The 72,089-nt window shown below is 36.7% G+C and overlaps 3 protein-coding genes and 1 long non-coding RNA gene across 5 annotated transcripts; 3 read left to right on the top strand and 1 right to left on the bottom strand.

Moving 5' to 3' along the window:
* Window positions 1-6,984: 6,984 nt before the first annotated feature.
* On the top strand, window positions 6,985-7,399 carry LOC140878770 (uncharacterized). The gene is made up of 2 exons (XR_012149350.1): window positions 6,985-7,116; window positions 7,218-7,399. It is a non-coding gene; the product is annotated as an uncharacterized lncRNA (long non-coding RNA).
* A 17,531-nt stretch (window positions 7,400-24,930) lies between these two features.
* Window positions 24,931-29,466, top strand: LOC140880758 (serine/arginine-rich SC35-like splicing factor SCL30A). Its single transcript, XM_073285496.1, has 6 exons — window positions 24,931-25,054; window positions 26,073-26,218; window positions 26,566-26,643; window positions 27,356-27,520; window positions 28,186-28,302; window positions 28,949-29,466. Exons 2-6 carry the CDS (start codon window positions 26,073-26,075, stop codon window positions 29,193-29,195), a joined length of 753 nt encoding a protein of 250 aa, XP_073141597.1. The 5' UTR covers window positions 24,931-25,054; the 3' UTR covers window positions 29,196-29,466.
* Window positions 29,467-31,482: 2,016 nt separating this feature from the next.
* LOC140882815 (uncharacterized) lies at window positions 31,483-34,683 on the top strand. 2 transcript variants are annotated; one of them, XM_073289020.1, is made up of 4 exons: window positions 31,506-31,645; window positions 32,531-32,722; window positions 32,946-33,320; window positions 33,859-34,683. In XM_073289020.1, exons 3-4 carry the CDS (start codon window positions 33,026-33,028, stop codon window positions 34,563-34,565), a joined length of 1,002 nt encoding a protein of 333 aa, XP_073145121.1. In that variant the 5' UTR covers window positions 31,506-31,645; window positions 32,531-32,722; window positions 32,946-33,025; the 3' UTR covers window positions 34,566-34,683. The 2 variants fall into 2 exon arrangements, with proteins under 2 accessions (XP_073145120.1, XP_073145121.1); XM_073289019.1 differs by lacking the exon at window positions 32,531-32,722 and having other exon boundaries at window positions 31,483-31,645.
* A 309-nt stretch (window positions 34,684-34,992) lies between these two features.
* On the bottom strand, window positions 34,993-41,885 carry LOC140877869 (serine/threonine-protein phosphatase PP2A catalytic subunit-like). The gene is made up of 11 exons (XM_073281462.1): window positions 41,674-41,885; window positions 39,323-39,379; window positions 38,986-39,069; window positions 38,821-38,892; window positions 37,823-37,894; window positions 37,539-37,579; window positions 36,685-36,751; window positions 36,054-36,245; window positions 35,875-35,964; window positions 35,678-35,785; window positions 34,993-35,458 (listed from the first exon to the last, which is right to left on the bottom strand). Exons 1-11 carry the CDS (start codon window positions 41,770-41,772, stop codon window positions 35,393-35,395), a joined length of 948 nt encoding a protein of 315 aa, XP_073137563.1. The 5' UTR covers window positions 41,773-41,885; the 3' UTR covers window positions 34,993-35,392.
* Window positions 41,886-72,089: the final 30,204 nt, after the last annotated feature.

The raw sequence follows: 72,089 nt of genomic DNA on the forward strand, positions 1-72,089 counted from the left end.
TATAAGATAAATTTCAATCGTTCAGTTCAATTAGGGGGAGGTGAACCAAAATTCCAACAAATTCTTTCATTATTATTCTTTATTGAAAACAATCTTTTGCACTTTTAATTTAAGTGGTTTGAATTTATTTTGTTAGTTTATAATTTTAGTTACAATTATTCTCAAAATTTTGTTACTTTGGATAGAGAAATAAAATGATGAATTATTGTTGAAATAGTCCCTGAGAACGATACTCGTACTCAGTACACTTTACTATAACTTGATTCGTGTATTTGCGATAATTTCGAGCGGAAGTGAGGAATAATTATATTGATTTTAAGTGTTAGTATTTTCTCGATCACTAATCTAGACCATCCGACTATCCCACTATCCGACAACCATATATCCTACTATAATAAAATTCTTGCATCTCCTAATTTATTCTATCCAAGCATAATGACTTCATCTCGACATGGTCCTAGTTTCTCAGTCGAGGGGGACAAACTCCTTGTGACAATTTATCTAGACATCTCCCAAAACCCTATTATTTGCATAAACCAGTCACATGATAGCTTGTGGTCATGAGTAGTAGCCAGTTACAACGAGCAACTCACTAGCCCGTAAATAGAGCATCATACTATGAAGGCCTTCCAATGTTGATGGTCCAACATAAGCAATATTATCCAATGTTTTAATGGATGTATTCGCCAAGTGAAATTTAGGCACCCAAGTGGTGCTTCAGAGAAAGATATTGTGAGTATTTTTGTTCAAATATTTTTTTTATAGTTTAAGTATGTAACTAACATACAATTAACACATGTTTAAAGTTGGATGAAGCGAAAGTTTTATTTAAGAAATCTGGGTCAACTTTGAGGTTGGATCATGTTTGGTCTTTACTAAAGGATCATGAGAAGTTTAGGTAATCCAATGTTGTCTTACCTGGTTTCATATCAAATCTCAAGAATTTTGACTCCTCTAAGTCTGAATATTCCCCTAACACCGAATCCCTAACACCAATTCTCCAGGATTATCTGGGTTTGGTGTAAATCTAAATGAAGATAGTCCATCGGGGGTACTCAGCGACCAATCGGCATAAAAAACAAAAGCCAAAAAAAAATATAATGAAGATTATTCGAAGGATATTTCCACCATGGCCAAATGTAGTGAGAAAATGAAAACTACAATGGAAAATGCCGAGGCCCATCGACAACAACTCATTGATGTTAAAAAAGAAAGGAATGCTCTATTGGCTTGGAAAGAAGAAAATAAAATACTACGGATCGACCCTATGTCTGTTGATGAATCGTTCCGTACATACTTGCTCAAAGAACAACGAAAAATTTGGCAAAAAAGAGAAGCAAAAGGGGATGGATCCGATGGACCTTCTACTCCGTTTGGTCAATTCTTCGGCGGAACTGCTCCATCCGGGTCCAACCTTCCAGAGTACTAGTGTTTAGTCATCATTGCAATGGAAGAAAAGTGTGTGTATGTTTATTGTTTTGTGTGTGTGTGTTTGTTTGTTTGTTTTAAATTATTGGAACTATGTCTTTTAATCAATGTTTATTTTTCTATGTTCTAATGTGATTGCATGTTTAATTCATCTCAAGTTAACTAATTCGATTTTTGTTCGTGATAAAATATGTAATGTATTTTTTGTCACGGTCTTATTTAGTTTTTATTTTTTTATTTTTTTTCTTCGAAATAATTTAATTACAATAAATAAATAAAAAAAAGAAAGAAAAAACATGAAATATATTTAAAAATACGAAAAAAAAACATTAAAATTAAACAAAATAATTGAAATGAACATATATATGATTGAACTAAGAAAAAATTAAAATAAAACAAAAGGGTTATTTTGTAATTTTGAAGAATGACATTTTCGTAATTAATCTTATTCTCCAAAATTGATCTTCATTTCTACAGTGATCTTCAAATTCACTGTAGCATACTTTATTTTGGATCTGCAAATGGAGAACCATTGGAGATGCTCAGCTATCTGCAACCCATATCCTCTTTTTTCGCCCTATATCCTCCAAAAAAAGATTTGTGATCTATATTTTCAAAAAACTTCTTCAACCCATATCCTCTAAATATTACCAAATACTCCATTTTTCTATTTTTTTTTCTTTTACAAGCACACATATATATAATTTAATAATTACATAAGATATCTTTCAACTGAATTAATTCGATAAGTTTCAAATAAAAATCGTATAACATATTAATAATTATGTATTATATTATTAAACATAAAAAATTAAAAATTATTCGACTCGATTTTTTTAAATAATGCATTTATTTGGTTATTAAATTGCAAACAACACAAAATAATTAAATTACAAAAAACACAAAACATTAATCATACAGACATAAAATATAAATCAAGATAAATAACGATAATGCATTTTTTTAAAAAAAATTTGGGGTATGTCCTTTAGTATTGCCCATTTTCTGTGTCAAAAAATATCGCATGTTTTCCAATTTAAATTAAGTCGACAATAAATGTTTGTAATAAATTATGTTTCAGTACAATATTTGTACTAAATTGTGTTGTATTTTTTTTTATCATGACCTTGTTCATTATTTTCATTTGATGTTTATTATAAATATTAAAATTATAATTAATTTATGAATAAAATAAAACACTTCAAATATATTAAAACTAAATTAAAATAAATGGAACACTGAAATTAATTTAAAAAATTAGAAAAATTAAATGGATCAAAAAAGGAAAAAATTACAGAAGGGCCCTTTTGCAATTTTGGAGGATGACATTTTTTTAAGGACAACTCCAAATGGTCTCCATTTTTGAAGAATTTTTCCAAAATGGAGGATGACTTGAGCTCCACCCGTGCTCTATAGAGTAGAATTTTGGAGGATGACTTATTTACGAAAATGTTATTCTCCAAAATTATTAATTAGACATTTTAAAATAAAAAATTAAATTTTGGTCCTTGTTTCAAATTATTTTTTATTATCTTCAGTCCTTATATTAAATTTTAGTGGATTATTTGGTGTGTTGTTCTTTAAACTTTTATGCGTCATTTATGTTTATGTTAATTTATATTTTATGTATGTATGATTAATGTTTTGTGTTGTTTGCAATGTAATTATTTTGAATTTTTGCAATTTAATGACCAAATAAATGTATTTTTAAAAAAAATCGAGTCGAGTAAATTTTAATTTTTTATATGTTTAATTATATAATACATAATTATTAATATATTACACAATTTTTAGTTGAATCTTATCAAATTAATTTAGTTGAAAGATATATTATGTAATTATTAAATTATATATATGTGTGTTGTAAAAGAAAAAAAATAAAAAAAATTGAGTATTTGGTAATATTTAGATGATATGGATTGGAGAAGTTTTTTGAAAATAGAGATCGCGGATCTTTATTTTAGATGATAGAAGATGAAAAAGAGAGGATATGAGTTGGAGATAGCCTTAATTAATGTCATCCTCCAAAAATGTCTCCAAATGTATAGTGAGGAATGGAGGATCAATGTTGCATTATAGAGATGGTTGGAGATGCTAAACTTCCTCTATAATGGAGGAATCTTCCATTATAGAGGAGGGTTGGAAATGCCTTTACATGTTATTAATTATATTTATGGTTTCTTTAAAAAAAAAAAAAAATGTTATTACTTCATTTTGTTTGAATTATTATGTTTAAGATAGTGTATATCGACATGTTGGAAAATCTACTAATCAGAGTTCTAACATTTGATTAACTATGAATTGAGAGTAGGATACTGGTGCATGATACCCTGTGGGGGAATGTCTCATCAAAAGCCTACAGGTCGACCCAATTCAAGTGTAGTGACCTTACCCAGATCACCACTACAAGAAAAATGTACAAACACAACACTTAAAAGACAACGTTTTTAGTGAAAAATGTTGTCTTTTTTTAAAAGACAACGCTTTTAGCAAAAAGCGTTGTGGTTATATGTTTTTTATTACTCAAAGACAACGCTTTTTTAAAAAAGCGTTGTCAATCAGCGTTTTTTTTTTGTCAAAGACAACGCTTTTAAAAGTGTTGTCTATTAGCGTTTTTTTCCCATGTAGCACAACACTTTTTAAAAAGTGTTGTAGAAAAAATATTATTTTTATTTAAAATAAAACATAAAATAAATAATAATACCCAAATCCCCAAATCAGACCCCTTCTCCCATTTCTTCTCGATTACTTCTCCCCTCCGATCCCTTTCTCCTTTTTCTCTCATTCAACACCGACGCTCCCCAACACTGCCGATCCGACATCTTCTGTAGCTCCATACGTTTAATTTCAGTCTATTCCGCCGATCCGACAGCTTCTGAAAACTCCGTACGTCTTCTTGTCCCTTGTTCCCTTTGCTTGTAATTTCCTGCTCATTTTCTTTTATCCTGAATCATTTCATTTTTCTGAGGAATATCACGTGGTGTGGAATTACTAGCTTTTTGTGTGTGGCTAAATTGTTAATTTGAGAATGTTCCACGTTGAAATTGTTTTGTGGCATGACTAGGAATCTTATGTGCCTGAACATATTTCTTCAAACTAAATACAATATATTTTTCTTAGTTTATAAGAAACTAACACGTTCTACGATATCTAATTAAGTTGTGACTTGTGAGATTTTCAATTACCCTATATATATTTATAAGAAATATTGGACATTAAGGCTAACATTTTCTCTGAATCGCAACACTGGTTTTGGTTAATTTAGACAATACATGTCTTATACTTATGTTTGTTTATATTTCTTCTTATTGTCTGTAATTTAAGTCAGACAGCGTGATTATTACGTGTTGCCATCCTCAAATTCTACCTTTTCATGTTATGGTTATTAGAATGCAGAGGGGAGCAGGTGCAATTGATGAATCCTGAATAGCAATAGCATTATATAGACTAGTCGAGTGGATGTTTAAATTTTACTATGCATTTCGAACCGTAGTTTTTGTCGTTGTATCACTCAAACTGATTGAAAGTTGAAACATAGAGTAAAATTGATTTGATCCTTTTGGAGTTGTGCATGTGCAACTGTTGAAGATTGATATTTTATAATATATTTTTATTGAATTTTCAGATTCCTTTCTATCTATGAACTATTGTGTTCGATTAGTTTCTCAGTATGTATTTCTGTTTCTATCTATGTACTACTGTATTCTGTTGCAATCAATTTGCTAGGTTATTTTGAATATTCCAACTTGAGTGTGTGTGAACTTTGTGCAGATTCAACTAATAAGAATTGAACGGAGGGTGCCTGAGTATGGTTGGACCACTCAGAAGGTTTTCCACTTCATGAATTTTATTGTGAATGGAGGTAGTATTAAAACAAATTACTCGATTTTCTTGTGTTCATATTTCATTAGATTAATCACAAGCTACAAATTGCAGCCCGTGCTGTTTCATTTGGATTTCACAAGCTAGTTTTTTAGTTGCATCCCAAGGTAAGATTCTCCATATCTACTATAAATGTACTTCTTAACTGATTCCCACCACATTTTCTTCAAACTTTCTTTTCCTTGAATTATTTTAGTCCAAGAGGTTGGAATTCCTATGATTCAATAAATGGTATACCATATACAGACAATAGTTCCAATATTTTCTATTAGAGTCCATTGTTGGTTGCTTTCTGCCTTGATGATGGTGTTCTTGATGTATCGGGTTCATTCATACAACAAGCGCTTTTAGCATGATATTATTTGTGACACCTTTTTAGCGGCTTTTTTGTTGGGATTACGGAGGAAATAGAAGAGAGCTTCATCTTACATACAAGTTACGGTGTCACTGCCTTATAGAATTGTTTGGTTCAGATAAAAGGTCCAAGATAGCTAGTCCAATTACTATGTTCTTTTTATGTGGCAGCATGTGTCATGCCCCTCCACGTGAACATGAGATTAATACCTATGACAATTTGTGAATTTACTTTGCATTTTTAGGCCTTGAAGTTACTGGACACTTGTCATGATCGATTCTTAATCAATGAAATGTGTATTTATATATGTTTTTTGTCAGGCTTTCACTTTGGTACTGTTGGATCTTCCTGGCCTTTTGTTCTTCTACACATACACGCTTCTTGTCCTTTTTTGGGCAGAGATTTATCATCAGGTAATACTCGTGAACACAATAATTACATGGAATAACTTTCTTTGTCTTGACTGGTGTGTCAAATATTTTTTAGCTTGATTTTACATGAAGAATTGACTAAAAATTCAATTGTTGTTCTTGGTCAGGCTAGAAGTTTTCCAACAGATAAACTGAGAGTTTTCTATATTTCGAGTAATTGCGCAATTTACTTTATACAGGTGACTTCCACATACTTTTTTGGGACATACATTGTGAATCACTACTAGCTCTTGGGTTTTAGTCGTGTGTGCATTAATTTTGATTTATGGTGATTGTTACCATCTTCTCATCTAGTATTCTATCATGCGTGTATTTCTATAGAATGCCCATAGATAATATGGGGCTTATGATGAATCCTACCTTTATATTAAAGCAAGCAAATTACGAAGAAAAATTTGGATCTATTGCCCAATTTTACTTCTTCCTTAATTGCCTCATATATTAGCATTTTCTTCCACATGTTAAGCTAGCTCTATAAATACCTGTGATCTCAACACGTATGTTTACATATAAATATATATAACACACTTGAAAATTTGTGGATTTGGATTGATTCATTAGGATAACTGATCCAGAACTTTATGAAGAACAGAGCTAGCCAGTTGAAAATATTTGGGGTAAATCAAGAATGAGTCTCATCGCGAGGGTTCAAATGGTAATCCGTTGTATGTGTACGTAAACTTTTCTGAATCTGGATTTAAAGGAATGCTATAATTATTTCTTCTATATGGATTAAATATGCAGTTTTCGAAGTTGAAATTAAGCCTTAGACTGTGGCTATGAATAATTATTTTTTCATTACTGAACTTTTTATCTCTACTACTATTTTATTGTATTCTGTGTTGAATGCTAGTCTGAAACTTCAGACTTGCAGTTTCAGGTTCAAACTATTAGACAAAGTTATCTCTCAAAACGTTCGTCAAGCCTGAGAGGTGATTAATTGAAAAAGAAGGTTTCTTGAAATGATGCGGGGCTGGAGCTTTTGGATGATGAGGAGCACATTTTCAGTATGCGGATTATGTATTTGTTTTCATTTTACTTTTCTTCTTTGATGTTTGATTTATTGTGACATTCATAACCATGACTTTGAAATGTTATTCTTGTTTGCTGCTATTGTTCAGCACATTTCCAGTCCTCCAAATGGATTTAGCATTCTGAGAGTTGGTATGATCGCCGACTCCGGTTTGAGGCAGAAAGCATAGCGCAAATGGCCGAGATGAACATGAAGAATTCGATTATTTGTTATATTTGAATGATTTTTGTTATATTTGAATGATTTATAATATTGAAATATTGTATATTATATTTAATTTTCAAAAAATTTGAATATTGAGTGATAATATTGAAAATTTGTTAATTATATTTTTTTTGTTTTTTATTTGAGAAAAGACAACGCTTTTTAAACGTTGTCGTAGGTGGAAAAAGCGTTGTTGTTACTAAAAAAGACAACGTTTAAAAAGCTTTTAAACTACGACAACGCTTTTTTGTGACAAAGACAACGCGGAAAAAGCGTTGTCGTTTTTAGATACGACAATGCTTTAAAAAGCATTGTCTTTTCCAGAAATGACAACGCTTTTTCCGCGTTGTCTTTGTGCGTGGTCTTTTACAACACTGGCTACGACAACGCTTTTTCGGAGACATTAAGAACGCGAAAAAAGCGTTGTCTTTGGCCGTTTTTCTTGTAGTGCACCTACTAACCAGAGTTTAAATAAGCATGCAATACAATAATTAGAGATACTGCGAAAAATAAACAAAAATACTAAACCGACAGAATACAACCGGTAAATAAAATCTAAAGTGAAAGAATAATACAACCCAATCAAAATATCAACTTAAATCAATTAACAGTAACCTAGCAGCAAAATCTGAAACCCATCCTTGGTAACCAACTATACTCAAGTCCAAGGTACACACCCGCAACTTCCCTGCCAAAAGCGGTGTCCAAGAAACACAATAACATGGATGTGAGTGAAGTACTATGCTCAGAACGTAAAGCATGAGTAAACATACTGATATGATGCATGAAAAATGAATGACTGAGTAACTGGGTATACTGATCAAATCCTGCTCAGACTGGCGCCAAAATGTGAGTAGTACCATCGGGGACTCAAACCATTGGGTAACTCCCTCACTCTAAATTGGGCGTGGATATACAATGTCCAAGAACACTAGAGTCTGCTTGACTCATCGGCCACTGTGACTCTCAGCGTCTAACCATCCAAAGACAAGGGCTGAGCGACCCTACTAGAAAGGCTTATTTCGAATGAGAAACAGGCTCAACATGATATATGCACATGTAACATGATATATCAAAGTAGTAAAACATGTATCATGTCACAAAATGCAACATATAAGCATGAATACTCACTGGCTATCTCAGTTAGTACTTATATACCTCAACGGTTGTCCTAGATGTTCAGGCATCTACAGTCTATCACTACAAGTCAAGATAATCATGCATCACTAATACAAATCTAAAATTCTTGACTAAGCTATTAGATACTCCTTAATATTAATAGGGATCTCGGACTATACCTGTAACACCCGGTATTTTTAATTACATAAATCCGCCTGCATAATTAGGATTTTTTTAATTATTTAAATTTATGATTTATGGGTTAAATAATTATGTGAATTATTTATGCATGATTTAATTTATTTTTAAGCATTTAACCCATAATTAGTGATCTTTATGATTTTTAGTATTTTATTATTTAATCGCGTAGACGGGACCGTGGACGGACGAGATGACAACTTTCCACCCAATTTATTTTATGAGCCTTCTTGGAGCCTTAAAATATTATTTTGAGTTTTATTATCCCAAAATTTTAAGTATTTAATTTTATTTAATTTTAGGGGTCATTTTTATCCAAAATTAGTCAAAATATTGACTTTTTAGTATTTTTAAAATTCCCCTAAATTATTATTTCGAGATTTTTATTTAGGTGATTAGATTTTTAAAAGTTTAATTAAGAGTTAAGTTGTATTTTAATTATTTTAAAAAAAAAAAAAACCTTTTTATTTTATTATTTAACCTATATCTTAATTAATACAAAATAAAACCTAATCTACCAAACCCTACCCTAGCCGATCCATTCTTCCTCACCTATCAGCCGTCACATTCTTTCCACCATCTCCTTCACCGAGCCAACCTTCAAGGAGACTCCATAGCCATTTTCGAAGGTTCCAAGCAAGCCATCGTCGTCCCGGCGTCCCGAAGTCCGTCCTACGCGTGTTAAATCCTTATCTTCGGTGGAAGGCATGTTATTTTCTTATTTTTTTTGCTATATCAGTATATATATCATGTATATTACAGTAGACATCCGAATCTTTTAAGAACTATTCAGAAAATCGTTTGAAGTTTGTTGTTGGTGCATTACCTTCGAATTTCATGGCATGTTCACGTTTTTTTTCTATCCATGCATGGTTCGGCTGATGGCTAGGCTTCGCTTCCGGGGGTGTGGGAACGTGGTCTGGGCTCGAGTGGCTCGAGTGGTTCGAGCCAAACAAGCCCAGGTGGTCACCTTGTTCAGCAATGGTTCGGCCGAGTAGCAGTTTAGGGTTCTAGGTTTGGAGGCATCGGGTTCAACGTGGGGCAGCATGGGGTTCGGACCAGGGGTGGTTCGAACCGGCAGGACCCTGGGAGGTCCTGCCGGCGGGGCTCCGGCCACGGCGGCCGGAGCTGGGCTGCAGCAGGCCGGGAAGGCCTGCTGCACAAGCCTCGGCGGCCGAGAGGAGTAGAATGACTAGGGTTCGGGTCTAGGGTTTATGGTGGGTCCGGGTCGGGTCAGGTGGTCCGGTTCGGGTCTAAAATAATATGGGTTAAGTTAGTCGGGTCCGGGTCCGGGTTATTTTATTTGGGCTCGGGTATTTTATTTTTAAGTTTTTAAGTTAATTAGGAATTAAATGGGCTAATTAAATTCCCAAAAATTTAATTAGTACCATTTAATTTATTTAGGGTCCATTAAATTATTTTGGGTTAATTTAATTATTTTTGGGCTTTTAATAATTTTATTTAAATTTTTAAGTTGGCCAGAAATTTTTATGGGCTTGGGAGCCTATGAAAGTTATTGGGCCTGATATTGGGCTTTTGGGCCCATTGGGCCAGGGACAGTGTTTTTGGGCCTAAGTTAGTATTAATGGGCTTTGGTTGATTTATGGGCCAAGTCTTAAGTTAATGGGCTTGCACGTCTAGGGCCAGCAGCTGTATCAAACCATGAGAAATTGCATGTGTCCGGAGTTTATATTTAATTATTTTTATGCATGAAAAGTTATTTGAATATTTATATGATATTAGAAAATGAATTAAATATAAATGAAGGACACACAATTTATTTAAGTACATGCATTCATGAAATAAATTTTTATGCTATGATTTAATTTCTATGGTTGAGCGAATAAAATATTTTAGGTGGAAATTGAAGTAGTGTGGCCATTTATGTATGGGCAGTTTCTGCCATTTATGTATGGGCAGTTTCTGTCATTTATGTATGGGCAGTTTTCTGCCATTTATGTATGGGTGGTTCGCCACCAGCCTCGTACGATGGTTTCTTAGACTGATCAGTCGCACTATGGGTCACACTTACGGATAGGACCATTCGATGTTAAGAAAATAAATGCTCAACAACTCAAGTATGTATGATATTATGTATGTTATGTATTTATGTTAGTTATGTAAGTTATGTTATGAAATTTTAAGCATGCTCATTCATGTATATGTATGTATTAGTATTAAATTGATTTAAATTATTTTAAACCCTTGTTAGTATGCATGTTGGGCCTCTAGGCTCACTACACTGATATGGTGCAGGTGAGTACGTAGAGGAGCAGGTTACTCCTACCGGTGGTGAGGACGTATGAGCAGCGCTGCAGTAGCCCCGTGACCGTGACAGCTTCTGAGTCACCGTGCTGATGTCTTATGATACATTTTATTATTTTATTTGGGTTGAGGTGTTTGAAATATTTTATTAAGTATTTTAGTGCATGCACACTTTTTATTTATTTTAATTATGCAGTATATTTTTAAATTATGGGGTTGACTCAGATATTTATTTAATTCATAGAATGTCTTTTATTTAAGTATTTAATTATTTATTTATTTAGTCATGTATTTATTTTCATTATTTTATTCTGTGCATATATGTATGGGCATATATGTACATATTTTATTTAGTAGTATAAAAAATAAAAATAAAAAAAAAATTTTCCGCATATTTATTTATTATAGAGTTAGGGTCGTTTCAGTTGGTATCAGAGCACGGTTCTTGGAGGGGTCACTACTGCTATGCTAGCTCAGAAATCCACGCTACCGGTCTGTAAGTTTTAATGTTTATAGTATGATTTAATTTCTATAATTTAAGTTAGCCTTAAATTTTAAACACTTAGTTATGCAAGGCGATTTACGTAAATAAATATGTGGTGGTGCAGAATGCCTCCCAGACAGGTGAATCGACGTGGGAGACCTCCACATCCACCTCCGCCTCCACCGCCACCTCAGCAGCACCCCATGACAGCACTGGAGCAGGCCAGTGCCACGATGATGGCGGGTATTACTGCCTTGCTGGAGCAGCAGGCTGCCCGTCCCAGACTGTCCCACGAGGAGGACGTCGCAGAGAGGTTCCAGAAGTAGGGGCCTAAGGAGTTTGTGGGGACCACCGATCCGTTGGTGGCTGAGGGATGGATTCGCTCTCTTGAGTCCATCTTCGATTATATGGGGATCACAGACACCGACAGGGTGAGCTGTGCGACGTACATGATGCGAGGCGATGCAGCCCTTTGGTGGGAGGGTGCAGTCAGAGGGGTCCATCTACCTACACTGACGTGGGCCGAGTTCAGGCGTATCTTCTACGCCAAGTACTTCACCGAGGATGTGCGCAGTCGCATGATCCGTGAGTTCATGAGTCTCCGTCAGGGGGACAGGTCGGTTGTGGAGTATGTGAGCCAGTTTGAGAGGGGCTGTCACTTTGTGCCCATGATTGCTGATAGTCCGCAGGAGAAGCTGCGACAGTTTGTGGAGGGCCTGAAGGCTGAGATCAGGCATGACGTACGTATGGCAGACGTCTTTACATATGAGTCTGCAGTCAGCAGGGCCTTGCGTTCCGAGGAGGGACGGAGGGAGATACAGAGAGAGCAGCAGGGTAAGAGGCAGTTTGTGCAGACAGGGTATCAGCGACCATCTTCGCAGCCACCTGCGAAGAAACAGTCTACAGGGTCATCTAAGGGCCCGAATCAGCAGAGGCCTCAGGGGAAGCCACAGCAGCAGACTAGGGGCGGGGCCCCTACTCCAGGGAGATATCCAGTATGTCCGAAGTGTCAGAAGATGCATTCCGGGCAGTGTCTTATGGGAGCAGGAGTCTGCTATCGTTGCAAGGAGCCAGGGCATCAGATTTCCAACTGCCCGAAGAGGCAGAATGTCAGTGGGCGAGTTTATGTGATGCAGGCTGAGGAGGCAGACCCAGATACCTCCTTGATCACCGGTATACCTAACCCCTAGAACTTTTTCAATTCTTTGCTTTTGTTTAATTGCGATTATATCTGAATGCCTGTTACATGAGTTTAATTATGAGCATGCTAGAATAAGAATCTTGTTTCTTTGTGATTAGAATTAAGGATTTTAGTGTTTTAACCTTGGGAGCATAGTGGTATGAATTGTTGGGAATCTTCTGCGTGCAGGGAGAATTCTAGTTGGAGGCAACTCCACGTTTGCGTTGCTAGATTCAGGAGCCACGCATTCGTTTATCTCCCGAGATTTTATCAGACGGATAGGCATTTCACCGGAGGTTGTAGACAGTGGTTACGATGTTACCATGCCATCCGGACAGATTATCACTACCACTAGTGTCATCAGGGATCTGGCATTGGAGTTGCAGGGACACTCCATTCGAGCAGATCTAGTGGTTCTTCCATTGACTGGATTTGACTTGATTTTGGGTATGGACTGGCTATCAGTTAATGGAGCTTCGATTGATTTCCGACGTAGGACAGTGTCAGTGAAGCCAACAGGAGGTGAGATGTTTACTTTCTTTGCATCTCAGTCTAGCAGTATTCCTCAGATGATATCACTTGTTCGTGCGAGGAAACTGTTGCGCCATGGATGTCAGGGTTTTCTTGCTAGTGTGGTCACTACCTCGGATGTTTCTAGCAGATCTTTATCAGACATAGAGGTGGTATGTGACTATCCAGATGTTTTTCCTGACGATGTGGCAGGAGTTCCACCAGTGAGAGAGGTGGAGTTCAGTATTGAGTTGTTGCCAGATACTGTGCCTATCTCTAAGGCACCATATCGACTTGCTCCTACAGAGATGAGAGAGTTGAAGGAGCAGATTCAGGAGCTGTTGGAGAAGGGCTTTGTTCGTCCTAGCTTTTCTCCATGGGGAGCTCCAGTGTTGTTTGTGAAGAAGAAGGACGGCAGCATGAGATTGTGCATTGACTACCGAGAGCTCAACAGAGTCACAGTGAAGAATAAGTATCCGCTACCGAGGATAGAGGATTTATTCGATCAGTTGCAGGGAGCTTCGGTATTCTCCAAGATCGATCTGCGATCTGGTTATCATCAGCTGAGAGTCAGAGATTCAGACGTGTCTAAGACTGCCTTTAGGACACGATATGGGCACTATGTGTAACGACCCACTGTATCAAGACGAGTCTTTTCAGCGTGCTTATGTCCTCACTCACACGCACCCTGGAAAACTTCCCAGGGGGTCACCCATCCTATAATTTCCCCAAGTCAAGCACGCTTAACTTTGGAGTTCTTATGTGATGAGCTCCCGAAAAGAAGATGCACCTTCTTGATATGAGCAGTACATATGAAATCTTTTAAACCCTCCTCAACTATGTAGTCCCATACCTACACAGTCTCAGAATCCCCTCTCATTCCGGCACGGGATCGATTCATTCATGTCTCCCTCCGCCTAGAAGCCTACCAGGAGCCGCTCATTGTCCGTGCAACCTCTTGGCACCGGCGATCACTCCCTGCCTCCTCAGCCCCGGGCGTCACACTATGAGTTCTTGGTGATGCCCTTTGGGTTGACCAATGCTCCAGCAGTTTTTATGGATCTCATGCATCGTGTTTTCCAGCCGTATCTAGATCAGTTTGTCATTGTATTCATTGATGACATATTGATCTACTCGAGGAGCATTGAGGAGCATACACAGCATTTGCATACAGCCTTGCAGACTTTGAGGGAGCATCGACTGTTTGCAAAGTTCAGTAAGTGTGAGTTTTGGTTGGAGCAGGTGGCGTTTCTAGGCCACATTATTTCTAGGGACGGGATCGCAGTGGATCAGTCCAAGGTGCAGGCAGTGAGGGATTGGGGGATTCCAAAGAATGCTTCGGAGATTCGTAGCTTCTTGGGTTTAGCAGGATACTATAGGAAGTTCATCAAGGGTTTTTCCTCTATTGCAGTACCCTTGACTTCCTTGACCAAGAAGAACGCGAAGTATAGTTGGAGTCCAGATTGTCAGAGGAGCTTTGATCAGCTGAAGGATGCACTTACTTCAGCACCGGTGTTAGCTATGACAGTGCCACATGAGGAGTTAGTGATGTACACCGACGCGTCCAAGCTTGGTTTGGGCGCAGTACTTATGCAGAGTGGCAGAGTTATCGCATATGCGTCGCGACAGTTGAAGATTCATGAGCAGAACTATCCGACGCATGATTTGGAGCTTGCAGCAGTGGTATTTGCGTTGAAAATCTGGAGGCACTATCTTTACGGCGAGAAGTGCAAGATTTTCACCGACCACAAGAGCCTCAAGTACTTCTTCACCCAGAAGGAGTTGAACATGAGGCAGCGCAGATGGCTTGAGCTTGTTAAGGACTATGACTGTGACATTAGCTACCATCCGGGTAAGGCTAATGTAGTGGCAGATGCTTTGAGTCGGAAGTCGTCAGTGATATCATGTTTGACTGTACAGCTACCACTACAGACCGAGATTCAGAGATTTGGTTTGGAGTGCTATCCGAGTGGCCATGCACCGAGCTTGTCAGTGTTGACGGTGCAGCCAGTTCTGCGAGATCGGATTAGAGAGGGACAGTCTACTGATGAGGAGCTACAGCGATGGCGACAAAGAGATGAGGCTAGAGGTAATCTCTTGTATACAGTGGAGGATGGCATCGTTCAGTACCGTGGGAGGATGTGGGTACCGAACGTTGATCAGTTGAGAGCCGAGATTCTAGCAGAGGCTCATGCATCTCCGTACTCCATTCACCCCGGAAGTACGAAGATGTACCGAGATTTGCAGTTATTGTATTGGTGGCCTGGGATGAAGAGTGACATCGGGAGAGTGGTGTCAGAGTGCTTGACTTGTCAGCAAGTCAAAGCAGAGCATCAGCGTCCAGCAGGACTTCTTAGACCTCTCCCTATTCCGGAATGGAAGTGGGAGAATATTACGATGGACTTTGTGGTTGGCTTGCCGAGGAGTGCCAGAGGTTGCACAGCGATTTGGGTGATTGTGGATAGACTCACCAAGTCAGCTCATTTCTTGCCGGTAAGGACTAACTATACTTTGACACAGTATGCAGAGCTTTACATTAGAGAGATTGTTAGACTGCATGGCATACCAGTGTCTATTGTGTCAGACAGAGATCCGAGATTCACATCTGCGTTTTGGAAGAGTCTGCACACGGCTATGGGGACTAGGCTTCTGTTCAGTACAGCATTTCATCCCCAGACATATGGTCAGTCTGAGAGAGTGATCCAGGTTCTCGAGGATCTTCTGAGAGCTTGTGTCATTGATTTTCGGGGCTCTTGGGAGACTAGACTGCCATTAGTGGAGTTTACCTATAACAACAGCTTTCAGTCGTCTATAGGTATGGCTCCATATGCAGCACTTTATGGGAGGAGATGCAGATCTCCAGTGCATTGGGATGAGGTTGGTGAGAGGATTTTGTTGGGTCCAGAGATTGTGCAGCAGACAGCTGACATCGTGACGCAGATTCGAGATAGGATGAGGACTGCGCAGAGTCGGCAGAAGAGTTATGCAGATGCCAGACGACGCGATTTGGAGTTCGCAGTAGGTGATCACGTATTCTTGAAGGTGTCACCTATGAAGGGAGTAGCGCGTTTTGGACGGAGAGGCAAGCTTAATCCGAGATATATAGGGCCATTCGAGATCTTGGAGCGAGTTGGCACGTTGGCCTATCGTTTAGCTCTACCTCCAGGGCTAGCGGCAGTGCACAACGTTTTCCATGTATCCATGCTTCGGAGATATGTCTCCAACCCGTCGCATGTGTTGGATTTCGAGCCCTTACAGTTGCCACCAGATCTTGTGTACGAGGAGAGACCAGTGCGGATCTTGGCTAGAGAGGAGCGGAGGCTTAGGACACGGGTCATACCGATGGTCAGAGTCCAGTGGCTGAATCACTCGGAGGAGGAAGCTACTTGGGAGACCGAGGAAGATATGAGGACTCGCTACCCGGAGTTGTTCGGGTAAGTACTTTAATTTCGAGGAAGAAATTCAATTTAAGGGGGGGAGAATTGTAACACCCGGTATTTTTAATTACATAAATCCGCCTGCATAATTAGGATTTTTTTAATTATTTAAATTTATGATTTATGGGTTAAATAATTATGTGAATTATTTATGCATGATTTAATTTATTTTTAAGCATTTAACCCATAATTAGTGATCTTTATGATTTTTAGTATTTTATTATTTAATCGCGTAGACGGGACCGTGGACGGACGAGATGACAACTTTCCACCCAATTTATTTTATGAGCCTTCTTGGAGCCTTAAAATATTATTTTGAGTTTTATTATCCCAAAATTTTAAGTATTTAATTTTATTTAATTTTAGGGGTCATTTTTATCCAAAATTAGTCAAAATATTGACTTTTTAGTATTTTTAAAATTCCCCTAAATTATTATTTCGAGATTTTTATTTAGGTGATCAGATTTTTAAAAGTTTAATTAAGAGTTAAGTTGTATTTTAATTATTTAAAAAAAAAAAAAAAACCTTTTTATTTTATTATTTAACCTATATCTTAATTAATACAAAATAAAACCTAATCTACCAAACCCTACCCTAGCCGATCCATTCTTCCTCACCTATCAGCCGTCACATTCTTTCCACCATCTCCTTCACCGAGCCAACCTTCAAGGAGACTCCATAGCCATTTTCGAAGGTTCCAAGCAAGCCATCGTCGTCCCGGCGTCCCGAAGTCCGTCCTACGCGTGTTAAATCCTTATCTTCGGTGGAAGGCATGTTATTTTCTTATTTTTTTTGCTATATCAGTATATATATCATGTATATTACAGTAGACATCCGAATCTTTTAAGAACTATTCAGAAAATCGTTTGAAGTTTGTTGTTGGTGCATTACCTTCGAATTTCATGGCATGTTCACGTTTTTTTTCTATCCATGCATGGTTCGGCTGATGGCTAGGCTTCCGGGGGTGTGGGAACGTGGTCTGGGCTCGAGTGGCTCGAGTGGTTCGAGCCAAACAAGCCCAGGTGGTCACCTTGTTCAGCAATGGGTTCGGCCGAGTAGCAGTTTAGGGTTCTAGGTTTGGAGGCATCGGGTTCAACGTGGGGGCAGCATGGGGTTCGGACCAGGGGGTGGTTCGAACCGGCAGGACCCTGGGGAGGTCCTGCCGGCGGGGCTCCGGCCACGGCGGCCGGAGCTGGGCTGCAGCAGGCCGGGAAGGCCTGCTGCACAAGCCTCGGCGGCCGAGAGGAGTAGAATGACTAGGGTTCGGGTCTAGGGTTTATGGTGGGTCCGGGTCGGGTCAGGTGGTCCGGTTCGGGTCTAAAATAATATGGGTTAAGTTAGTCGGGTCCGGGTCCGGGTTATTTTATTTGGGCTCGGGTATTTTATTTTTAAGTTTTTAAGTTAATTAGGAATTAAATGGGCTAATTAAATTCCCAAAAATTTAATTAGTACCATTTAATTTATTTAGGGTCCATTAAATTATTTTGGGTTAATTTAATTATTTTTGGGCTTTTAATAATTTTATTTAAATTTTTAAGTTGGCCAGAAATTTTTATGGGCTTGGGAGCCTATGAAAGTTATTGGGCCTGATATTGGGCTTTTGGGCCCATTGGGCCAGGGACAGTGTTTTTGGGCCTAAGTTAGTATTAATGGGCTTTGGTTGATTTATGGGCCAAGTCTTAAGCTAATGGGCTTGCACGTCTAGGGCCAGCAGCTGTATCAAACCATGAGAAATTGCATGTGTCCGGAGTTTATATTTAATTATTTTTATGCATGAAAAGTTATTTGAATATTTATATGATATTAGAAAATGAATTAAATATAAATGAAGGACACACAATTTATTTAAGTACATGCATTCATGAAATAAATTTTTATGCTATGATTTAATTTCTATGGTTGAGCGAATAAAATATTTTAGGTGGAAATTGAAGTAGTGTGGCCATTTATGTATGGGCAGTTTCTGCCATTTATGTATGGGCAGTTTCTGTCATTTATGTATGGGCAGTTTTCTGCCATTTATGTATGGGTGGTTCGCCACCAGCCTCGTACGATGGTTTCTTAGACTGATCAGTCGCACTATGGGTCACACTTACGGATAGGACCATTCGATGTTAAGAAAATAAATGCTCAACAACTCAAGTATGTATGATATTATGTATGTTATGTATTTATGTTAGTTATGTAAGTTATGTTATGAAATTTTAAGCATGCTCATTCATGTATATGTATGTATTAGTATTAAATTGATTTAAATTATTTTAAACCCTTGTTAGTATGCATGTTGGGCCTCTAGGCTCACTACACTGATATGGTGCAGGTGAGTACGTAGAGGAGCAGGTTACTCCTACCGGTGGTGAGGACGTATGAGCAGCGCTGCAGTAGCCCCGTGACCGTGACAGCTTCTGAGTCACCGTGCTGATGTCTTATGATACATTTTATTATTTTATTTGGGTTGAGGTGTTTGAAATATTTTATTAAGTATTTTAGTGCATGCACACTTTTTATTTATTTTAATTATGCAGTATATTTTTAAATTATGGGGTTGACTCAGATATTTATTTAATTCATAGAATGTCTTTTATTTAAGTATTTAATTATTTATTTATTTAGTCATGTATTTATTTTCATTATTTTATTCTGTGCATATATGTATGGGCATATATGTACATATTTTATTTAGTAGTATAAAAAAAAAAAAAAAAAAAAATTTCCGCATATTTATTTATTATAGAGTTAGGGTCGTTTCAATACCTGCATCTATCGCCAGCCCGCTGATATGTTGAAGGCCATGACCCAAGCATAGCCCTGCCACAAATCTCGTAGCACCTCGCTATCGTCCGACCCTCGAGTATAAGCAATGGTACGGAAGCTCTGATCCCTAGTTCAGAAGCTCAGAATTTGCATGTATTCCACGTGTCGAACTACCATGTTTGGAAGCTCCGATCTACACCTTCGGACGTTCCGATCTCATGCATGCGATTACGTCTCTAAACACTGGCGACACGTCACTAGTGATCATGGCCTAACTCTTCGGAAGTTCCGATCACACGTTCATAAGTTTCAATCTTGCTTCCGAAATCCTTTGCTTGGTCTAATCACTTCGGATCTTCCGATCTAGCTCCCTTGGCTATAGTTTGGACCTTCCGAACTACCCGAGTCAACTTTGGCTCTTGGACCATTTTCTGACATCTTGGAGTCAATTTCTTGGTCCGATTAATCATATTAAAATTCCTTAACCAATTTTAACCATGAAAGCTCGTAAAATAGAATTCTGGTTGCTACATCATTATTCTTTCTTTCCCTTTTGTTTTTGTTTCTTTAAAAATTAATTTTTTGTTTATGATTTATATTAAATTTTATCAATCTAAAGATGGTGATAATTATAATGTTGAAAATAGGTTATTTAGAAAATTATTAATGCTCGTTGGTTATTCGGTAGATATGAAAATTGAAATTATTATTTTATTTTTGATAAATAATTAAAATCATTACATTTTGTTTTAATAAATAATTATTTTATATAGAATATGAACTTCTAATTTTAATATTTTTATATGATATGTGTTATACTTTTATTTTTTATAAATAATTAAAATCATTACATTTTGTTTTAATAAATAATTATTTTATATAGAATATGAACTTCTAATTTTAATATTTTTTAGATATGTGTCGTGATTGTTTGATAAAATGATAGTAAAACTAAAATGATACTCATTGCGATCGTTATAGTGAATTGTTAGTCCGATGCTCAAAATTAAAAAGAAATAGAGTTTAGCACGACCCATAAAAAAGACTTAGAAAAAAGTAAACAACTAGAATCTGAATAAAAAATAACTCGAGAGCATAAATATTCTCAAATTTTAGACGAATATGAGTGAAAATTATAGCTCATGTAGAGTTGAAATGCTGACTCTGCCATTGGTTAGGTGACCGACTATTTACATCGAGCACACAAAATTGATTATTTTTTATTTATAAATAAAAGTAATGTTTCCGAGGTAAAGCTAGACAATTTTCTCTATATCTTGTACAACAAGATCTCATAAGAGGATTTACTTACGTGTAAAATGGAGGACTTAGTTTGAGAAATTGGATTCAGTCCCTAATTTCAAGTATGAGTTAAGATTCCATCTCCATGTCAGAAAATTTTGTTTGAACTACCTATTTCCACATTTCTTTCATGGATGAAAATTGATATAAAATGTTGAATATATGGTACTAATATATGATTGATATCCAGTGAATGGGTCCATTACACGCTTAGGCCCAATTCGAATACATAGTCAATAACCAAGGCTTGGGTCCAGCTCTAGGGGATAAGGTCGGTCCATGAGTGTAACGTCCCAATTTCACAATCGAAACGTTACTTAAACATACATACTTAAATTTGGTAAAAATAAAAATTTTGCGGAAGCATCATCTTCTTTATTAAAAGGAGCATATAAAAATTGCACATAATAAAATAGTATCTAAAAATCTTTGCCAAACATGGCCAACAACTAAAAAAAATTAAACTTGTTTGTCTCTCATCAAATAAAAAAAAATAAAACAAATGTTTTTAAAACATCTCTCAAGCTAAAGCGTTCACACTTATGCATTGCCCGTTGGACCGACCCCGGCCTCTTCTTCAATGCCCGGTCACATAATCATCAATATAAGCATCCACATCATCGTTACCTGCACCATTCAAGTATAGTGAGTCGAAAGACTCAGCAAGAACAGGCAGAAAAAGGATTTTCTACTTTAAAAAAAAAACATTAACTTAAACTTTCATGCAATAAACATAACTTTGATGTAGCCATAACATAAAAATATTTGAGGTGATGAAGTATGAGTAGTGTGGTAACCGTCATAACGAGCCATTCATGGTTTCCTGTTGATCAACAAGCATATGGCATTACGCCCGTAAAATTTCATTCTTTGGATAGCCGCTTCGGCGCTCATCCCGAAGTGCTTACCCCATATAATCATCCCGTGAGCTATGTTTGGATAGCAGCTCCGGAGCTCATCCCGAAGTGCATACCCCATATAATCACCACAAGACGCATAATTCATCAAAATATTTTTCATGTATCATATCATTCATCTTATCAAATCATATCATATCATTTTCATAAATCTCGTAACATGCACATAAAATTTCTCGCGATGCTACATGCTTAAATTCCTTCAAAACATTTCATGAGAAATTAGATTTCATGAGAAAATCACATAATCATGCAATACATAACTTGACCGATCCACGAGAGGCATTCTATCCGTTTCGCACCTTGAAAACTTTAAACTTCTTTATGGGCATTCTTAAAAATAATTAAAATACCAAAATCATGATTTTTAGGACTCAAAAACTCATAAAATGGGGTGGGAAAATCGAGCCTGAGGTGCGGCCGCGCTGCCTCAACAGCGCGGGCGTGCCGTCACGGCTTTGCCACCGGCGCGGGCGCTCTGCTTGGCAGCGCGGGCGCACCTTCTGTGCGCAGTCATGCGCGACTCAGGCGCGGGCGCGCCGTCGCGACTCCTTTTTCCAAAAACTGATCTTTTCTGCTCTTTTTCAAAACCACACTGCTTAGGGACGATTTTCCATCAAAAATACCATTCAACAACATCAAAATTTCAAAATAACTTGTACCAATACATCAAACATTCAAAGATTTTGAGTCAAAAACCTTCATAACTACTTTTACCCAAAAATCTGATATATTGCATTCAAATCTTTCAAAACTCAATAAACATGAACCGAACACATCAGGAATGCTTCACGTATTACAATCAAGCAACATACTCATAAAATTTTCAAGAAACATGCATAGATCATCAATCAAACACCTAGGGTTTTACCTTCAAACTACATATATTCTTGAATGAGTTTCAAAATCAGTAAAAACTTGCCTGAATCGTCTGATTGGGAATAACCTGGACGGCGGAACGATCGAGCCTTGAGAAGTGGAAGAACCCTAGCCTGAAGATCGCAGTGTTCGAGAGAGATTTTGAGAAAAGAAAAGTGAGCGTTCAAAATGAGTGTTCAGAAATAAATTCTGAACGCTTTTATTTTGTGACTAATGGGCTTTAACACGGCCCATTAGTTACTCTTAAAATTCTTTAAATTTTTTTTACTCTCCCACTTAAATAAAAATACACTGCATCTCTTTAAACTTAATTTAAAATATTTTCTTAACTCGTTTCAAGGCTAGACTCGTTCCTGCGACCCAAGATTAATTCCAACATAAAAACTTTAAAATCATACATATGCTTAAAATTTCAGGCATTTAAATTAATCACATAATTAAACATAACAATTAAACATTCTAAATAACATGCATTAAATCATATAATTTAATCAATTAACCGTGATTAAGCTAGTGGACTTTTTGGACCTTACAATGAGAGTAAGCAAGACATATTGGAGTTGGAATTGGAGTTGGAGTTGCACCAATAGTAGCTAATGGAGGTGATAAGGGTGAAGATGAGCTCAGAGATGTGCTAAGGAGTTTGAGATGAGCTTGGGAGTTGAGAAACCAAGGATGAGCCTAGGAGTTAAGGATGACGATGACGGAGAAGAGTAGCTAAGGTAGAACATACCTGAGGTGGGTGAGCCCTTAGCCTAAGCTTCGTCTTAAGAACGAGGCCCCTTAGCTCAGCCTCGCCTCGAGGGCGAGGTTACATTTTGAACCACCCTAAAAGGGCGAGTCCTAGACGAATAAACGTGTGAATCTCACTCATGTGGTCCAATACGAAATACGCGTGGTTCCATATCTTCTCCCATATAAATATCGTGTTTGCTCGATTCATTTGCTACTCATTCACTTTCATTTTGAGGGGCGTCCAAGCTCTCTTCTTCACTTATTTATTCTCTGATTTGAGCGTCAGAGAGGCTACGTCGGGATATCCTCCCGGCCCTCTCTAACACTCTTTGCTGGTTTCGGGTTCACTCTGGAATTAAGATCTGGGCTTAGGTTGGACTTAGATCTTGGATTGGACCATCTAATTTTAGTGAGTATATATCAATGATATTTGAGTACTGATAGTTTCAGATCTGGTACAAAAATTAAGATTTTGAGTATAACATCGGAACAAATTTCTTAATATCAGAAGACATACATGTTTATGTACAAAATATTTATATTAAAGTACTTGTTTATTATTAATCAGTACATATATTAGTATTTTTGGAATCACGAAAACTAACAATTTGTGTGCAATAATTTTAGAAATTTGAGTACAAAAAATATATTTAATTTACGTATTGATTTATATATTTATGTCATCAACTGCCTCAAATTGAGTACAAAATCATGATATATATATTTATTTTTAGAGAGATGAAATATAACTCAAAAAACTTTATATCAAGAAAACTTTTTTTTATACCAAATTTGAAATAGTTTTTTATACCTATTTTTTCACTTCGAAAATGATTTATGGGCATAGCTAGGGAGTATAGACAAATTTTTTATTAATTAAGGAGTGCAGAAAAAATAAAATTTTGATAGGAATCGAATCCTAATCAAACATATGACATGAAGATTTTTTTTACCAATTAACTCAACTTAGTTCCCAATCTAGGGCACGAGCCCCTATGAATTGCTAAAACAAGTGTTTGTTTGAATTTTGATTACTTTTTCCCCTATAAATAATAGGTTCGATTTCATTTTCATGGGGTCATATTGTCAGAATTTGATTTGAGCGTCGGAGGAATACACTGAAGCTCAGGGACGTAGTCAGAAATTTTTTCGACCATGGGCTGACTGACTGTGTTTTGACGGGTTGTTCGTCGTCATTGTACTTCCATTATAAAAACCAGCTTATTATGAAATAAATATACAATTAACTTTTTAGAAAAGTAACTGGTTTTATACATCGAGCATGTAACAATAAAGTCCCAAAAAGCACAACGAAAAAGAAAAATATGCATCCAACATGTAACAATAAAGTTTCAAAAAGGACAACGAAAAAGAAAAATATGCATCCAACATGTAACAATAAAATCCCAAAAAGCACAACGAAAAAGAAAAAAAAAATGCAAGATGAAAAAAAATTATGGGAACCATTTTCTCGAACAATACAAGTAATGAGATAGAATCAATATACAAACTATAAGTCGATGACAACACAAATAAATGCAAAACACAAACATAATCTCAATAATAGTCTAAGAATTCAACAAAATGTATCACCATAAATAAAATTGACTTATCCAAACAAATAAACTTAAAAATTAACAAATTTTCAACAATAAACTTGATCATTAAAGAGATATTTAAATTTGACTATCATAGCTATTAACTGATTTTGAGGTAAAGAAAACGGAGAAATTGATTAAACATGAATGTTATTTTTAACGTTTCGTAAAAAAGAAATCGCATTCTATAAGGTCGCACTTTAGAAACAGAAATCGCATTTCACTGCGCGTGTCGTGTATATATCACCTTCTGCCCTAAGAAACATTACTACGATTGCTGTCGAACCCTTCCGCCGACTCGTTCTCTCCGCTCGGTCAATTATCCCGAATCTGTTCAGTTGAGGTACTTTCTCCATGATTTCTGCTCGTTTTATACGTATTTTGGTGCATGGGTTATTCTTAGATTCGTGCGTGCTAGCGCACACGGAACACACAATTAGGGTTTTTCGTTTTAGTTGTTGTTGTTGGTCGTAATTTATTCTCGCAGATCTGTTTTCCTTGTAGCAACCGTGAAATATCGTGAGCTGGGTAACCCTAATTTGTGAATTATTTGATGGTTTCAGGGTTTGAAAGGCTCTATAACAGTATAACTTCAATAAGCGGGTTTTGAGCATCGTTGAGTATTTCCGAGATTCGAATGAGATTTAGTCACCAAGCTCTAATTTTTTTTAGAAAAAAATTGTTCTTTCTCCCCTATGACACATCTATAGATTGGGATTTCGTGTGTTTTGAAATACATGGTTTCATTTTTTACATATGATTTGGGGGTAATTAAGAGTGAAATGATGATTATAATGATTTGATTGCTGGTCTGATGCCTATTTGTCATGTATTGGCTCTAACTGGTCGCCATTTGGTCCCCCGGTTCTTTTCTAAATATTTGTTTTAATTTTACTAAAAAATTGTAAGTTTTAAGCCACTTTTTATAGTGGAGAAAATGTGAGAAAAACTGTCTTCGGTGCCATTGAAATTTTTAGTAATTAACATCTAGGAATGTGGTTATATAGCGGTTTCACGTTAACACACATAGTTAGTGCTCTTCAATGTACTTGTGATATAATTTAATTTTTGTGGTTAACAATGCTCTTGGTTTACGAGTTCATGTATTTTGACTGTATTCTCCTTCCGATTACATGTCTCATTCTGTGCAAAACATGGTTGATTGTTTTTAATTTGATTATGGATGAAACCATTTGCTATTTGTTTGATATGTTTCAATTTGTTACTTAATGCTCACCTTTACCTTTTTTTATACTACTGATTTGCTTTTAAGGTTTTTTTTTCAGTGGTATGTGTTTACTGGTTGTCAATTTCAACGATTTTTTATATTCTCTTTGACCTGTTTTGTTTAAATTGTGTAGATGAGGGGAAGGAGCTACACTCCATCACCGCCAAGGGGTTATGGAAGAAGAGGTAGAAGCCCAGCCCCAAGGGGGCGCCATGGTAGAGGCGGTGTTGGTGATGCTCCTACTAGTCTTTTGGTTCGAAATCTTCGCCATGACTGTAGGTAAGATTTACTTGAACTTCTATCCTTGTGCATATTGAAGGCGAAGGCACTATCTATGTCACGTGCTCTTGTTATTCCCAAGATGAAATTGTAGCATTAAACAACCCCTGGAACTTGCTATGGTTTATTGTTAGTCTGCAGTGAAGATTCTCTAAGCTTATTATTCCACACAGTTCCCTTGCTTTGTTTCACAATCCGTCATTTTTCAAGTTTTTTGAGGATTGTTTGCTCTTTCATGTGGGGCATGTGAAGTCAATTCTATACATATTTTTTCTGCTCTTCCATCTCCTCCTCCCCTCCCTCCAAAAAGGGAATAAGTAACAAAGCTCGTTTTTTTTCCTGAACAGACCAGAAGACTTGAGAAGACCTTTCGGTCAATTTGGCCCCGTGAAGGATATCTATTTACCTAGGGATTATTACTCCGGGTAAGCTTGTGCAAATGTCCCTTTTCTGTATACTGAGCTAGAATGTGTTTTAATAATAACCATGTAAAAAATTGTTGAACTGTACTTTTCTTGATTGTAAAGTTCTGAGTTTGCTGCTTTCAGTTTATGGTTTACTACTTAATCATCTGAAATTGAATTTCCTTATTAAAGTTTTTGAGATTTAACAGTGAAGTAAGAGTTGTGAAGACTTCAATCAAGTAGTAAGCATTCTGTTGACACATTCTAGTTGTAAGAGTTTTCTTGAAGTCAATCAAGTAGTAAGGAGTTGATGGTGATGTTAATGGTAATGAAGATTTGAAGAAAATCTGATTTGAATACAATGTGAAGGATTCAAGATTCAAGTCTTGAAGAATTTCAAGTCATCTTAAAATATCACCTGCAAGGTCAGCAGCCATGTGCTTGCTTATGCATTTGTCATGGCTTTCCATATTCTTGGAATCATATGTAGCCATCAATTTGATCAGGATCCATCTGGTAATTTCAGAGGCTGTAAGGTGTACTGACTGTTTTGGCTTTTATTCATTCCAAATTCTACTTTATCATTGGCTTTGAACTTCCCATGGGGTTTTATTTTGAGGGGGAATGTTGTTGATATGCAGCCATATGTTTTTACAAAATTGTTTGAAAAATAGCTTTCTGTTGCGCCGACTAACTTGCTTCCTTGCTCTTTAAATAAATTATTCCCTGGCAGTAATCCACGAGGCTTTGGATTTGTCCAGTACGTGGACCCTGCTGATGCTGCAGAAGCTAAATATCAGATGGATAATCAACTCTTCCAAGGGCGGGAGTTGACTGTTGTCTTTGCAGAGGAGAATAGAAAGAAGCCGACTGAAATGAGAGCTAGGGACAGAGGGAGGTAAAGTTTTCTTTTCGATATTATTGTGCTATTATATTGCTCTCGTTGCTTCCTTTTTCCGTTCTCTACCATTTAGCTGACTTAACAATTATGTTGTTTTTGTTGAGATGGATTCGTTTGGGCTATCAAGATATAGTTTTGAACAATTGATTGGTAGGATGTGTTATCTTTCAACTGCACATTTATGTGTACTAAATTGCTAGTAGATTCTGTTTAAGAAATCACATGTACTTGAGGAAACAGATTGAAGAAAGGGTACCTAAGCTTTTAAAATTAATCAACAGGCATTCATCTGTTTGCGTAATGTTTTATATGCATGTGTCGAAGAGAGTCGGATGAAAAGATTAGGTAAGATCACAAAAATTTCATTCTACAACTATAGAGATCGCTTGTAAGAAAGTCAGAGCTTTTATTGCACTTGAATGTTTCGTTCTAATGTGCTGAACAAGCATGAACAGGACTTGCAAGGCAATAAAAAATAAGATAAAAACCGTGTGAGTAATTGTTTGTGCAGGCCACTTTTTCTTGCGTTGAATCATAATAAGTTGTTTGGATTTCAAATGCCTATCACACAGTTTCAGCCTCCAGATCTCCCCATTGTCAGATCAAGTTAAAGTTGTCAAACTTCGCACTTCTTTATTTATTATGTTCTTTACCTGTTGCAGTGCTCGTGATTATCACCGAAGGCGATCTCCACCACGTTATTCCCGTTCCCCTCCACCACGATATGGCAGATCTCGTAGCCGTGAGTACTACTCTCCCCCGAAGAGAAGATACTCAAGGTATGATATTTCTTATTAGCTGTGAGCGTATTTTGTATGCATGTATATCTTGAAAATCGATCCTATCAATTGTATGTGGAGCCGCAATCTGCATTCGGGATAAGGATCAATTATTTTCAAGGTACTCAGGTTAAATATATTTGCTGGAATCAATTGTATGAGAAGCCATCACATTTCTATTGTAAACCACCGGATGTTTTATTATACATTCAAATACAATGCATCTTCGTGTATATCTTGTGCTACAGACGCCACAATCATCTTTTACTCGGATTGAAAGTTGAAATCGAATCATGAAATTGTGCAATTATAAATCCGCTATTTTATTCCGAAACATTGGGAAAAGTTAAGAAAGAAAGTGAAGGGTGATCATTAGAAGAAATACTTGTGTGCATGATACTTGACTGGTGGTTGTTTAGTATTGCTTCTCTGTTAAGGGTAAGGTTGGGACTCTGGAATTGTATTTCTATTCCTTCCTCAATTCAGAATGTTTGGTTTATACTAAATGAGCCTGCGGCGCACTTGGTGGTTTGCAATTTGCATGCATATATGTTTTTCTGTGTTGAATACGTGTCAATTTAATTCTCGCTATACTTTGCTGACATGCACCATAATACTATTACTGAACAGTACAATGATTTTGCAGGTCTGTTTCCCCAAGGGAGAAAAGACTTAGTAGGGAGAAGTCATTCTCGCGGTCTCCTGTGCCAGACTATTCTCCACCTTATGATGGTCCAAGGAACCATAGTCGGAGCCCTCTGAGGGAACGGTCACCGTACGGCTCAAGAAGCCGTAGCCAGAGTCCCGGTTATGCCAGGGGTCGTAACCCAAGCCGTAGCAGAAGCCGAAGCCCGCATCCTTCAGAGTATCCTAGGGAAGCGGCAAGGGATTAATCTCCTTGCGATTTAGCTACTAGCGAAAAGAATGAAGACGACGTCCTGTAGCTAATAATTAGTATCCTAACTCATTACTTTCCAGTTTGGTTGGTTTTTCATAGCCTTAGGACTTGATATTGTATTACTAGATGTTTGGATCGTTCGTGGAGCGGCTTTTGTTTCGTCTCTCGGTGCACTATTCTGAATATGATCTTAGGTTGTGTTTTGGATGAAGTGGGTCTTTTAAATTGTGAATTGATTCTCGAATGTGCGAGTCAAATCTTGTGTATATGCAATTTAAAATCTTCTCGATCAAGATTTTACCCTTGTTCATGCCACACGTTGATTTCAATTTTTCGTAATTTGTAATCTTTGACAGCGTATCCAAAATCCAAATCCATATGAATTTAAATGGGCTTCTTAGAGGAACAGTACAATATTGGAAATGTGCCGAGTTCATCTTCACTCATGGTGGGCTGGTAAGGGCCATCTTTATAGCCCTCTGAGTTAAAATTTTAATGCTTACAAAAAAACTCTCATCATTAACTTTTTTTTTTTTTTTGAAATTTCATCATTTACAATTGTTCGTATATAAGTAATGTAAATAATGATAATCGTGTAATCGAGGTAGGTTAAATGGGTCGGTTGATCTCTCTCTATATATATATTCATAAAATTGATCCAATTAAAATTTTTATATCACTAAAAAATTGCATGTGCGTTGCACGTAACAACAATTTTATTTTGTTGAGATCGAAATTATCATATTTTGTTTTAAATTGATTAGTTTTTTTAATTAAGTATATATTTTTTACGGTCGATTTCGAATTTCAGTCACAGTGATTTGATCTCTAATTAGTTATTGAAGTGAGAACATTATGGGCTATGACTTTAACTTTTCTCTTTTGCAATCGATTTGTGATCTTTAATTGACGTTTTTCTTATAGTGCATTACATGTTTTATACCTTGGGTTTAATTTTTTTTTTTAACTAACGAATTTAAAGCAGTAACATATGCTATAATTTTGTCGAGAAACGTAAAAAAAAACATTGTTTTTTTTGTTATAAACGTAGGACTGGGCGCTTTGCGTTTTATTAAAAGCTACAGTTAGTGATAATTGTGCAACTCAAATCTTTTTAAATTGTACATCAACTCAAAAGTTACGTTTCGATTGTTCTACCTAGCAATGAGATAATTATTGCACCTAATAATCTCCTTTTCAATAATTATGTTTGCAATTAATGTGAATCGAAGCTATGATCTTGGTTTGATACCAATTGTATGAGCGAACCCTTATCCCTTTTCCAAAAAAATATAGTCAATGGTAAAAGTACTACTCAAATATTTTAAATTATGTTTTAGCTCAAATGTCATGTTTCGATTGTTCTACCTAGTATGGATAATTATTGTACTTCAACATAAGCAATGTATGTTAAATGATAATTTTATTTCTATTTACTTGTAAGATAAATTTCGATGTCGTGTCATCATTATTATGCTATGTCAACATTTTTCGATGCAAAAAAACATTTTCCGATGTCACGCTAGCAATTATGCCAAAATAGTTGATAATTAAAATTTAGCGTACAAAAATAATCTTTGAAGTTTAATAATCAAAATATTGTGTTAAAAAGTTTAGAAGTCTAAAACCATAGCGATGAAGATAAATGTTGAAAGTAAGTTCACAAAATTAATAAATTTTTTAGATTTATAGACAAATAATTTAAGATAACTTTCAACTAATAAAACTTTTATTTTAGGACATAAATTAAATATTAGCGATTAATTTCACTTAGAATAAATAATTAGACACAAATTAAATACTTTTTTTTGAAGAGAATTAAATACTTATTGAACAACACTACAAAATGACATTAAAAACCTCAAAAAGTCTTGAAAATAACAATAATTATTAAATAAAATAAAATGAGAACAAAACTATAAATTCATTAGAATATGAATTAAATATTAGCAATTAATTTTACCTAGAATAAATAAATAGACACAAATTAAATACGCATTGAATAAAGCTACAAAATGACATAAAAAACCTCAAAAAACCTTGAAATTAATAGAAAAATAATTATTAAAAGAAATATAATGAGAACAAAAATGTAAATTCATAATTAAAGTATCACTTTAATAGATATATAGATATAGATATAGATTATAATATAATTAATCGGTTTCCCATACCCAAAGGGCCAAATGCTATATGCATTCTTGTGAACTTAATTAGAAATACAAATAAAAATAATTAGAGGGCTCAAAGGCCCATTTCCTAACTTGGCTTTGGGTATTATATAATCATCTATAATCATCTTCCGGTTTCTTGAAATGGAGTCACTTTCTTCCAAAATTTTAATTTCATTAGCTCAAAATAAATTCCCTGCAACTTTTTCGAATAACCCTTTTCGATTCCAGAGGTTTCCTCTCGTTCTTCATTCTAAGAAGTCCATATATCAAGGTACTACTGCACTCAATATACCTTCTACTTTTATGATTCAACTTCTTTTTAAAAAAAAACAAAAAAAAATCTGTTCTTGGGATCCGGAAGTTCGTATATTTTGTCGTTTTTGTTGGAAAGAGGAACACACACACACACATAAATTGTGTGCCTGTGTAAAAGGCTTCTTGTTGTAACTTATTTAAGCTCTTTCATTTTATCTTCGGGCGGGAATTCCCGTGATGTTATTTGTTTAGAGGTGATTCGATCGATTTCTGCTGGGTTTTGGTTTGTTTAGATATAAGTGTTTGCCAAAATCTTTGGAGGTTTTTTGGCCTATTTAAGGATACCCTACCGGGTGCTCGCGCGGTGCGTGCTGTATTGCTTGTTTAATATTCAAAAGTTTCAGCTTTGAGAAAAGCATGCAGAATACTTTGAGGCATGCCTTAGAAATTCAGTAAAGCTGCAATTGGATTTGAATTTGAAGAGGTCATTATGATTATGAAAGTATTTGAAAGTAAACTGATTTGGTAGATTTTGAATGGAATTCTTTTCTTTTGTTAACAAAAGGGATTTCGGATGCCTTTATTTTTTAACTAAAAAATGCATTGGATTTAAAAGATTACTCATTAATTCTTCAAAAAAATTTCGTCTTCTTGCATGTGTGCATGATGGATTTGGATGATAAGTCTTAAATCCATGTAGCTCAAAGGCAGAACCATTACGTGCAGGCCTTTGAGTCTAGGATTTGAGAGTAAATTCATATGAAACGACAACTTCTCGATGGATTTTTTTTCTTTCACTGATGAACTATTGAAGGAAATTTCATTTTTCTCCTTTAACAAACGAATTTTTGAATGGAGTTGTGTTCTTGTTGTCATACATACATGATGGATTTGGATGAAGCCGCTCTGCTTGTCTAGCCGTTGGGTGTGCCCCTGATGACCTCGTCGTAGAGGTTATTATGGATTCACTATCTTTGATGATCCAGGAATGAACAAAGAGAGATAAGAGGAATACTAGATATTAAAAGATTTTGTTGGATTTGTTCGTGTGGCTTGGGTTAATGAGCATCCAGCGCCGCATCGAGCCACACACGTATGGCTTATTTCACCATTTATGCAAATTCAATAAATTATCCATTATGAAAATTTAACAAATGTGATTGAATTTGCTCGTTCCAATGCTATACTTGATTTTAAGCTAAAGTTCGAGGAACTATGGTCAGGGTGTGAAGACAATGTCTAACCAAGTGAAAGATTAACACATTATTTCTTTTGTCTATTGTATTTTTGTCATTTTTATTCCCCTGGTCTCTTAGATTTTCAGGAATATGCAAAACCTTTACGACTCTTGTCAGCCACAGAAGCGAAAAGTGTCACTGATTCCTTGGATGAAAAAATGGTTGCTTCTTTCAAGTCTGGGGAAACTGAATCCTTGTACAAAGTCAAGCTACAAACGAGTAATTTTAGTGGATCAAGTCTCACATACTTGAACTCTGCGGTTTTACTTTGCTTAATCGATGAGAATGGTTCCTCGATTTTACAAAGATTACCCGCCGTGGGAAATAGTATCTTGTCAGCAAATGGTGACATGGATGACGTCTTGCATTTTCAAAGAGACTCTGCTGATGAGTTTGTATTTGAAGGGCCTAGTCTTGGAAAAATTGTAGCTGTTTGGATCAGCCCTGAATCTGGTTAGTCTACTGTATTGATGAGTATATTTCTCGATTTCATTCAGCTGTGCAATTTTCTGGCCACGTTAAAAGCATTTAGTGCTCATTTGTTACAATTTTTAGCATTTTAGAGCAAACGATACGAATATTTTACTTTGTTGTTGGTCATGTTGTGTCATTCGAAGTAGGAAACTTGGTTTGATGAACAAAAACTTTCCGAACGAGAATCAATCCGTAAGTTTGGAAATATGAGCTGTGTTACACATGTTATCATTCGGACTGCATCAGCCCCACAGGCAGTTGAATAAAATGGTGTCATTGACCTGTACATAAATTGCAGATAATCTATGAAAAAGAAATCCTTAAGTAATCTTCTGCTTTGAACTAAAAAACAAACATAAAAGCATTCTAAATCATATATGACTCTGTCAAAATCACTCTTGGCAGACATTGTATCTTGGTGATAACCGATGCGATTATTCTGGATTCTGGCATGTTTAATTTCCAAAATTTTACGCTAATGGTTAAATCATTCGTTGCCTTTTGCTATTAATTTCAGGTCAATGGAGGATAGGAGGCATATGGTTAAGGATGTTTTGCCACAGTCAACTTCCGTCAGAAAACAGCCAAATAAGAGCACACCACATCGGCTTCCAATACAACTTCGAGGTTGAGGATATCTTGCTCGGAGACAAAAGTGGGATCTCCGTGATGGAATTCAGACCTAACTCAGTTACTACACTTTCTGAGGATGAGTTTAACTTATTCTTAGAAAAGACCTTACAACCATCATCCATGCTTGAGAGTCACCTCATCTCAAATGACGAAAGCATGAAAGAATACTTGGACTTAAAATTTTCATTGTTGTTTTATGATGCAATGCTAACCCTGACCGGCTCCTCGATCATATCCATCATGGCAGGGAATGATGTTCCTTATGCGTTCTTGATCGGTGGGATGTGTGGATTTCTTTATTTATTAATGTTGCAGAGGTCAGTCGATGGATTACCGGTGCAAGAACTCATTCCAGGGGAGGAGGAAGTGAGTTCTGGGCAAGTTCTTCAAAGATTGAAGGACCCGATTTTAAGCCTAGTTTTGGTGTTTGCATTTGCTGCCATAGTAGTGAAATATGCTTCAGGAGAGGGTGCTGTGCAGTTGACACCAAAAGACATCATCTTTGGTATGATGGGATTTCTTGTGTGCAAGGTTTCAGTCGTGTTGGCTGCACTTAAACCACTGACATTTGGTTCAAGAGAGAGTGAATGAGTTGCATTTTGAAATCTCTATGTATTTGTCCATATTATTTTATAGAATCAAAAAATACAACTATTTCTATGTATTTGTCCATATGATTTTATAGAATCACATACAACTATTATCCCAATTAGATGACTGTATCGCACGAGTCAATCTTCAACAAAGACCTATGCACAAACGTCTGATAGCCAAACCCCATCCCAAATTTGGGAAATTTGGATGCATATAAAGATAGAATATGTAATAATGAAGAGTCCCCTAAAAAATCAATGAACCACACGGATATTGATCTTTGAATAGCATCTCACTATCCCAAATTTGGCAAAACAATCCCTCGTCAATACTCTTTTGGTATCTTTGTTTCATGTATATCCACTCCCACCATGCACATAGGAATGCGACGGCAGGGCCACACACATGGACTCGTAAGAGTTGATTAAACAAGCCAAGGACAAAAAACTTGATAGTAAAAACGCAAGACAATGATTCGTGATTTTTCATCAAATACAATCGGATGGAATGACGACATGTAGTCGTCCTACAAACAATAATAGTGTAAAAATTACGGAAATGATGAAAATCATCACATGTTTTACGGTGGCTAACATATTTTCAGCGATAGCATCCCAGGTCTACCAAGCTTTTTGCAGCATCTCCAACAGTCCTATGAGTTACTGCTGATTTGGAGAAAACATCATTCGACTCTGTTTTGCATACTATATATCATCTCAATCCCGTCATAGATACCTGCAGTATATTCATAAATGTCTCTAGCAGATATCGACACATGAAGCAGCTAAAAACAAAGAGAACTGCTGGAATTCGACAACCATATATCAAAGGAAGTAATCAGGCGTTCTTCGAGTCACATCAGGTTCACCACGTCTGGGAGCTGGCTCAAACTGCATTTAAGGAACAAACTAAATGCTGAATCACAGGTACCTCTCTAACATGAGTAATCACAGGGTGTCATGTAAATTCATACAAACTACAAATATATTTAATAAAGTGGTATCATTATTTCTTAAAAAAGAAACATATTAATTATTCTTTTAAAAAGAGAGAGAGAGAGAGAGAGAGAGAGAGAGAGAGAGAGAGAGAGAGAGAGAGAGAGAGAGGACCTGAATGAAAGTGTGACCATTGCAGTCATCAACTTCGAGAATAGATGCCATATTACCACAACGATAGCAATAATTAGGTGCACTAAAGATGGTGACAACCTTTTGGTCCTGCAACACAAACGCATTGTTATCATAAGATATCCTTTGCTCATGAGCGAGAAACTTACCAAATATATGCAAATAATCTGTAGAATTACGTGTGCCCAATTAAATCCCTCCATAACCAGCTGGTGAGCTCTAGCAATAAGCTTCAAATTGTTTGCATGATTAAACTGCTCTGATATATCCTGTTCCATCCATGTGAGTAAAGCATGTAGCATAATTCTTCACCTTAAGAAACCAAAATGGAGTGAGAGTCAAGTGTTTGGAAAAATACTTGGCCAAATGTATATCCAGCGCCTCTGGGAGAGATACCCCAACCACATCGATCATCAGGGTCAGACCATAAAAGATCACACATGGGCCCTTCATGAGGAACTTCTTGAACACGATCAAAATTTCGTATGTTGTCAAGAGTTTCGATGGCTGGAGACAACCCACCGTGCAGGCAAAAGATTTCTGACTCAACCTAGAGAAGTTCAATAAAATGTCACTGAACATTTAGAATCCCATTGAAGACCTAAGAGAATTCTAGAGTCCCGTATCTAAAATAGTGGGTTCTCAGTAGAAATTTCAAGAAAGGTTTGATAAAACTAGAAACTGGCAACAGTAACCAGAAGCAATCATTCACACAGAAAAAGCAAATAGAAGTATACCACGTTCTCTTCCAAGCCACTCTATCAATTACATAAGAGCATCCCGCAAAAAAAACTGTGGCCAGCTAAACATTTACAAGTCCTTGAAAGCAAAGTATGGTGCAGATGATGAGAGAAATAGTGGTATTAACCGAACTGGAATCCGGAAACACAATTTTCCCAAACACAATCATACTAGAAATTTTACAATAAGCCTTACAAACATGATCATGTTAACGTTTCATCAATCATCAATAGATGAAAAATACTCACCAATGCGGTAAGAGGGAAATAGTCAAATAAATCTGTAAAGATCTTCCAGACATTGGCGTTGCCATATCTGAAAAATGCAACCAAACAATCAGCAATATGTTATTTTGTTATTCTCACATGCACTTGCACAACAAATAAACAAGAAATTTTATGAGATCAATGTGGTAGGTTTTAACAAAAAGAGATAATGCAAGAGCTTGCTTGCTTTTCCACATGGAAAAATAGAAAAATTATATTACTGAGGTCTGACGCGCACATTCATAAATAATATTGTGCCCTCCAAAACCCAATAAAACATCGATGTGTTACTAACGAGCAAATTCAAAAATACGGCCTGACAGGTAGTAGCATACAGTGCATGGAAGAATGTTGGACAATAAGATGGTCAATATTCCACAAAATAAGATGGTCAATATTCCACAATTGTAATTTCAGGGCAAGATGGCTATCACCAAAAGCTAATGTTGGTCATGGAGTCATAGACTCATGGTTGTGATGCATGATGATGACCACCACGTTGCGACTGCAGGAACTATTAAAACTTCGCCAGCACCCCCTCCACCAGGTATTTAATTTGTATGGTCATCAAAACTACCAATTATTAAGTGTAAATTCAAGCTGTTTAGAGACTTAAACTTCCAAATTAAGAAATCTCAAAACAAAATAATAAGTCTAGACTGAGGTTTGGACGTAGTATAGCACCAAAATATAATATCAATAGATCTACTAACAAGAAAGGGCTAAATGAAAGGCCCGAACATAGTAAAACATCCCACAGCTCAATTGTTATAAACCCATTTTACATCAGAATTCAGAACACGCAAAAATCAAAAGATATGCAAAAACTAACTCACTTTCTCAGGCACTCATCATAAAACCCATAAACTTGAGTAATCTGCACGAAATAGAGAAATGATTTTAAATTTTTAAGCAATAACGATAAAAATACAAATTTAGCGAATCTGAGAGATAATGACCAGAATGGTTGATGAACAGCAACAATAGAATAGAATTTGAGGAGAAAAAAATCATAAACCCGTAAGACCAATTATCAATCCAAAAATTAAACATTTGATACTAAGAAACTAGAGGTGACAAATTGCACTCGCTACCAGGTATAAACAGTTTGGCAATATACCTGGCGACTTTCGTGATTTCCCCTTAGAATAGTAATCCGTTGAGGATACCGCACTTTGAGAGCCACTAATAACTGGAATGTAACCACACACCAATCAAAAACAATGAAAAAAGATATTCCTAAATCCTAAATACATATTAGCATACTTAATCCACGCTTATTCAAGGTGACGAGTCTGAGAATGGTGTATTCTAAAACATCCAGTCTAAAAAAGGGAAATACTCAATAATTCATTCTATGCACCCATGATAAATGTTATCAATGATTACATGCACAATATGGACGTGACCCAAGATCTGGTCTATACAGCTGACAAAAGCATAGTTCATAAAAAAAAATCTATAAAGTAACCAGGCACGCACTCACTGCACTTGGTTATCCTCATCAATTGTCACTCCAAATGCATAACCTACGGGTGGGTGAACATGGTCCATTCGAGTACAAGCAAAATGTTCTTTTAATGTACTTAACATCCCAACCATTACCTCATATTGGTAAACCAGAGGTCCAGAACTAACCACCTACACCAATACATTTTGTTCAGTGTGGTTTTGAATCTTGGTGAATCGTGGTTCAGTTCAGTTCAGTTCAGTTCAGTTTATGACGTTTACAATTGAGTTTTCATCAATTGAAAAATAATCTTTTTTTAAAAATCCAAGGTTGTTGCACTACAGCACCTAAATTTATTGTATTTTCCTTTTTGGCTGTTACCTTGCCCTTCTGCCTGACCAGAGATAGCAAACAACCTGGTTTTCAAATCCTCAATTTCTACACAAATATAAGTAAGACGGGAAAGGAACATCGTCTACTGATTTATTCTATCAACAAGTAAGAAAAAACTCGTTACACAGGCCATGTGAGTCATTTAAAAAACGCAAGGGAGATAATTTTTTTTTATATAAGCAAGAGTGTGCTCTTTATTGATAACCAAGGAGTAAAATGCTTTTAACCCAGGAAATTGATTATAAGAAGTTCACAAATGAAAGGTCGAAGCTCACCGTTACTGTTTCAACAGAATAGTATCCGCGATCAACATAATCTCCCATAAACAAATAATTTGAGTCGGGACACTGCAAATTCATGAAATATTATAAGCATACATTTCGCTGAACAAATGGTAATGATATAACCTTTTAGCTAGATGACGGCAATTAAGTATACACCTTTCCACCAATCCTAAAAAGCTCTGCAAGATCGTGGAATTGCCCATGAATATCTCCACATATGGTCACTGGGCTTTTCACAGGCTATAGGAACAAGATATCAGTTGAGTAAATAATAAAAACAATGGTAAACGTGACTAGGGAACAAATTAACAAAGGCAACATGATGATCAACCTCTGTTGGTACAGATCCTTCAAAAGAAACTATGGTCAATGATCATAGGGAACACCAGAAGAATACAACAGCCGATTCATTAATATGAGAACCCATAAAACTCAAAGCAACTACATCATAGCTTAGTCTGTGATAAAGGAAAAGAAAAACAAAATAAGGCACCTGGACATTGCTCTCATCCATAAGAATCTCCTTGGCCTTCTCGCATAACACCCTTACCTAAATAAATATAAATTGGAAACAAGAAGAAATCTTAGCAGATATAGCTCATTCCATAGAAAGACAAGATATCTACAAAAAAAATTAAGTTGATAACAAACTTGCACCCCTGTACAAGAGATAATAAGAAGATATTCAATATCTCCAAAAGCATAGAACCATAGATATTTAGGGCACAAGCAATGTTGTAAATAGCGGGAGGCGGTGGTGGGGGCGGTCAGTGACCGCCTACCGCCTCGGCCGCCTAGGCGGTTGAATTTTTTTAGAAATTTTTAATTTTTAATAGGCAATTATGTATAATCATGCAATGTAATTACAAATAGTCAAATTTTTTTGTGTAATATATGTAATTAAATAATGTTTATGCCTAAAGAAGCTTCATACAATATATACAATCAAACCAAAGTGCAAATAAATATATAAATGCAAACTAACAAGATAATTAAGGTGGTGGCGGAGGGCGGATGGAGGCAGTTTGAGGCAGACTGATGGTGAAGGACATTTGAAACCAAAACTTCAAAAGTAAATACAAAAGAGAGTGAGAGGTGTTTTTATTATATCTAAGGTTTTTAAAATTGATTGACTTTGACTGACTTTTAAAATTATTTGATTTTGATAATTGATTGAAATTTTAAAATCATTGACCACCTCGGCCACCTGTTTGCCTGCCTCGACCGCCTGCTTGCCCGCCTCCGCCGCCGGATGGCCTCGGACGGCCTACAGGGACCGCCTTAGACTAAGGCGGGCGGTTCTAGGCGGCAGCCTCGACCACCATTTAGAACACTGGGCGCAAGGTGCAGGCTTTACCCAAGTAAGGCACACAAGGCATGATTTTTAAAAATATATATTATATAAAGATATGCGCTGGAATTGATATGTAACACTATAGTGGGTGGTGCAAAGCCATTTGATACACCTATGTCCTATAGAGCAACATATGAAGTTGTAAATTCCTGAGCTTGATTATATTATGGTTCAATAAGTCCAGCAATGTCGAGGATCCTTTACTCGCTGATTCTGAATCCATCTTACAATCACTAGACCCGACATTAGCTACGCTGTGTAGAATCTGAGTCAATTTACACATGCTCGAAAATGTTTTCAGACAGATGAAGCAATCGGGTTTCTGAGATATTTAAAGGGCACTCCTAGTCCTGGCTTGGGAATTTTGTTTCCTCAAAGAATCCAATTTCTATCATAGCATATTATGACTCCGATTGGGGAGCTTGTCCAAGGACTAGGAGATCTAATGATCTATTACCGTTTTTGTATCAAAATAGGGGATGCATTGGTGTCCAGAAAGTAAAGTGTTGTGTCTCGATCATCAGCGGAACTGGAGTATGGGCCATAGCAGCTAGTACGTGTGAGATTGTGAGACTTAGAGGTCTACTTAAGTACATGGGAGTGGTGCTGTGACAGCACCTGCACTGTAGATAGGCTGATTAAGACTGTTTATGTTTGCTCATAGCATCAACTGGCTGATATTTTCACGAAGAGTTTGGGAAAGGCGCAAGCCACACAACATAATTTTTGGATGTCCAAACTTGATGTTTTCAATCCACACCAATCTTGAGGTGGAGTTTTGGCGATATTATAAGAGATGCTCAGTTGTGAAACACGGTAATTCCTTTGTCCATTTTATCTTTATGTTTTCAGTTAGTTTGTATATGCAAATTAACATGTGTACTAGGTTTTGGTTGGTTTAACAATTTTCTGGATAAGCTCTCATTCAGCTATGTTGAACTGTGTCTTCTTAACAAGCCCAACCATGGATTTTAGCTAGAACCCAAACACCCTGAGCTCTAATTAAGAACTACAACCAAACAAGGCTCCACACAAAACTACACATGCAAATCATCAGATTAAATGCATTAAATTCTCTGAGAAAATATTGTTATTACACATTAATTAAATAAGTAAAACCATTCATAAACAGGTTTTAAAGCATTTATTTATTTATTTAAAATGAGTCGAGGAAAAATGTTGCCAAATTATTGGTGCAAAAGAGTGAAATTTCAACTGCTATACGGTCATTTCCATTCAATGAGAGCCAATACAGCTGAAGATTGCTACTAGCCTTTATCATCCTAATGGATCTTCTATTAACTAAACTAATCCAACAATCACACTCGGGCTCCCATTTGAACCATAAAACCTTGTCCCAACCACAAATCACATATTCTGAAATTCGAAAACAAAACTCGTGAAGAGCAAAATGACATAATCAAATTTCAGCGAAATCGAAACGAAAAGCCCAACCTAAAAGCATCTTTTAAGTTAAAACAATAGGACACCTCTTGTTCGGAGAGGGGTTTGCACTGAGTGAGCTGAGCGATCTGCTCATCGAGGTTTCCGGAAGATCCGCCGTCGCTCGAAGCCACCGTCGCATCCATCAACGAATCCTTCTGAAACCCTATATTTTGGATTTTGCACTGCAATCCTTCCTACGGCGCCGTTTTCATATGCCCTTCTGTCTGGCAGGCTTGGCTACAGAAGCCAATACGTGGAGATTTTTTTATTTAATTTTGATCGATAAATGGGTTTGAGGAAATCAAAGATGATGCGAAATGACAGAAAAGGACTGCCTCGCTCAATCTTCTAAACATGTCCATAATAATTTAAAGATGGCAACGGGACGGGTTTGGGCAACCTAAACCCGATCCGTCCCCCGTGGACCCGCCTCGCCCTATAGATTCGGCAAGTTTAATTTGGGTTAGATTTGTTGAATTCGTCAAATTAAATATAATTTAAATTATATTAAATAAAATTTTAAATAAGTTAAAAAATTAACAAATTATTATTAAATTTATTTTTTAAATTTATATTAATAATATTTAAGAAAAAAAATTTTTACAAGTTAAAATATATCATTTTAATTTAAATAATAATTAATAACTAAGAAAAAATCATAATACTATATTTTCATATTAAAAATATCACAATATCTTAAAATTATTTAAATCCAAAAATATTATAAACTCAAATTAGGGATAAAGTATTGATTATGTAATATAAATAATATAATTATATATTGTTAATATATATATATATATATAATTTATATTTATATTTGATATATATATTTTTTGGCGGGCGGGTTCGGAGCGGTTCGGCCAAACCCGGGACCCGCCCCAGACCCGCATCTAGACCCGCTTGGCCGGGTCTAAATCCGCCCCTTCGGGCCGGGTTCAATGCGGGGTCGGATTTAGTCCCAACTCATTGTCATCCCTACATAATATGGTCAAAATCGAAAATCTAAACCGATGAAACTGAAAATCAAATGGAACCATAATACGGATTTATTATTTTGGTTTTATAACTTAAAACCAAAATTATTAAGGTTTGGTTACAGTTTTATGTACTTCAAAACCAAATCGACCGTTTAAACTGTACTTTAATAAAATAAATATTTTATTTATATTTAGACTATTGATAAATGAATATAATTTTAATAATTCAAATATAAAATTATATATTTATTTGTATATATTTTTTATGCATTAAATTTGTATAACTAATTGTAAATTTACTAAAAAGTTTATTACAAGATATTTGTATACATTTTAAAATAATTTAATGTATAAATTTCATAATTAAAAAGCGATAAAAACAAATTTTATAATTGTAAACTCGTAAAACCTAACGAAAAATTATATAAACTGAATTTAAATTACCAATTTACAACTCGTAGAATGATACATAATTAATCGATTGAATTTGTTTTTAAAACCGCAAAATCGACCGTATAAACCAGATCGTAGCACTATAAAACCGAACCAGATCGTAATTAAATGGTTTGGTTATCGAATTAGACATTTAAAAAACCATAGACCGTAAAACCAAACCGTAATTATGTAAAATCGAACCAGACCGATCGTTGCACATCCCTACTTACATCACTCACATGGCTGCGAAATGATAATATTCATTTTGATAAAATGAATTATTGATTAAATATTAAATTGGTATATAAATAATTATAGATTATTTAATTGATATATGATCAAATTAAAAATTTAAGTTTATCTTAAATTTAAATTTTTATTAAATAAAAATTACAATTTTTAAAATTTAATTAGGTACATAATTTTATTTTCAAGGTTATATTTATTGATTAAGTTTAAAGATATCATATTTATTTAAAATTATATCATGATAAATAATTTGTCAACTCAAATTATACAAGAACAAATATTGTAATATATTGATAAAAATATAATTAAAAAATGTAACCGGAACCCGTTGAGTTTTTAAAAAAAATGTTGAAGCATGTGTATCATCATTTTATTTTTTCGAAATATGCTATTGTTCTATTGTGAATCAAATAAATGTTCAATAGTTAAGATTTAGATTATGACAACAAATATCATAGAAAAAAATCTCACTCATTTTCTGAGTTTGTGTGATTCTAATGACCTAAAATTTCTTCAATTTATTTAAGAATTTGTAAGTTTATATTTTTTTACTCGTGCTTGAATTTAAATATAGATAAATAAATATTTATTTTATTGTTTTATTATCCAAGTTAAATATATATTAGTCGTGATTTATTTATTGAGTGTGGTTCTATTAATATATAATTTTTATATCACTTTTTTTCCAAAAAAAAGATAATTATTTAATATAGATAGAAAAAAATACCATTTTATTATATATTTATTAATATTTTAAAGTTGTGTTTGGTAGCCATGATAAAGTGGGATTGTGAGTGCGTTATATTATAATCAATTGTTTGGTATCATTTTTATTAATACAACTCAATCCATTTCTGCAAGGATAAAGTGGTACTATGGTTGGTTAAGTGTCACACCCTAGTATAAGTCATCCATGCCTTTATCATTTCCAAATATTCCAATTATACTGTAAGACCCGAGATTATTTAATTTTAATTCGAGAATATTTAATTTGAGAATTTTTGGAGTTTAGATTTAAATTCTAATATTATTAAATTATTTAGGATTGAAATTGAATAAATAGAAGTTTCAAGGGTCAATTTGCAAATAGTGAAGAAATGAGGGGCCAAAGTGAAATTTTAACATTTTGAGTGGGACACTTGGCTTGACATAGAGATAAACGTGTATATGCATGTTTTACATCAGATTACTCAGCCAAAATCGAGAACATCATCTTCTACCTTGGAATTTTGTCTTCCAAGTTAAATATTTCAAGATCCGTGCATCCGAATTAAATTCCGGGCATAGTTCTGCGATCCTTGAAAGACGAGCTTCGATTTGGTGTAAGTATCTTTATGATTCAGCATATTTCGAAATTGAGATGATAAGGAACTCAGAATTTGAGTATGAATATGTGTTCTTGAGATTCTATGTGTTGTATTATCGCAATCGGGTCGAAGATTGGATGCCGTTTCTATTTCTTATGAATTTTTCAGAATGTATTTCGAAATGGTAGCTGCTGATATGCTGGTATATTGATGTATTTTGGCTGGTGTATCATGTATTTGAAGTAGATATGAATGATAGATTGGTTGGATTTCAGTTCGGTTACCGATTCCGTACCGTTACGCCGTCGGTTTGAAAAATGATCAAGTTTGAGTCTAGATTGTTTGAGCTGAGTATTATGTGAGTTCTTGCTGATGTTCTTAGACATGTTTGATGTATTTTCAGATTGAAAACAGGGGACTTCAAGTTAAGAATCACGACTTCGAAACCGATCGACGGAAGAACAAGGTTTGTGACTTGTTAGCCTTGAAGATTGAGAAGAGTATGAGCAGATTTTGATTGTGTTCTTGTTGTGCAGCTATATCAGATTTGAAGAGCTTTGAAACCAAGTTTGAAAGGTATAAGACAACCTTAGAATAAGGGCTTTGAATATTCAAGAGGTTTCCTTGAATGCCCTTTTCAAAACCACATACTATGTGCTTATATGTGTTGTATTTGCACATTTACTTGCTTGTTTGACTTAGCTTGTTATTAGTTGGCTTTTACTCTTATGCTTCTAGATTTTGATGCATTCATCTTGAGCCAACAACCCTTTGAGATTTGAAATGGCAGATTCGCCAAAAGAATACGGATGTTTGGATATATATAAAGGAACCTAGGAGATAGATCAACTCCTATGGTTAGAAACTTGATATAGTATGCCAAAGTCCGGGAAAAGAGCTCAACGCCACCCCGAAAGGGAGAGTAGGTGGGAGATTTGTTGTGTTCTTCTTCCCCGGGATCCCAAGAACTGATATAGAACTTGATAGCAGATTTTTAAAATCATGCATTGCAATAGATTGGTTTAATGCTTGTTGAGATGTTTATATGAGTATTTCTTTGAACTATATGTTATGCATGATCTAGTTGTTTTATACTGGGATTCAATTCTCACCGGAGATATCCGGCTATTTCTATGTTTGTATGTGTGCATGGAAATAGATGGGGCGAGCACAGGACAAAGAAGGTTGTAAGAAGAACGAGATCAAGATTAGCATGTGGTGATTTCGGGTATAAGAAGTAGAGTTGTTGTCAACCTTTGTATCTAGATCTTGTGTATGTTTTGTTATAAACATTTGCACATAAAGACTTGTATGTATGGCAAGAATAAGAGCATTTGAACATATAGATATGTATGTTTGTCAAGAACAAGAGTATGTAAGATCTTGTGGGTTGTATGTCAAGTTCCATGTTTAGTTGCTTGATTAGTTCATGGATTTGCATGTTTTCTTCTAGATTTTGATGTTGAATTCATGCTTTATAAGTTAGATATTATTTGAGATTTAAAACAGGGGCAAAGAAACCATTTTTCAGCTCTTTGGAAGCCAAATCAGAGGGCCAGGCGCGCCCGCCCAGCCCAGAGGCACGGCCGCGCCTAACCAAGGCACCTTGGGTGCCCTGGACCGAGCCCTATGCGCGCCCGCGCCACATGAGGCGCGCCCGCGCATCAAGGTCTACTAAAAAAAAAAAAAAAAATTTTGTTGATCTTTTGCGACGTGTTTTTGCGTCGCCAAATGTATGGTTTTGCGTCGCCAAATGTCCTGTATTATTTATTTTATTTTTAAGCAGATTAATATTCTGATTGAATATTTCTTGTTATTAATCGCCCTATAAGATGAGATTAGCACCCGAGGTCCCCACAACAGGTGGTATCAGAGCGTAAGTTCTGGACTGATTAGAGAGAAGCGAGCGGGGTAGATCGAGTCCTCTTGATTGATTGATTTTGCTTGCATGATTTAATGTTTTAGATTAAATTGATCACATGATTATGTGTATTGATTTTATAAGCATGATTTATTGCTTTATCAAGTATGTATTATTTGAGAATGAATTAGAACCGGTTTTGGATCAGAACTTGATCTCTAGAGAAGGCATGAAATGCTAATCAGAGGGGGGCTGAAACAGAATGGGTGAGTCTGATATATTGATACTTTTGTGTGCTAATCCTTTTGAATATCAGATATGCCTCCTCGTCAAGCGCCGGTTACTAGACAGACATTGGTCGTTCCTCCGCCAGAACAAGCAGATGTACCATAGGCCGCAGAAGCTCCTAGACCAGAACAGGGTAGTACATCCAATGATCCAATGGATGTTACAGCAACACCTATGGAGACTTTACTGAAAAGATTTCAATCCTTCAAGCCGCCTACTTTGAAAGGAACCGAGAACTCAGTTGAATGTGAAGGCTGGTTAGAGGATATGGAAATGTTGTTTGATTCCCTAGATTATGCAGATGACAGAAGAGTCAGACTGATTGGGCACCAACACACGAGGTTGCCAAGAGTTGGTGGATAACAACCAAGAGAGCTCTTGAAAATCGAGGTACACCTATCACTTGGAAAGTATTTACAAAAGAATTTTATCAACGTTTCTTTCCAGTGTCGTACAGAAAGGACAAGGGTGCAGAGTTTGCAAATCTGAAACAGGGGAATCTGAATATAGAAGAGTACGTTGCCAAGTTCTCTACATTACTAAAGTTTGCTCCACATGTAGCTGGAAGTGAGGAGGCCAAAGCTGATCAGTTCATTAATGGACTGAATCCAGATGTCTTTACCCTTGTGAACTCTGGAAGGCCAAATAACTTTGCTGATGCACTTGATAGAGCAAAGGGAGCGGAGGCTGGTTTGATTAAACAGCGAGGAGCATCGTTTGTTGCACAGTCTCAATGACAACCACAACCCCCAGCTCAGTTTCAACAATCATCTCCTAGATTTGAGGGAGGTAGCAGCAGCGGTGGTAAGAAAGATTATCTGAAAGCAAAAGGGAAGCAGTTTAAGAAGTCAGGCAGTGGTTCATCCAGCTCTAGTGGGCCAAGACAGAGCAGTGCTGGACAGGGTCCAGGCTATACAGGAATGTATTGCAACAAATGTGGAGGAAGACATCCTAGTGATCAGTGCAGAGGTGTGTTTGGGAATTGCAACATATGCCATCAGCCAGGACATTTTGCCAAGGTGTGTCCACAGCGTGGTTCAGTGAGGTCTCAAGGTGCGGGGTCATTACGATCAGTGGCTCAGCCTGAAAGGCAAGCATCTACTGTACACTCCTTCCAACCACAGCCTCAGCAACATAATAGAGCAGGAGGTAGCCAAACAACGAATCAACCTCCAAGACAACAGGCTCGAGTCTTTGCCTTGACTGAAGAGCAGGCTCAGGCAGCACCTGATGACGTTATAGCAGGTAACTGTACTCTCTGTGGTTATCCTGCTTATGTGCTCATAGATACAGGTGCATCCCATACGTTTATATCTGAACAATTTGCTATATTACATGCATTGCCTGTTGAGTCATTATCTGTTGTAGTATCTATATCTTCACCTTTGGGGAGCGGTATAGTATCAGTGAAATCTGTCAGAAATTGTATACTACAGTTTGAAGATAATGTGATAGAGATAGACTGTATTGTGCTTGGGTTGTCAGACTTTGATTGCATTATCGGAATTGATATGTTAACCAAGTACAGGGCTACCGTAGACTGTTTTCAGAAAGTTGTGAGATTCAGACCAGAAATGGCAGGGGAATGGAAATTCTATGGTAAAGGTTCGAGATCTCGAATACCTTTGATATCAGTTCTATCTATGACTAGTTTATTGCAGAAAGGAGCAGAGGGATTTCTTGTTTATGCGGTGGATGTGTTGAAAACTAGCCCAGAATTGGCAGATCTGCCAGTGGTTAGTGAGTTTGCTGATGTCTTTCCAGATGAAATTCCAGGATTACCTCCAGCTCGGGAGATAGATTTCAGTATTGACTTGATGCCAGGTACGTTACCGATTTCTAAAGCACCTTACAGAATGACACCAATAGAGTTGAAAGAGTTAAAAGACCAACTTGAAGATCTTTTAGCAAAAGGGTACATTAGACCGAGTGTTTCACCCTGGGGCGCTCCGGTTCTATTTGTACGAAAGAAAGACGGTTCAATGAGACTTTGCATTGACTACCGGCAATTGAACAAGGCGACGGTAAAGAATAAATATCCATTGCCTAGAATAGATGATTTGTTTGACCAGTTGCAGGGTTCCTCAGTGTATTCCAAGATTGATTTAAGGTCCGAATATCATCAGTTAAGAGTTCGGGATGAAGATATATCGAAGACCGCATTCAAAACGAGGTATGGTCATTTTGAGTTTATTGTTATGCCGTTTGGTCTGACGAATGCTCCAGCAGTATTTATGGGTCTTATGAATAGAGTATTTCGGAAATATCTCGATGACTTTGTTATTATTTTTATTGACGATATTCTGATTTATTCTAAGAATCTGTGTGATCATGCCGAGCATCTCAGAATTATTTTAAAGACTTTGAGAACAGAAAAGTTGTATGCCAAACTGTCAAAGTGTGAATTCTGGTTGAAGAAAGTGGTCTTCCTTGGGCATATTATATCCGGAGATGGGATTTCTGTTGATCCTAGCAAAGTTGAAGCGGTGATTAGTTGGCCTAGACCGACATCTGTACCAGAGATACGGAGTTTTATGGGCTTAGCAGGTTATTATCGCAGATTTATTAAAGATTTCTCCAGTTGCCAAGCCTATTACTCAGTTGACTCAGAAGAATGCACCGTATGTCTGGACTGAAGCATGTGAAGCCAGTTTCCTTGAGTTGAAGAAGAGATTGACGAGCGCACAGTTTTGACTATTCCTTCAGGTACTGGTGATTTTACTGTATATTGTGATGCTTCTCACAGGGGATTAGGTTGTGTGCTTATGCAGCGAGGACATGTCATTGCTTATGCCTCGAGACAGCTGAAACCACACGAGATCAGATATCCTATCCATGATCTGGAACTTGCAGCCATCGTATTTGCATTGAAGATATGGCGACATTATCTATACGGTGAGAAATTTGAGATTTATTCTGACCATAAAAGTTTGAAATATCTATTTTCACAGTCTGAGCTGAATATGAGGCAATGAAGATGGCTAGATTTATTGAAAGATTTTGATTGTGAGATTAAATATTATCCGGGAAAGTCCAATGCAGCTGCAGATGCCTTGAGTAGAAAGGTATGTGCCTTATCCTTATCTACGATAGGTATCACTAAATTGGTAGAAGATTGCTGTGTTTCTGGATTGATATTTGAAACAGATATGAAGTTTATCAGAATTTGTGCACTTCAAGCTGAGCCAGAATTGTTGGTTAGAATCAAAGAAGCACAGAGAAATGATCAGAGTATTCAAAAGTCCGTTGACATGGTTAGATCAGGGCATCAGTTTGAATACAAGGTTAGTGTAGATGGTGTTTTATATGTGAATAACAGACTTGTTGTTCCAAATATTTCAGATTTGAAACAGCAGATATTAAAAGAGGCTCATTGTAGCAGATACAGTGTTCATCCCGGTGGCAGAAAAATGTACAATGATTTGAAAACTCAATATTGGTGGAAACAGATGAAATCTGATGTTACAGAGTTTGTATCTCGTTGTCTGAATTGCCAGCAGGTAAAGGCTGAAAGAAAGAAACCAGGTGGTTTATTGCATAGCTTACCTATTCCAGAATGGAAGTGGGATCATATTTCTATGGATTTCGTTACGAAGCTACCACGTTCATCCAGAGGTTGTGATGCTGTTTGGGTAGTTATCGACAGATTGACGAAATCAGTCTGTTTTATTCCGTACAGAATGACATACAGACACGATCAGATGGCAGAGATTTATGTCAGAGAAGTGGTAAGATTACATGGTGTGCCTAAATCTATCGTTTCAGATCGAGACCCTAGATTTACATCGCACTTTTGGCACAGCTTGCAACAAGCTCTTGGTACTCGATTGCATTTGAGTACTGCATATCATCCTCAGACTGACGGACAGTCAGAGCGGACTATCCAGACACTCGAGGATATTCTTAGAGCTGTAGTGCTAGATTTTGGCACTAGTTGGCAAGATTCATTACCACTTGTGGAGTTCTCGTACAATAACAGCTACCAGACTAGTATTGAGATGGCTCCATTTGAAGCATTATACGGAAAGAAATGCAGATCTCCTCTTTATTGGGATGATATGTCAGAGACACCTGATATTGGGCCAGATATGATCCGAGAGATGACCGAGAAAGTAAGACTGATTCAGAAAAGAATGAAAACAACACAAGATCGACAAGCCAAATATGCAAATATCAGACGCAGACCTTTGTGTTTTGAACAGGGGGACAGAGTGTTCTTGAAGATCTCACCTTTCAGAGGCACTATCAGATTCGGCAAGAGAGGGAAGTTATCTCCACGATTTATCGGTCCTTACGAAATTCTTGAGAAGATAGGCAATCTTTCCTATAGACTTGCTCTTCCTTCAGCTCTTTCTGGAATACATGATGTCTTTCATATTTCTATGCTGCGGAAGTATCAGCCTGATATTTCTCATGTTCTCCAGCCAGATGAAGCAAAATTAGATGAGACTCTGAGTTACTTTGAGAAACCGATACGGATACTTGATCAGAAAGAAAAACAATTCAGAAACAAGACTATTCCTCTCGTGAAAGTTCAGTGGAGTAGACATGGAGTTGAAGAAGCAACTTGGGAAGTCGAATCAGATATGAGACAACGTTTTCCAGAGCTATTTCACTGATGTGAGTCTTCTTCAGTATTTTTGTTATTTCTTTCTCTTATATGCGTACAGATTGCATAAGATTTCGAGGACGAAATTATATCTTAGAGGGGGAGAATTGTAAGGCCCGAGATTATTTAATTTTAATTCGAGAATATTTAATTTGAGAATTTTTGGAGTTTAGATTTAAATTCTAATATTCTTAAATTATTTAGGATTGAAATTGAATAAATAGAAGTTTCAAGGGTCAATTTGCAAATAGTGAATAAATGAGGGGCCAAAGTGAAATTTTAACATTTTGAGTGGGACACTTGGCTTGACATAGAGATAAACGTGTATATGCATGTTTTACATCAGATTACTCAGCCAAAATCGAGAACATCATCTTCTACCTTGGAATTTTGTCTTCCAAGTTAAATATTTCAAGATCCGTGCATCCGAATTAAATTCCGGGCATAGTTCTGCGATCCTTGAAAGACGAGCTTCGATTTGGTGTAAGTATCTTTATGATTCAGCATATTTCGAAATTGAGATGATAAGGAACTCAGAATTTGAGTATGAATATGTGTTCTTGAGATTCTATGTGTTGTATTATCGCAATCGGGTCGAAGATTGGATGCCGTTTCTATTTCTTATGAATTTTTCAGCATGTATTTCGAAATGGTAGCTGCTGATATGCTGGTATATTGATGTATTTTGGCTGGTGTATCATGTATTTGAAGTAGATATGAATGATAGATTGGTTGGATTTCAGTTCGGTTACCGATTCCGTACCGTTACGCCGTCGGTTTGAAAAATGATCAAGTTTGAGTCTAGATTGTTTGAGCTGAGTATTATGTGAGTTCTTGCTGATGTTCTTAGACATGTTTGATGTATTTTCAGATTGAAAACAGGGGACTTCAAGTTAAGAATCACGACTTCGAAACCGATCGACGGAAGAACAAGGTTTGTGACTTGTTAGCCTTGAAGATTGAGAAGAGTATGAGCAGATTTTGATTGTGTTCTTGTTGTGCAGCTATATCAGATTTGAAGAGCTTTGAAACCAAGTTTGAAAGGTATAAGACAACCTTAGAATAAGGGCTTTGAATATTCAAGAGGTTTCCTTGAATGCCCTTTTCAAAACCACATACTATGTGCTTATATGTGTTGTATTTGCACATTTACTTGCTTGTTTGACTTAGTTTGTTATTAGTTGGCTTTTACTCTTATGCTTCTAGATTTTGATGCATTCATCTTGAGCCAACAACCCTTTGAGATTTGAAATGGCAGATTCGCCAAAAGAATACGGATGTTTGGATATATATAAAGGAACCTAGGAGATAGATCAACTCCTATGGTTAGAAACTTGATATAGTATGCCAAAGTCCGGGAAAAGAGCTCAACGCCACCCCGAAAGGGAGAGTAGGTGGGAGATTTGTTGTGTTCTTCTTTCCCGGGATCCCAAGAACTGATATAGAACTTGATAGCAGATTTTTAAAATCATGCATTGCAATAGATTGGTTTAATTTTTGTTGAGATATTTATATGAGTATTTCTTTGAACTATATGTTATGCATGATCTAGTTGTTTTATACTGGGATTCAATTCTCACCGGAGATATCCGGCTATTTCTATGTTTGTATGTGTGCATGGGAATAGATGGGGCGAGCACAGGACAAAGAAGGTTGTAAGAAGAACGAGATCAAGATTAGCATGTGGTGATTTCGGGTATAAGAAGTAGAGTTGTTGTCAACCTTTGTATCTAGATCTTGTGTATGTTTTGTTATAAACATTTGCACATAAAGACTTGTATGTATGGCAAGAATAAGAGCATTTGAACATATAGATATGTATGTTTGTCAAGAACAAGAGTATGTAAGATCTTGTGGGTTGTATGTCAAGTTCCATGTTTAGTTGCTTGATTAGTTCATGGATTTGCATGTTTTCTTCTATATTTTGATGTTGAATTCATGCTTTATAAGTTAGATATTATTTGAGATTTAAAACAGGGGCAAAGAAACCATTTTTCAGCTCTTTGGAAGCCAAATCAGAGGGCCAGGCGCGCCCGCCCAGCCCAGAGGCGCGGCCGCGCCTAACCAAGGCACCTTTGGTGCCCTGGACCGAGCCCTATGCGCGCCCGCGCCACATGAGGCGCGCCCGCGCATCAAGGTCTACTAAAAAAAAAAAAAAAAAATTTGTTTATCTTTTGCGACGTGTTTTTGTGTCGCCAAATGTATGGTTTTGCGTCGCCAAATGTCCTGTATTATTTATTTGATTTTTAAGCAGATTAATATTCTGATTGAATATTTCTTGTTATTAATCGCCCTATAAGATGAGATTAGCACCCAAGGTCCCCACATATACTCTTTCCCTCCAACCGATAAACCACACATCCAAGTGAGATTGTCGTTCTAGCCGACATTGAAGGAGAAAAGTGGGTTATTAGGTTTTCTTCTCTCCACGGTGAACCTTCCGAACACTTACAAATCCGCTAAAAAAATCTTTGTTCACGAGATGTCACAATATGGGGGTAAAAAATTGTGTTTTCTGACGTTCTATTTTCTTACATCGGTTGAGAAATTTTCAGAAGACAGAAGAAGCTTAATTGTTGTGTAGGTAAATCTTTTGAAAATCTTTGTTTCTAATTTTGTTGAAGATTGAACTGTACGGTACTCAGGTTTTTCCCTCTATTTGTTATTTTTAGGTGTTATTTGGTTTGCTTTTGAGATCAATTTTTTTGGACTGTTTCGGGTTTAGATCAGTTTTTTCAAGTTTTTTTACAGTTTCGGGTGACATTTTTTGGATCAATTTTCTCTAATTTTCGTTGATGAACTGACCCATTATCTTGCGTATTGTATCTTCTTTGATGAACTGATATTTTTATCATATTAGACATTGCTGGATCAAACTCATTTGTACATATTTTCTGATTGAGGATGTGAAAATTTATGAAATTATGGAATTATTTATCTAATAAATGACTTTGGAAGCATGATGAAACTTAGGTTCTAGATAAAGCACTTGTGTTTTCAGATTTATTGCACTTGATTTTCGAAATTGCTAAGTTAGCAAGTTGATTTGTGTCAACTTTGATTCCATGGTTTTAAATTCTTTCATATATATGTATCTATTTAAATTTTCCAATTTAGTGGTATTGCATCAGTAAATTATTATGTTTGAGGATTCTACGTCGATGATAAACAACATGTTAATTTATTACATGATATATGTTATTTTCAATCGACATTTGGACCTAAATATATTGCCCACTTTTGGACCTAAATATCGATTCAGATGTCCAGTTGGTCCATAATATATACGTTCATATTCATATACAAATAAGTATTGATAAACCAGTAATATGTTCTTGAACCTATAGTATTTTATACTTTTTGACAGATAATAATTTTTGTATATATTTATTTTGTTAATCACCTTTTGAAATATAATTTAGTGTGAAGTATCTTGGAAGACGGTCATTAAGCGTAGACACGTTGTACTTTTTATGATGTGCACCAAATCCTGTGTCAGTCCTTCTTGATTTTGTTACTTTTGAGACGACATCAACAAAAAAAACGTGTGAAACGACTTCGTGATATTCGTAGAACAGCAGCCTCGTATAGCATGACGCAGAGAATAAATGTGCAAATGAACCATTTGCATAGGATTATTGAAGTAGGGGATGTTCAGTGTGTGGTGAACTTAAGAATGAATAGAAATGCATTTTCACGATTGTGTTTCTTGCTAACTCATGTTGGAGGGCTAGTCGAGTCTAGATATGTCCGTATTGAAGAGAAGGTCGCAATGTTTTTGTCTATATTGGCTCATCACAAGAAAAATCGAGTCGTTGGTCGTGAATATGTACGTAGTGAACATACAATCAGCAACTATTTCCATGAAGTGTTCCAAAATATCCTCATGTTACATCTCATACTACTAGTCAAACCATCTCCTGTTGATGATACTTGCACTGACGAATCTTGAAAATGGTTCAAGGTTACCTCAAACCATGTTTAATTACTTATAAAAAATAATTATTTGAATTATATATTTATACAGATTATGATAATAACATTCATAAATGTAAATTTTTTATTAATAAAGTGTTTAGTGATGTCTTGGTGCATTGGACGAAACGTATGTCAGTGTACATGTACCTACCATGGAGAAGGCACGATATAGAACAAGAAAACACACTATTGCAATGAGCTTTCTCGGGGTTTGAAACCGTGACATGAATTTTATATATGCACTTACGGGGTGGGAGGGATCTGCAGCAAATGCTAGAGTTCTTTGCGATGCCTTGACTGGTGACAATATTTTTAAGGTTCCAAGAAGTAGTCCATCATCTAAGTTTATGTTATTAACTATGCATGATGTTAAATATAATGTGATTTCTTCTTTATATTTTGTTCTACATGTACTATTTGTGGCATAATAAGTATTTTCTTATTTTTAGGTTTTTATTATCTATGTGACAATGGATATGCCAATGTCGAGGGATTTTTAACTCCCTACAAGCGAGTACGTTACCATAGGGATTCTTGGGGAAACCGTGCAAATGGTCCACACAATTATAAGAATTTATTCAATTGGAGACATTCTCAAGCTCGAAACGTGATTGAAAGAGCCTTCGATTTGCTAAAAAAACGATGGGCCATACTACGAAGTCCTTCGTTATATCCGTTAAAAACACAAAACAAAATCATATTGGCTTGTATGTTGTTGCATAGCTTCAACAAGTCTGAAATGTCCGAAGATCCCATCGAGGAAGTGAACGACGAGATTGCCAGTCCGGGCCATGAGTTACAAGATGATTTCATCAATAACTTTGAGTCATCGGATGTCTGAGATACATGGAGGGAGAACCTTGCTATGTCAATATGGAACAGTTTTAATTAATTGCATCCAACTGTTGTACTTGTTTATGTTTGATGTTGTGTCGTTTTTGAACAAGTTTGAAACTAGTGTACGTGTTTCAATTGATGTTATTTCAATTCTGAACAACCTCGAAGTAGTGTATTTGTTGCATTTGATTCATTTTCATTTTTGAACGAGTTTGAAGTAGTGTACTTGTTGCATTTGATGTTTTTTTAATTTTTGAACTTCATAACATTTCGGAATTGTTGCATTTGATGTTTTTTTAATTTTTGAACTTCATAACATTTCTGAATTGGATATTATTTTGTTTTGATTAATTCCACCTGAGTTATATTGTATTCATTTTTCGTTTTATATATATCTAAAATGTGGTTGCAAGGTCTTGACTCTTTAATTTAATTAGTCTTTGGGTTGTATTTTATGCATGAATAGGACAACCAGATAATCATGGAAAGTGGAGCTACTGTCGAGAGCCGTTTCGGTTAAACCAAAAAAAAACTGACAAGAATAGACGTACTTGGAGTGAACATGAAGAACATGTTTTGGTACAAGCATTGAAAGAGGTTTCAATTGAAGGTTGGAAGAGTGGAAATGGGTTTCGGCCAGGGTACTTGGGTTTTCTTGAAAATATTTTGAAAACAGCATTCCCTGACACAAATTTGTATGGAAATCCACATATTTACTCAAAAGTTTACGTGTGGAAGAAACTGAAAGAGTGGGTGCCCGGTGAGCCAACTTGTGGCTAAGGGCTTTGATGACTCTTTGTATAAACAATCTTTTGTTTAATATAATTTACACTTTTATTAATGGCAATGACTTTATCTTTCTTCATATTGTTATATTGTGATATACTATTGTTGTTTTGATAAAGACCTTGAATATACTATAGTGTATGTAAGATGTGGTAGAACATGGAGATGTCTATCATGAAACACATCTTATAGTCACTGTATATTCTAAACTGTTCCTAGTCGATTGAGCCGTTCGATAATAAGGATAAGGATCGCTCGAGTTTGAGACTAGCATTTGCGATGCAGAGTACCACGTTTCATTGGTAAGGAACATAGAGATGTTCGAAGCATGCAAATGGATATTCATATGATGAATGATCGAACTACCCTATCCGGACTTTTCAAGTGGTTATCACTTATCGAGTGGATAAAGTCCGCGGTTTTGGTTGTACACCATTAGTCCTTACTACTTGAAACATCATTGAGACTCTATATGCTAGTACTGTGCTTTGACTCGTTTACCGACTCTATTGGGGTCATCAGGTGTCGGGATTGGGTACAGTTATAACACATATAGGAGTCGATGCTTTGTTGTCAAGGATTCACCACATACTTGCGAGTGTGGATATCCTATGCGATCTGAGGAGATATTAGTGTGACGAATCTCTGGCCAGAGTACATGATGTGTTTTAAGAAATGGTTTCTTAGTAACACATGCGATGTTACTATTTGATCTTAAAGATGTATTGCATAGTTATCGAATCTCGAATGACTCTCGATATACCAATGGTTGTTGATTCGATCGGGATATATGGATGAAGGGACCGTACTGTACGCTAACCAAAATCTATTGGTTCTTGCAGGCACTATCAGTGATACCTAGGGAATCATGGGGCGATGTTGCTAGGCGCTCTTACCATGATTCGATGGGCAAGTCGGAAATTGTTGTTCCGAGTCACAAGGAGTTGTGAGCCCACGGCTAGCTGTATCCCTGAACCATTGAGGGTCACACAGAGTAATGGATTTTTAATCCCCGTTGAGATAGTTAAATTTAAAGAGTTAAATTTAATGAACAAAGAAGTTGGACTTCTTATTTAAGAGTAGAGGAGTAAGATTTCCTAAAATGACATAGGGATGGGCATTTTTGGAAACCACTGAATTCGGATTCAGAAAAATTTATCATGACTTTAAAAGGTGCAGAAATGGTTTCTGTGCACATTGGTGAAATCGGTTTATCAATCGGAGTCACGATGAATTTTATATTAATTTCTGAACATGCGGACTTTGCTTGTCGGGCTTGAACTTATGACTAATGGGCCCTAAGCTGTTAGTGGCCTACATTATAAATAAGTTATTGCAGTACAGAAATTACACACAACAGGTCACAAAATTTTCGAAAAACCCTAGTATTTTTCCTCTGAAGTGGCCGCCCCCTTTTCCCCTCTGCTCGGTAAAATCCAGTCTGTGAATTTTGAATTACAGTCTGGTTTAACGGATCAAATTCGTTAATTCTCTTCGTAGAAACTTCTGATAGATTTTCTAGTGCAATCTATCATAGGGATTAATCATCCGTTCGTGGACCTGATTGAAGAACAGTTCGTCCATCAGTTCCAGGGATATACAACAAGAGCAGAGCAATCTGTTGGTGTCCATAATCTCGCTTCGAGATTGGAGGTAAAAATTTATAATTGTTATTTAATTTTTACACACACAATTTAATCGTAAGGTTGATACCCATTATGGAATCGTTCCATATAAAATTTTTAAACTTCCGCTGCACCGGGTATCAATCATGATTGATCTGATCGCCGCGTTCTCCAATAGTGGTATCAGAGCCAGGTTGCTCAGATCAAGCGATTAAATTAATCGATTGTACAAAAAAAAAAATTTAAGCCTCGGTTTTTGAAACAAAATAAATATTTTAAAAATAAAAAAAAAATTTCGGGCAAAAACCCGGGCAGCGATTGGATCGCTGCCCGGGGGGGCAGCGATGGTCGCTGCCCTAGGGGCAGCCGGGCTGCCCGGCCCGAGCCCTATGGGGCGCGGGCAGCCCGGGAATGTCCCGGGCGGCCCGCGGAAAAATTAATTTTTTTTAATTTTTAAATTAAATTTTAATATGTTAAAATTCTATTTTTGGTCCGATCGAAAATTGTTTTTGATTGGTCCACGAGGCGTCGGATCGAATTGTTCGAGTCCGAAAATTTTAAAATTGATTTTTGGATAAATTTGAATTTTTGAAAAATTTAAATATTTTATCCGTTAAATTGAATTTTGAAATTAATTATTTTTGGTACAATTGATGATAAGATATGATCTTATGGATATATTGAGTAAAATATGATTTTATGTATAAAATTGGATTTTAAAGATAAAATATGATTTTATTTGATAAAAAGATAAAATATGATTTGTATGTAAAATAAGATTTTATATATGAAATATGATTTTATCCTTTTAAATTTAAATTGCCATTGCATGTTATCCAATAAATTAATTTTGAATTAAATGTTATTGGATAAGGATGATCGATTGCCATGACCAATTTTGTAGGTGTATGTTAGGAATTTACATTTGTTTTTATTGTTGTTGGTTTTATTAATGGGCCTGGTTTATGGCCCAATATGAATTGTCATATGTAATAAAAGTGGACTTGGTTAATGGCCCGTTCCCACCCCTTAAAAATGTATCCCCTACTTGTCATTGTTATTTATTGTAAATACATTAGATTTAGTGGGAGATGAAGATTTGAAGAAGGAGGTGGGCCCAGCAGACAATAAAGACAGAAGAAATGTAAATTGGAAGCACAATGTAATAGGATTGCATTGCATACTGCATATTACCTAGGATTGGACTAAGACTCGTGATTGGCAACCACGGGTCGATTAGAAATGGAATCGATCATCCTATATAATATGTGATATTATTGTTATATGCATGTTTTAAACAAAATTGTGTGAATCCGGCAAGCATACAAAATTTTAAAAATGATGAGACAAATTTTCAAAATTAAAATCCCTCATTTTAAATATGATTTAAAATTGATATCAAGATAAATAAAGAAAATTTAAATTTGTTTAAATGTTCCTACCTTCCATCAACGATCAATGTATGAGATGCTACCCGCGGATACGGTCCGGCTCATATTATTGGGGGGGCCCGTTCGTCGGAAAGTTGTACATTGGATTGACACATGTTGTAAGTTGGGTGGAACTCCCATGTGATCGGCTCATATTATTGGGGGATCCACATGGCGACCGTCCATCACAACTTAATATTGATGGGTCATCTTGACATGTCACAATAAACGGCGTCATATTATTGGGCCCTTATTGGACATGAGGTAAAAACATGGAGGTTGCTTTGGAAGCAATTGGGCTCTACCTTTTGAAAATTATGGTTGGCTGATATTATTCGGGACCATAGTTTGTCAATTGGACTCCATGTTCTCACTAAGGAAAACAGTTTTCCGTTTTCACTAGAGGGTAGTGAAATCGTTAAAATAGTGGGAGTGAGATTCATAAAATAAATTTTGCCTATTTTATGTCTTAGTAAATTACTTAAACAATCACTGATATTTGTCTGTTTCTTTTCAGTATTTCATAAAAATAAATTCGCGTAATCCACTTTTCTCGATCCTCGAACAAAATAAATTGACTGGCGCAAACTATACGGAATGGTTCCGTAAGTTGAAGATTGTCTTGACTTCGGAGAAGATGCTCTACGTGTTAGAAAAATCTCCTCCGAAGGAAGCACCAGCTGACATAAGTCCGGAAGAGTTAGCCAAACTTGATACATGGTGGGACCATGATATCAAGGCCAAATGCTATATGCAAGCCTCGATGTCTGATGAACTCCAGAGGCGATTTGAGGACACCGTGAATGCTGCTGACATTCACGTACAACTCAAGGAACTTTTTGGGGCTCAATCGAGGGCTGAAAGGTTCGCTACTGTAAAGGAGCTAATGACGTGTCACATGCGTGAAGGGACTTCGGTCCGTGATCATGGGGTACGAGTGATTTGGCTCATACAGAAGTTGGTAACCCTTGATTTGGTGTTGGAGCATGAACTCAACGTGGACTTACTACTTCTATCTCTTCCTTCTTCGTTTGACGGATTTGTGGTGAATTTCAATATGAACAAGATAGAGGCCTCCCTTGAAGAGATGGTCAATATGCTTGTGACATATGAATCCACATTAAAGAAGGATAAACCGGCTTCTTGGTGGGCTCCTCTTCTTCTGCTAAGAAGGGGCCAAGTACAAAGGGTAAGAAACGTTCTGCCCCACCCAAGAAAATCGAACCCGAGAAGAAGTACAAGACAAAGGCTTCAAACATGGAAAAATCCAAGGATGTTTGCCATTACTGCAAGAAGCCCGGTCATTGGAAGCGTAACTGCAAGGAATATCTAGAGCAGTTGCGAACTGCAAAGGGTATGTTCTATATTGAAATAAATGTTTCACTTAATACTACTTTTTGGGTATTGGATACCGGATGTGGATCTCACATTTGCAATGATTTGCAGGTGATGACAAGAAGTCGCAGGCTTAGAATGGGTGAGACCCAGCTGAGGCTCGGAAATGGTTCCAGAGTTGAAGCTAAAGCTGTGGGAGATATTTATTTAATTTTGCAGAACGGTTTTAAGTTACTTTTGAGAGATGTTTTATTTGTTCCGGATTTGATTAAAAACATTATTTCTGTTTCTATGCTTGATAGAGATGGTTATTCTTGCAATTTTGTGAATGGGATTTGCAATATTTACAAGAATGAATGTTTGATTAGAAATGGACAACTTGAAAAATGATCTATATAACTTAAAACTAAAAGACGTTCCAATAAATTATGTTGATAAACCGGCAACAACAAACAAAAGGAAAATCGATAGCCAAAACCCGGCAAACCTTTGGCATGCTAGGCTAGGTCATATTTCCTCAAGGAGGATGAACAAGCTAGTGGGAGAGGGCATGTTTGATATGTCTGATATTAACTCTCTACCTACTTGTGAATCCTGCCTAAAAGAAAAAATGACTAAATCTCCTTTTAAGGGGAAACCTGAGCGTAGTCAAAATCTGTTGGATTTGATCCATACAGATGTTTGTGGTCCATTTAGAGTTGGTACTCAATATGGCCACACCTACTTCATTACCTTTACTGATGATTATTCTAGGTATGGGTATTTATATTTAATGAAATATAAGTCTGAAGCATTTGAAAAGTTCAAAGAATTCAAGGCTGAAGTAGAAAACAAGCTAGGTAAAAGTATTAAAGCACTTCGATCGGATCGAGGTGGAGAATACTTAAGTACCGAGTTTTTGGACTATCTAAAAGAGAATGGGATTCTTTCTCAGTGGACTCCTCCTATGACACCACAGCTGAATGGTGTATCGGAGCGTCGTAATCGAACTTTGTTGGACATGGTTCGATCCATGATGAGCTTCACTGAGCTTCCACCTTCGTTTTGGGGCTATGCGCTTGAAACGATGGTATTGTTGTTGAACAACGTCCACACTAAAGCAGTGGACAAAACACCATACGAGTTATGGAATGGCGAAGCTCCTAAGTATTCGTACTTGAGGATTTGGGGATGTCCTGCTTACGTGAAGCAGACAGTGGGAGATAAGTTGGATAGTCGATCCACCTTATGTTATTTTGTAGGGTATCCGAAGAATTCAATCGGATATTATTTCTATTATCCTGCTGAAACAAAGGTGTTTGTTTCAAGGAATGCCACCTTCTTGGAGAAGGAGTTCTTATTGGATAAGAAAGGCGAGATGATGGAACTCGAAGAAATTCGAGAAGAACCTGAAATACAAAATAACGATCCTACACCTCAGGAACCATTGATAGACACGCCTATACCTAGAAGATCCGAGAGGACTTCTAGACCTCCTATTCGATATGGTCTTCTTCTTGAAGGGGATCAAGATGAACCCGACGTTGGATGTGATCCAAGAAACTTCAAAGAAGCAATTTCTGATGCGGATTCAAATTTATGGCTTGAGGCTATGCAGTCAGAAATAGATTCGATGCATACAAACCAAGTTTTGTCTTTAGTAGATCCTCCCGATGGAATTGTTCCAATAGGGTGTAAATGGATCTACAAGAGAAATCTTGGGCCTGATGGTAAGGTATTGACCTACAAGGCGCGATTGGTGGCGAAAGGTTATACTCAAAGACAAGGAGTTGACTATGATGAAACCTTTTCACCAGTTGCAATGTTCAAGTCCATAAGAATCCTTATTGCCATAGCTGCTTAGTATGACTATGAGATATGGCAAATGGATGTGAAGATTACTTTTCTTAATGGAGACATTAAGGAAGAAATCTATATGAAGCAGCCTGAGGGGTACAAATCCATGGGAAGCGAGCATAAGGTATGCAAGCTTCAGAGATCAATTTATGGTCTAAAACAAGCATCAAGAAGTTGGAACCAAAAATTTGATGAAACAATAAAGGATTTTGGTTTCATCAAGAACCCGGAGGAACCATGCGTGTACAAGAAAGTAGTTAAGGATGCTGTGACATTCTTAGTACTCTATGTTGATGACATCCTACTCATTGGGAATGACGTAGGGATGTTGCAGTCAACAAAGATATGGTTATCAGGTAGATTCTCGATGAAGGATTTGGGTGAGGCATCCTATATTCTAGGGATACAGATCTATAGAGATAGATCTAAGAGAATGATAGGACTCACTCAATCAACCTACATCGACACCATATTGAAACGGTTTTCAATGGATGGGTCCAAGAGAGGACATCTACCCATGTGTCATGAAGTTTCTTTATCCAAGTCTATGTGTCCCAAGACGGATGAAGAGATAGAGAAAATGACACATGCATCATATGCGTCAGCCATAGGTAGTATCATGTATGGGATGATATCTACCAGACCGGATGTAGCATTTGCTCTGAGTGTCATGAGCAGATATCAAGCTAATCCCGGTCAAATGCATTGGAAAGCCGAGAAGAACATTCTTAAGTACTTACGAAGGACTAAGAATATGTTCATGGTGTATGGAGGAAGAGAACTAAAATTGGAAGGCTATACCGACTCTAGCTTCCAAAGTGACGTGGATGACTCGAAGTCAACCTCTGGATTTGTGTTCATGCTCAATGGTGGTGCTGTCTCTTGGAAGAGTTCCAAGCAGGACACCACAGCGGATTCCACCACTGAGGCAGAATACATTGCAGCATCAGCTGCTGCTAAAGAGGCCGTTTGGATGAGGAATTTCGTCCAAGAGTTGGGCGTCATTCCTGAAGTTGTTGGTCCAGTCCCGGTGTACTGTGAAAACACCGGTGCCGTTGCTCAGGCAAAGGAACCAAGGTCTCATCAAAGATCCAAACACGTACTGAGGAAATACCACATCATCCGGGAGATTGTGGAAAGAGGAGACATCACTGTCGAAAGAGTGGCCTCTGCAGACAATATCGCTGATCCACTTACTAAGCCCTTGCCAGGACCATTATTTGACAAACATCGCGAAGCAATGGGTCTACGTAGTATGACTAGTTGGCTATAGGGCAAGTGGGAGATTGAAAGAGTGGGTGCCCGGTGAGCCAACTTGTGGCTAAGGGCTTTGATGACTCTTTGTATAAACAATCTTTTGTTTAATATAATTTACACTTTTATTAATGGCAATGACTTTATCTTTCTTCATATTGTTATATTGTGATATACTATTGTTGTTTTGATAAAGACCTTGAATATACTATAGTGTATGTAAGATGTGATAGAACATGGAGATGTCTATCATGAAACACATCTTATAGTCACTGTATATTCTAAACTGTTCCTAGTCGATTGAGCCGTCCGATAATAAGGATAAGGATCGCTCGAGTTTGAGACTAGCATTTGCGATGCAGAGTACCACGTTTCATTGGTAAGGAACATAGAGATGTTCGAAGCATGCAAATGGATATTCATATGATGAATGATCGAACTACCCTATCCGGACTTTCCAAGTGGTTATCACTTATCAAGTGGATAAAGTCCGCGGTTTTGGTTGTACACCATTAGTCCTTACTACTTGAAACATCATTGAGACTCTATATGCTAGTACTGTGCTTTGACTCGTTTACCGACTCTATTGGGGTCATCAGGTGTCGGGATTGGGTACAGTTACAACACATATAGGAGTCGATGCTTTGTTGTCAAGGATTCACCACATACTTGCGAGTGTGGATATCCTATGCGATCTGAGGAGATATTAGTGTGACGAATCTCTGGCCAGAGTACATGATGTGTTTTAAGAAATGGTTTCTTAGTAACACATGCGATGTTACTATTTGATCTTCAAGATGTATTGCATAGTTATCGAATCTCGAACGACTCTCGATATACCAATGGTTGTTGATTCGATCGGGATATATGGATGAAGGGACCGTACTGTACGCTAACCAAAATCTATTGGTTCTTGCAGGCACTATCAGTGATACCTAGGGAATCATGGGGCGATGTTGCTAGGCGCTCTTACCATGATTCGATGGGCAAGTCGGAAATTGTTGTTTCGAGTCACAAGGAGTTGTGAGCCCACGGCTAGCTGTATCCCTGAACCATTGTGGGTCACACAGAGTAATGGATTTTTAATCCCCGTTGAGATAGTTAAATTTAAAGAGTTAAATTTAATGAACAAAGAAGTTGGACTTCTTATTTAAGAGTAGAGGAGTAAGATTTCCTAAAATGACATAGGGATGGGCATTTTTGGAAACCACTGAATTCGGATTCAGAAAAATTTATCATGACTTTAAAAGGTGCAGAAATGGTTTCTGTGCACATTGGTGAAATCGGTTTATCAATCGGAGTCACGATGAATTTTATATTAATTTCTGAACATGCGGGCTTTGCTTGTCGGGCTTGAACTTATGACTAATGGGCCCTAAGCTGTTAGTGGCCTACATTATAAATAAGTTATTGCAGTACAGAAATTACACACAACAGGTCACAAAATTTTCGAAAAACCCTAGTATTTTTCCTTTGAAGTGGCCGCCCCCTTTTCCCCTCTGCTCGGTAAAATCCAGTCTGTGAATTTTGAATTACAGTCTGGTTTAACGGATCAAATTCGTTAATTCTCTTCGTAGAAACTTCTGATAGATTTTCTAGTGCAATCTATCAGAGGGATTAATCATCCGTTCGTGGACCTGATTGAAGAACAGTTCGTCCATCAGTTCCAGGGATATACAACAAGAGCAGAGCAATCTGTTGGTGTCCATAATCTCGCTTCGATATTGGAGGTAAAAATTTATAATTGTTATTTAATTTTTACACACACAATTTAATCGTAAGGTTGATACCCATTATGGAATCGTTCCATATAAAATTTTTAAACTTCCGCTGCACCGGGTATCAATCATGATTGATCTGATCGCCGCGTTCTCCAACAGAAACTGTATGGTTCTCTAGTAGCAATATTAATTAAAATTGGAGTTGGATGGAATGACACCGAAAAGACAATCGAAGCATCAAGAGACACATGGGAGGCACTAATTAAGGTACTATTATGAAAGTAAATGACATTTTTTTTTGTAAAAAAATCTGCTAAACTTATTTTTATGTTCTCGAATGTTTAGGGAGACAGAAATGTACATACAATTAGGCATAAGAGGTGGACCTATTATCATGACTGGGTAGAAATTCGGGCAACTAGCGATAAATGTGAACACTTTGTCGCTACAGTTCAACAAGTACTGTCAATGACTCCTGAGATACCAAACAAAGTAGGGATGAGCTTGGATAATTTATTTTTCACTGATGAGGGAGATGGCGAGTCGATGTCCAAACCTATCACATCATCATCCAAACCAGTGGCAGATGAAAATTCGGAAGGTAAGAAAAGGAAGAAAATGGATGATGATGATGTTGTTGCGATTGTTGAAGTCATAAATCATTTTGCTACCATATTTGAATAAATAATTTATTAATGAGTCATATATATATATATATATTATAAAAATAGTAAGATACTTATTTCTTATAATTTTTAAATTAATATAAATTTATTTGTAACTTTTAATCAATAAATATTACTTTAAAAAATAAAATATGCACTTAGTTAAATTGGATTTAAAATAAATTTTACTAAAGGATAAAATTGACTTTTCAGTTGAATCATGTACCAATTAAGCCATTTTCAATAGTTCATGTACAAATTTGATATTTTATCAATAGTTCGTATACCGAAATAAATTTTATTCTTAAAAAAAAACTACCCATCAAGTATCACCCACATTGCGTGTACATCAAAATATCATATTAGGCATTCATATTATTAAACTTTTAAAAAATAAAGTACATCGATATCCTATATGAAAAGCAAATAATATAAAATTTATTTGCAAATATTCTATCAAATATGTTGAAGATAAAACTTCCATTAAAATAAATTAATAAAAATGAATCATAGATGATCTCAAAATAAAATTCTTTCTCTCACCGCTCTTAAGATTTTAGGTGAAAGTTGGCTTCTTACTCTGGTAGGTTTCTTCTCTTGGTTTCTACTTGTATCTTTCGAGATGGATTCTGAAGAGATTTCTAAATTGGTTACTCAATTGAATCTTATGCTGGAGGATGAGAAGGAATATTTCGTTCTTCCTGTGGATGTGGCAAAATTAGGGCAAGCTCGTTTGGACTCAAGCTTGGTGGCAAAGGTTTTCTCTCCTAAGGCAGTTAATAGAGAGACGTTCCGTGTTCAGATTCCAAAGATCTTGCAAGCTTCGAAAAACATTGAAGTAGAGGTGGTGGTGGAAAATATCTTTCTCTTGGATTTTAATTCGACGATGGACAGAAGGCTATGAGGGCCCTTGGACTTAGTCATATTCAAGGAGCCAACAGGCCTGCAAAAGCCTTTGGAGATTTTATTCGATGAGCAACTTCATAGTTTGTGTAGTGACCCTGCATTGAATCACCTACTAACTGATAACTAATAGCATGCATTAAGCTTAATAAAAGCAATAACACTAATCTGAGAAAAACTTGCGGAAAACATAACCCCATAATTTACATATTAGCTTAAAACATATCTAGGCTTATTATAGTAGTGATACAACCATATCAAAAAGCTTAAAATACAATTGTCTAAAAAATTATACAGCTAAACAAATCCTGCTGTATAAAATCCCCTGAAAAGCTCCGGCTCTCTAGTCCTGCCTCGAACTACCGGATCCATCCATACTGCGACCTGCCCCGTGGAATAGAGTGTCCAAGATAACAACTAGGATGTGAGCGCTAACGCCCAGTACATAAACATGAGTAAACATATGTATATGATGCATGCAACCGTGATGACTGGTAAAGGGTCATCTGATAAGTCATGCTCAGTACATGCGCCACACGAGTGTTGTAACCTCGCGAATCAACCTCTGGGTACAACCACACTCGTCTAGTACACCAGAGTAGTCAGACATACATGTCCCCGCCGTCGTGGTACTCTCAGTGACAGACTATCAAGTATATAGTTGAGCGGCTCTATAATCAGGTATAACAAGGTATAGACTCAACGTGTATATGCACATGACATATGAATATGAAAAGCGGTAAATCATATATCATGCCATATATTAATGCCAAATAAATGCAACACATAAACATGTATACTCGCTGGAAATCTCAGTCAATGTGTACGTACCTCTAGGCTAGTTCAAGTCTAGTAGGATCATAGGTTCCAAGTCTATATTCAAAAGTTCACCGTATCACTACACAAGTTCTATAAGCCTTAACTAAGCTAATAAGTACTCCCAAAACTTAAATAGATTCCCGGACCATACCTTCGTCCGTAGTAAGCCCTTTGGAGTAACTAGTCCCGGATGACTATAACCACATCTTGGTTATTTCAGAACTTCTATTATAACCGATAGGGCCCTCAAGTGTATATCTCACACTATATAACTGAAGAAGGAAATTCGGAATTTGTAATTCAAAATGAATCCGAATGAGCCCTATTTATAGGCAAATTTTCGGTCAAGTTCGGATCCTCCGAACTCGGGTTCGGATCGTCCGATCCAGCTCAATGCCTGCATGCAGAACACGTCAAGTTTGGACCGTTCGATCGCCACTTTGGGCCGTATGAAGTGTTCTAAATCTGAAATTTGTCAAAATCCATGGCTAAGTAATCTGCCTGCTTGGCATAAGAAAGTTCGGGCCGTCCGATCCTAGTTTGGACCTTCCGAATGTGCCTTAACTCCGAAGTCAACATGCCCTATTTGGAGCCCCCGGGTTGCTGAGTTCGGATCGTCCGAAGTGCTCTTCGGACCGTCCGAACTGGCTCAAATATTGAAAGTCCAATTATTGATTCTTAAGTTCGATTAAGCTCCGAAATTGGTTAATTACTAACACTTAATCATGATTAAAATATTATTATCTTAAAATGGGTTCTGGGTTATTACAGTTTGCCTCTAGATTTTATGCATTATGAGATTATTCGTAGTATTGGTGGAAAAATTGGTACTATTTGCGAAGTGGATACAGATGATGATGGGTTGTGCTTGGGAAAATTTGCTCGGGTCCATGTTACCAGAAAGTTGAACCTCCCACTGAAGAAGGGGATTTGGGTTAAGTCGGAGGATGAGAGTAAAATATCTGCATTATCCTCGTGTATGTGCGTCTCCCAAACTTTTTTTTGGTTGTGGTCAACTTGGTCATGTTGCGCGATTTTGATATGGTGATTTCTAAACCTGGGAATCCTGAATACGGTACTTGACTTCGAGCCTCGTTGGCAATGGAAAACAAGAAATCTACATCACCTCGTACATCAGTTGGAAGCAGCTCATCGCAAGCTACTTCCCAGCAGCTAGAATCCCAAGTAAAAATTGTTAATAATATGGATAGACAAAGTCTCACATTATATTGCAATGAAATAACAATTGTCCTGCCACACTCTTTATGTAAGGCCCGGGATTATTTAATTTTAATCCGAGAATATTTAATTTGAGATGTGGGTACCCGGGTTGCTAATCTTTTCTTGGGGCAATTTATGACTAAACATCATAAGTAAAACGTACGTCATCTTAATAAGACAAGAATTTTTTTTTTATATAGGTCTCGCGTGCGCGCGTGAGGAGCATTTCGCGTGCGCGCGAGGCAACATTCCAGCGAAATCGCTGGTTGCCCGCGCTCGCGTGAGAAGAACTCTCGCCCGCGTGCGAGGCAACAAACCAGTGATCTCTGAATGTTTCTTGCTCGGGCGAGGAAACCTCTCACGCGAGCGAAGTCTGCCCAGCCAGAAAATTTGGACCTTTACTCTGATGCTTTCCATTGGAGTGGCAGTAGCATCCATAGCATCAGCATATGTACTACCCTGTGCATTTTGAGGCTCAGCCACTGTCGGTGGTACTGGTGCTGATTCGGTCTGAGGAACATCCAATGTCTGTCGAGTAACCGGTGCTTTACGGGGAGGCATATCTGATTGTCAAACAGATTAGTGCATAAACAATATCATATTCGGCAATTTATCTCATCCTTCTTTGATTAGCATTCTCACGCGGTCTCATGAGAATTCAGGTTCTGACTAAGGATAATCTGGAATAATAGCTCATGCAAAGCATGCATTTATATGGAAAACACATAATCATGCAATCACATAATTTGTGGAAACAATAAAACATTTTTGCATGTAAAGCATATAATCATAGATAACAGACAATCTCATGCAATATAAAACAATTAGACAGACTCAATCTACCCCGATTATCCATTTCTATCTGAATCCAGAAATTTACGCTTTGATACCACCTGTTGTGGGGACCTCGGGTGCTAATCTTTTCTTATAGGGCGATTTGTTAGAACCTAATGGGGGGGATTTAGGTTCTATTGGCAACTTTAGCAATTTAAAGCAATTATGCAAGTACGCAAGCTGAAGACTTAAAGCAATTAATAATAAGTGCGGTAAATAAATGCGTAATGTAAATAAAGCAGTAAAAGGGATAAGAGATGTTTATGGAAGTTCGATGATAAATAGTCTATGTCTTCCCTTCTTGGTTAAGATTGATTAACCAAGGATCCACTAGCACTTCAACGTCTTGACCTTGATGGCTCCAAGGATAGCCGTACAACTCAACACGATCACCGCGCCGATACAATTCGAACACTTGGCCTTAAGGGCTCCAAGGATAGCCACTACACTCGTATAATACACTTGGCTTCACACACAAGCGTTTACAACAATCGAGTAACCAACTCACAAAAGATTACAAACAACCCTCGAAAAATGCTCAACTATCACTTGAATACTTTGAAGGAGAAAATGTTGCTTGCAATGAGAGATGAGAGTGAATTGGTGAGTTGAGTAGGCTTCAAATGACATGTATTTATAGTTGTCAATCCGAACGGGTTCGGGTCGTCCGAACGTTGTCTGATTCAATTTCAAATTTCTACGGCTGATTAACTGTTCGAGTGGTCCGAAGTCCTCTTCGGGTCGTCCGAACGGCTACATTAAATTCATTCCGGCAATTTTTCTTCCGACAAAATCTTTATGGCCATAAAGGAGTTCGGGTGGTTCGAACCTGTCTTCGGGTCATCCGAAGTATTCATTTCGTGGCCTCCGAGAGTGCCTCCGAGCAATTTTAAAATCCTGGAAAATCTTCGGGCCGTCCGAACTTACTTTGGATCGTCCGAAGTAGTCTTCGTTGCCTCCGAGTCTGTCCTCCGATCTTTATTAAATTCTTGGAAATTCTTCGGACCATCCGAACCATGCTTCGGATCGTCCGAACCTGGGCAAACTCGAACCTGTACAATTTTTATCTCCAATTTTTTATTATAGGTTCTTGCTTCCAATATTGTTCATACAAAAGTATTATTATCTGCAATTTTTTTACTTTTAACTGTTAGTAACGATTAACCGAGTTTTGTAATTTGTTAATGCATTAAAAACATTAATCTCATTACACGAGATTTGGCGTTTAAGGCGTAACAATCTCCCCTTTTTTTATGATCACAAAACTTGGTTAAATAGGGGAAAAAATATAAGCGATAAAGAAATATTTAAACAATTAACCAAATATTTGTTCAAACATTAATTATTAAATCTCCCCCTCAATTTAATAATTATTTAACCAAATTAATTATCCCATTTTGCGATAATCAAAAAGCAATTAATAAAAGACAAGAAAATTAAAAAACACAATATTTTCATTTAAACTAATATTAAAATTTTTTACAAAG

The sequence above is a fragment of the Henckelia pumila genome, chromosome 2 (genome assembly GCF_033568475.1).
Source record: "Henckelia pumila isolate YLH828 chromosome 2, ASM3356847v2, whole genome shotgun sequence".
NCBI lineage: Eukaryota > Viridiplantae > Streptophyta > Magnoliopsida > Lamiales > Gesneriaceae > Henckelia > Henckelia pumila.

Bases quoted from the DNA above. Each gene is read 5' to 3' on its own strand.
- LOC140882815 (XM_073289019.1), top strand. From the start codon at position 31,516: ATGGAGTCACTTTCTTCCAAAATTTTAATTTCATTAGCTCAAAATAAA. The intron at 31,646-32,945 runs GTACTACTGCAC...CTGGTCTCTTAG, and splicing joins TAAGAAGTCCATATATCAAG to ATTTTCAGGAATATGCAAAA. The intron at 33,321-33,858 runs GTTAGTCTACTG...TATTAATTTCAG, and splicing joins TTGGATCAGCCCTGAATCTG to GTCAATGGAGGATAGGAGGC.
- LOC140877869 (XM_073281462.1), bottom strand. From the start codon at position 41,772: ATGGATGCGACGGTGGCTTCGAGCGACGGCGGATCTTCCGGAAACCTC. The intron at 36,246-36,684 runs GTGAGTATTTTT...GAACTTCTCTAG, and splicing joins ATTTCCCTCTTACCGCATTG to GTTGAGTCAGAAATCTTTTG. The intron at 35,786-35,874 runs GTAATTCTACAG...TTTGTGTTGCAG, and splicing joins AGGGATTTAATTGGGCACAC to GACCAAAAGGTTGTCACCAT.
- LOC140880758 (XM_073285496.1), top strand. From the start codon at position 26,073: ATGAGGGGAAGGAGCTACACTCCATCACCGCCAAGGGGTTATGGAAGA. The intron at 27,521-28,185 runs GTAAAGTTTTCT...TACCTGTTGCAG, and splicing joins AGAGCTAGGGACAGAGGGAG to TGCTCGTGATTATCACCGAA. The intron at 28,303-28,948 runs GTATGATATTTC...ATGATTTTGCAG, and splicing joins CCGAAGAGAAGATACTCAAG to GTCTGTTTCCCCAAGGGAGA.